The sequence below is a fragment of the Pinus tabuliformis genome, chromosome Q (genome assembly GCF_031772625.1).
Source record: "Pinus tabuliformis cultivar Carrire ecotype Pingquan chromosome Q, CPIR1, whole genome shotgun sequence".
NCBI classification, from domain to species: Eukaryota; Viridiplantae; Streptophyta; class Pinopsida; order Pinales; family Pinaceae; genus Pinus; species Pinus tabuliformis.
This window is the reverse complement of record NC_142296.1, coordinates 468,010,303-468,082,391: the sequence shown is the minus strand read 5'-3', so window position 1 is coordinate 468,082,391 and position 72,089 is coordinate 468,010,303. Positions and strand designations below refer to the sequence as shown.

At 37.1% G+C, this 72,089-nt stretch overlaps 1 pseudogene; it reads right to left on the bottom strand.

Annotated features, from left to right (window-relative positions):
* Positions 1-53,323: 53,323 nt before the first annotated feature.
* Positions 53,324-55,690, bottom strand: LOC149220218 (plasma membrane ATPase 1-like; annotated as a pseudogene).
* Positions 55,691-72,089: the final 16,399 nt, after the last annotated feature.

Genomic DNA, 72,089 nt, shown 5'->3' with positions numbered 1-72,089 from the left:
CAACCGTTTTCTTTTCACCAATACTTATGATTGTAGACTACGCCTATCGTTCCATACTTAGTTTATTTTTCATTACCAAGTATTATCTTTGTCCTTTATATAGTGAAAGCCCATAACATTCACATAAACATTGTTATACAAGAGAAATGCACAACAATATAAAGGGAGGGGCAACTCCCTGCAATATGATTATGCCCGAATCAATATATATAATCTTCTTTTATAAGTACAAATTAAATGGTGGGAAACCCCAAATTTACACTTAGCCAGATTTCCAACTTCAGCAAACTCAGTTGCCTAGCTCGTCAGTGCCTCTGCACGGTCACTGCATGACTAACCAACCCTTCGTTCACCTCGTCGCACGTCTTCACCCGACTCACTCTTCGTTTGGTCAGCAAACGTCCAAATCATGCTATCCTACCCGACCTCTGTTCAATGGACCACACGCAGCCCTGCCTGCGCGACTCTTCGTTCATGACCTCTGGGTCCAACCTTCGTTTCGGCGTGCACGGCGCACCCTCACCTGGCCACTCGTCCACATGTTCACCCACGCCTTCGTACGACTCACCCGAGTCGCCTTTGCACGACTCACCTGAATCTGCCCGAATTCCTTCACCCGAACTCATTCACCCAAGTCGCCAGATGACTCCACCTGGGTCACCACACGACTTCACCCGATTCACGCAAATGACTTCACCCACGTCGCCCGACGACCTCACCCGGCTCGCCCGAACGACTTCACTTGGGTCGCCCGACAACCTCACCCTGCTCTACTTGATGACCTCACCCGAGTTTCCTGCCCAATGACCTCGCCCGAGTTTTTCCTGAACGACCTCGCCCGAGTTCTGCCTGAATGACCTAGACCGAGTTCTGCCTAAACGGCCTCGCCCAAGTTCTGCCTAAACGACCTCGCCCGAGTTTTCCTGCACGAGTTTTTTGCCCGAGTTTCTCACCAAACTTTCCTGCACGAGTTTTTCACCCGAGTTTTACCTATCATGCGAACTCATCCATACACCACAGAACTCCTCAATTGAATTCGTGTTGGCCGAATGATGATGGCTCGTATCCTCAAACGCTCCACCAATATATATGGGTGGGTGGCGAGTTATATCACCCGGCCGACCCACGCCCAACACCCAAGCCGCCTCGTTCAACATGTTGCCTTCGCCCGAGTGGAGGGTCGGCCCACCTAACTCGTGGGACAACCCTCTCAACTCGCCCAACATCGTATAAACTCACTTTTGGCTTGCTCACTTCACATTTCACACGAGCTCCTTGCCCGCCCTTCACACAGTGAAGGTGACTTAGACTGCAGGTCCTTACACCATGAGCCAATATGAAGTCAATGAGAACTGAAATTACTTGTTTTTTTTCTTAACGTAGCAGTGACAAGAAAATTGAAGCTGCAATAGGTGGATATGACAGACGCAACCCAAAGAGTTCCACACAAACCCTAATTAGAACACCGAAACATATAATGGGCTCACTTGAGAAAATTTCTACATTGTGAATTGCACAAAGAATGACACTTTCTCTTTTATTCAAAAACTTGGAACAAGAATGACATAAATCAGCCATTTGACTACACACTTAAATAAATGGCCATCTAATGACTACCATTACAGATTCGATATGAAAGCTTTATTATATCTTATGATTCACCTGCAACCCGCTGAATTGCAGAGCCCAGAGAATAGTTTTGATGTTGCATAATGATCACACAGTCTTTCATTTCATCAATCCTTTGCATGCAATGCAAAAAATATTAGGATGCATGTCAAATACAAGCTCTCATATAAACAAGAATTGCAGCAATGTAAATAAATGCACGAAAGGAGTCGTTACCAAGAATTGATGATCATGATAATTTTAACGGTGGTGAAGTGTAGTTCTAACGGTAGGGAGGAGGTGGCGGGGACTTGGGAGGAGGAGAGTGGGATGGGGGTGGTGGCGATTTGTAATTGTACGGTGGAGGAGGAGATGGGTATGGTGGTGGGGGAGGACTTGTAGTGATAGGGAGGAGGAAGTGAGGGAGATGGTGGCGGGGGAGACTTGTAGTGATACGACGGAGGTGGCGAGGGGGGTGGTGACGGGGGAGACTTGTAGTGATAGGGAGAAGGAGGTGATGGGGATGTTGGCGGTGGGGACATGTAGCAATAGGGAGGAGGAGGTGATTGGGATGGCGGCGGAGGAGACTTATAGCGGTAGGGAGGAGGATATGGGGAAAGTTGTAGTGGTGACTTGTAGTAATACAGGGGAGGAGGCGAAGGGGTTGGAGGTGGTGGGAATTTATAGTAAAATGGAGGAGGAGGAGATGGGGATGGTGGTGGTGGAGACTTGTAATGATATGGAGGAGGTGGAGATGGGGATGGTGGTGGCGGAGAGCTATAATGATAGGGCAGAGGAGGGGATGAAGATGGAGGTGGTGGGGACTTGTAGTGATACGGGGGAGGAGGAGATGGGGATGGTGGTGGTGGAGAGTCGTAATGGTAGGGAGGAGAAGGGGATGGAGATGGAGGTGGTGGGGAGCTGTAGTGATAAGGAGGAGGAGGGGATGGGGATTGTAAGGACCTACAGTCCTTAGCACGCCCACCGGATGAAGTGCGACGGTTGTTGGTGAGAAAACAGCTTGAAACAAAGGAAGTGCGAGCTCAAGCCTAGCGTGGGAAGGAGTTATGTAAAAATGCGAGTGCGTAGAAGGTTGAGCAAAATATTTATATAGGCGTGGGAGTGTGGATGATTGCCCACGGGCCGACCTACGAATTGGAAGCAAGCCTACATGTATTTGATGGTGTTTGCGATGAGTAGGGGTGTGCGGTTACATGGTGGACGAGTTGGCTTGGGCAAGCCAACTCGCCCAACCATCCTTATATATGCGACGATTTGTTGGAGCGAAGTTCAACCATTCGACAAGTGAGTCTTCAAGGAAGAGGTGCGTGGATAAGGCCACAGCAAGGAGGAAGGCGCAGATTGTTATGTTCCCAAGTCTTGGGCAGTTCGTTTGAAGGCATGGTCTAAATGAAGGCATAGGGCATGGAGCGCTCGCCGGTCAAAGTAAGGCGTGCAAGGGCAGGGCGTGGGTGCTCGGTTGTGCAAGGCATGCACGGGTGAAGGCGAGGGTGCTCGGTTGTGTGAAGGCACACACGTGAAGGCGTGAACGCCTGGTTGTGTGCGGTTGTGCAGTTGGGTGGTTGTGCATGGGCTCTTGGGCAGTTCGGGTGAGCGCCTGCCCATCGTGCAGAGGCAAATGCGGAAGTTGTGTACGGTGGAAACAATGAAGTGTTGAGATTGTGAACGAAGGTCTGACTCGTGCAGAGGCACCCGTGTGTGGTGACTTGGTTACGACGAGGCGCGCCCAAGTTGGACAGACAACACGATCGTGCGACGAGGTGAACAAAGGGTTGGTGAGTCGTGCAACGACCATGCGGAGGCACCGACGAGCTGGACAACTCAGTTTGCCGAAGTTGAAAATTGGCAAGTGTAAATTTGGGGTTTCCCAAGATTTAACTTGTACTTGTAAAAGAAGATTATATATAATTATTCGGACAGATTCATATTGCAAGGAGTTGCCCCTCCCTTTATACTGTTGTGCATTTCTCTTGTATAATGTTGTTTATGTGAATGTTATGGGCTTTCACTTGTATAAAGGAAACATAATAATACTTGGTAATGAAAATAAAACTAAGTATGGAATGTTAGGCATAGCCTACAATCATAAGTATTGATGAAAAGAAAACGATTGGTAGTGCCGCACCTCGCTATAAGCAGTTGAAAGACTACCGCAGGTGTAGGGGCGTGACAGTTGGTATCGGAGCTACTCTGAAGACTTGGAGAAGTCTCACAGGAAGCTGGGCGAAGCAAGTGTGTAAGCACTTGACAGTTGATGACAGTGGAAGCAAGTACTTGCAGGTGAAGGAAGCTAGTTTCACATACAAGTGGAACAAGGGCTGGTTCATGGTTGCAGGCAACTTGGTGAAAAATCAAGAAGGATGCCTATCTTGCAAGAAATGGGTTTTGCAACCTTCAAGAAATTTGAAGGGAGTCTACTTGAACAATCAAGTAAGGTTGAACAAAGATTTGCAGAATGGGGCAAAGGCTTGTTCAAAGCAAAGGATGCTCTTCATGCTTTGGTCAAGGAAGGGATTTCTGATGAGAATAGGGACAAAGCCTTACGACTTTCAAAGGAAGTGGACTGGTTTGAGGTAAAACTCAAGGAATTGAAGATAAGGCAGGACTTGATTTGAGAGAAGTGGAAATGGCTAACTCCTGAGAAGAAGCATTTCATAGCTTTGACTCATAAGGAGGAAGCTGCAGAATGCGATGATAAGGAAGAGGAAGCCGTGAAGATTGAAGATGTTGCAGATGTGACAACGATGGAGGATGAACTTGAGATTGATCAAGTCGGACCAAGATCGTGCAGTTTGCAGACATGGATGGATAAGGATACTCACATGGAGGAGCCTCATGATGATGATGTAAGTACTATTGATTCTTGTGTTTCACTTGAGCATTTGGTAGATGAACCATATGCAGGGAAGGGCAAAGCCAGTTTGCCGATGCAAGGGTGGATCTTACCATGGATGTCTATGATGAGACCTTGTATGGAGAGGCAAGGATTGTTGATTGTTGCAGGACTTGTTGGGGTTGTTTGTGACCTTATGATAGAAGGTACAAAGGCCCGTGACAAGGGAGGAACATGATGATCATTGCGAAGGATTGGGTCATGCTTTAGCCACATGGAAAATTGGCTAAGTGCCCGGCATGACTCATGAACAGATTGGAGGAGGGCACACACTTGAGGTATGATGATACTTGGGTGGACTTCTCATGGCCGAGACCAAGAGAAAGTCTTGGTGGAACATTTAGTGGGGGGGCTATGATGGAGAGACTCATGTGATGATGATATGGTTGGGTGACCGAGTTCATTAGACCAAAGATTGCAGACTTGGATGAGGATGACCGATTGTTATGATGGGTCTACTTGGTTGGACTACATGGGCAACTTAGTCATGGACATCAGGTTGGAGACATGGAGCATGGAAATCTTGTGCAAGGACATGATGTAGGAGCACTTGTAGAGGTGTCACTTATGGGCATCCAATGAGAAGTTCCAACGCAGGGCTGTTGTGCAGATGGATTTGCTGGTGTGACATGGATATGACTTATTTATGAGCCGATCGAGAGGTTGTGCACTCTTGTACAACAAGGCCATGGACTTGGATGGAGTTGTGAGTAGACTATGGAGCATTCCTACTACATGGAGAGCTGAGGAATCTTGCAGAGACCTTTGGGCCGAGACTTGTATGCTTGCCGAGATGTTGGTTGGAGATGACTCATGAAGCTCATGATGACATGAGGTTGTGACTATTGAGGATTTCATATATAGTGGACTTGGAGGATCTAATGCATTGAGGAGCTGAGGTCAGGGACTTTGATGCAGAATGGGATGCATACTTTCAAGTACATGTATGGGAATGGCTTGAAAGAGTGACTTGATGTGGAGGATCGATATGAGACACTTTGGAGTGATGGAGTTAGGACAATGATGATGCCTTGGTGGGAACACTTGGGCATGGGTTGAGCTGAGACTTGACCACTTTGACACATGGGAGCTGATTGATCTATGATCATGGGCAGCACATGGATATATGAGACAAGTGTATACTTGTTTCTATGGCAGACTTGGGGAATGGCACATTGCAGATATGATGGAGGTTGCTTCATGGACCTGGATGTGGCACATCGAGAGTCGAAGTTTGATGAGATGGTCTCTTCATATTGAGGAGGCACACATATGGATGATGATGTTGGGGTAGATGTGGCTGATTTCATGCAGCACATTAGTACCAGACATCATGGACAACATGTTGCAGATGAGATGAGGACTACTTCATGGACCTGAGCATGGCTTACACTGTATGGAGATGGATTCTTGATCGAGTTGTGGATGTGATGGGATGTTCTAAGAAAAGTTGATGATGGCATGAAGATGTTCACTCTCATGGTTTGAGCGTGACAGTTGGACTGATCACCCGACTAGTTCAAGCATGGGGACGCATAGTGTACAGAGATGTGTTAGCATTGTGTTGGAGTATCATGTTAGCAGTTCACATGAGGATGACACATGATGAGGTCGACACGATATGTTGCAGGAAGCATGTAGCTTGAGATGGAGGGACCAGCCTTCCACGATGGGGAGCAGCATGTGGAGATTGTGACAGGGTGATCGATGATCGTGGATTGAGATGATTTCCAATGTATAACATACCGATGGGGTGTATACCTTGGTATGGTGATCTTGGTGACAGATGGTTGCCAGGATGATACATGATGGAAATAGTGGTTCTACATATGTTGTAAAGATGGTTGCAATATGTGGAGGAGTAGACATCATGGGTAAGATAGTTGTTCATGATCTTGGTGGATGGCTACTAGGATGGTATGTTGTTGTTCATGATCTTGGTGGATGGCTACTAGGATGGTATGTTGTCGAGGACGACAATGACTTCAGGTGGAGGAGGATGTAAGGACCTGCGGTCCTTAGCACGCCCACCGGATGAAGTGCGATGATTGTTGGTGAGCGAATAGCTTGAAACAAAGGAAGTGTGAGCTCAAGCCTAGTGTGCGAAGGAGTCATGTAAAAATGTGAATGCGTAGAAGGTTGAGTGAAGTATTTATATAGGCGTGGGAGTGTGGATGATTGCCCACGGGTCGACCTACAAATTGGAAGCAAGCCGACATGTGTTTGATGGTGTTTGCAATGAGTAGGGGTGTGCGGTTACATGGTGGACAAGTCAGCTTGGGCAAGCCAACTCGCCCAACCATCCTTATATATGCGACGAGTTGTTGGAGCAAAGTTCAACCATTCGACAAGTGAGCCTTTAAGGAAGAGATGCATGGATAAGGCCGCAACAAGGAGGAAGGCGCAGATTGTTATGCGCCCAAGTCTTGGGCGGGTCATTTTAAGGCGTGGTCTAAATGAAGGCATAGAGCAAGGAGCGCCCACCGGTCGAAGTAAGGCGTGCACGGGCAAGGCATGGGCGCCGGGTTGTGCAAGGCATGCACGGGTGAAGGCGAGGGCGCCTGGTTGTGCGAAGGTGCATGGGTGAAGGCATGAATGCCCAGTTGTGTGCGGTTGTGCGGTTGTGCACGGGCTCTTGGGCAGTTCGGATGAGCGCCCGCCCGTTGTGCAAAGGCAAACGCAGAAGTTGTGTATGGTGGAAACGATGAAGTGTTGAGATTGTGAACATAGGTGTGACTCATGCGGAGGCGCCCATGTGTGGCGACTTGATTACAATGAGGCATGCCCAAGTTGGGAAAACAACATGATTGTGCGACGAGATGAACAAAGGGTTGGTGAGTCATGCGACAACCGTGCGGAGGCGCCGACGAGCTGGGCAACTAAGTTTGCCGAAGTTGAAAATTGGCTAAGTGTAAATTTGGGGTTTCCCAAGATTTAACTTGTACTTGTAAAAAAAGATTATATATATTTATTCGGGCAGACTCATATTGTAGGGAGTTGCCGCTCCCTTTATACTATTGTGCATTTCTCTTGTATAATGCTATTTATGTGAATGTTATGGGCTTTCACTTCTATAAAGGAAACATAATAATACTTAGTAACGAAAATAAAACTAAGTATGAAATGTTAGGCGTAGTCTACAATCGTAAGTATTGGTGAAAAGAAAACAATTGGTAGTGCTGCTATAAGCGATTCAAAGACTACTGCAGGTGTAGGTGCATGACAGGGATGGAGGTGGTGACAAACTATAGTGATAGGGAGGAGGAGGAGGGGATGGGGTTGGAAGTGGTGGGGACTTGTAGTGATAGGGAGGAGGAGGTGAAGGGATTGGTGGTGGGGGTGAATTGTAGTTATAAGACTAGTGTGGAGGAGGTGGAGACTGGTAGGAGTAGACGTCTACCTGAACAGAGTGAGGCAGTGCTGAGGCTAGCAACCAAGCAATGCCATAATGAAGAGTACCATTGGAGTATTCTTTTCCATTGTTGCCTTGCGGGTTACTTGAAACCACGCCTCCTCTCTCTCTATATATATAGAGAGCGAGCAAGGCGAGCATCGTCAAATCGGTTTATCCTGAGACGAGTAAAAAAGTCAGTATTCTATGTTGTTACATGTTTTGTAATAAATTTCGAGAATCCATATTTTCTCTGAATATTTTTGGAGCCGCCTCATGATTTGAATGGAAGTATATTCCACGTTCTTCTTTGTGAGGTGGATTATGATAATCAAATTAGTAGTTTCCTGGTTACTCATATACTCGATGCAAAATCTTTACTACCTCTGCTGTAATGTACCAACTTCCGACTACTGGGGAAGATTCTAACTGGGTAGAGCAGGTCAGGTCAACGTGATGTATTCATTAGAGAAAAGCAATATCGTTAACGTGAGATTATGTTTTTGGGAGTCGGTAAGAATCAATTGTTTGTCACTGTCGATCCGATGTTCAAATGGCGAGGACGAGAGACCTAGTCCACGCGTAATTGCAGAGACTTGGTGAACAAAGTGATAGCTGGACGACATTTTATGAAGCAAACAACAATCATTTTCATAGATGACGTGAATTTAGTAAGATAGAATTATCTATCATTGGAGATACACGACGAAAAAAGTGATAGCTGGATGCCATTTTAACAGGGCCACCGCATGATGATAATATTCAACATCAAATAATAAAAATCTTCTTTTCGTCCCAGTGTAGCTGAGTCTGAAACATCAAATAATATGTATAATATTAATATTAAGGTTACTTCAAAGTATATGAATTTATTGATGGTAGTTTTGATAACTTTCACAAGTGATATTGGATTTTTTTTCTTGCATATCAAAGTGTTTTTATGTGACAATTTATAATTAATTAAAAGTGTGTTTTTTTTGGATTTTAAGGGATGAGCTATATAATAGGATATTTTTCTTCAGTAAAGGTGAGGAGTTAGTTATCTAATTATGAATGGTTATCATGATTATTAATTAATAGCTCGATTACATTATGTGTTGTTATTTTTGAAAATAAATAAATTATATTTTTATTAATAAAGATTGTTTTGAAATTGCCTTAAAAACCATATGAACCACAAGTCACACTTGAATACCAATTAATATTTTCCCCGCTAACTTGATGGTGTTTCCCTTCAAATTCTCCAAAGTTTGAATGTATAGCAATTTCACCACTCAATTGTATCTAAAAAGACCATACAAATATCATAAACAATGTTTATCCTCAAATATTCATTTCTCATAAATACATGAGAAATCATATAACCAATGATTTTATGAACACTTCAATAGAAGTTAAAAAACTAGAGGTCATTCATAACCTTGATGTTATAAACACTTCTTTAAAAATAAAGTAACTAGGGGTCATTCTTAATCTCAAAATTAAAAAAAAATCAAAATAATAAATATTATCAATTTAAAGAATTGAATAAAGAATAAATGAAAGATATATGTATTTTTATAGATTTTTTTTTATTTCTACATGTATTACTTGAATGCATTTTTTTCACAATGCATAGTTAAATAGAAAGAACATAAGAAAATTAGAATCACAACAAAATAAATTTGATAGATTGTGGAGAACTTACTTTGTGTTAAAGAATGACAACAATTAATGTTAACAATGTAATTATCTCAGTAAATTTAGTTTTACCATTGAGGCAGTTGTGTAACTATAGGGAGTTATGCAACGAAGTCTTTGTATTAAAATGATGATTGCCCTAGAGGCTTCTTGTAACTTTGAGAGTCATGCTTTAACCTAGAGCAATAAGAATTCCAATCCCTTGCCCCGTGGAGGTTTCCTTGACACACTGTCAGGGTTTTACTACATAAAGTCCTTGTATTTTTTATTGTGTGATTCAGTTTATATTCTTTATGCATTTCTTCAATTGAGTGTAAATGGGTTGTGCGATTCAATTTTTATTCTTTATGCATTTCTTATTCAATTAAGTGTAAATGGGTTCAACATACCAACTCATTTTTCTTAAACTGTGTGCCCCCGTGTAGAGTCGAGTTTAAAGCTGCTAAGGAGTGACCTACATGGTGTTTTTTGTTGAACTTCCCAAGAAATTTGACCACTGATCTGAATATTACACTCGAGAGATCAGAGAGTCTGAGCCCAGAGCAAGCTAGAGGAGTCGTGAATCGATTTCTTACTGACTGGGAGAAATTTTTCGGCCTGCTCATGACAGTCGAGACCGTTGAGTCAGGAAAGTCTAGCCCACTAAGAAGCGAGTCGTCGAAGGAACGTGCATTCCTAGAGGTCATGCTATCACCTGTCTAAAACCTTGAGACGAGTAAGCTGAGCCACAAAGAAGAGCCTCGGGCCCATGAAACCATCATTTTTTGAACGACCGCCTGTTTGCCATTGTGCGAGCCACCACTGTTAATTTTTTTTAAGCACGTCTGAGCCATGCATCACACATAAGGTGACTAGGTGCTACTAGATATTAAAGGAGGACGAAGCTACCATCAGTAGAGAAGCCTGGAGAAGTTGCTATCATGAGTAGAGTCGTCAGTCCAGCCAAGAGATAGAGCCGTCAGGGTTTTACCACGTAAATTCCTTGTATTTCTTATTGTGTGAATCAGTTTCTATTCTTTATGCATTTCTTATTCAATTAAGTGTAAATGGGTTGTGTGATTCAATTTTTATTCTTTATGCATTTCTTATTTAATTAAGTGTAAATGGGTTCAACATATCAACTCATTTTTCTTAAAATGTATGCCCCCGCGCAGAGTTGAGTTTAAAGCTGCTAAGGAGTGACCTACATGGTGTTTTTTGTTAATCTTGCCAAGAAATTTGAGTTCTAATCTAAAGATTACACTCGAGGGATCAGAGAGTCCGAGCCCAAAGCAGGCTAGAGGAGTCGTGAATCAATTTCTTGCTGACTGGGAGAAATTTTTCAGCCTGCTCATGACAGTCGAGATCGTTGAGTCAGGCAAGTCTATCCCACTAAGAAGAGAGTCGTCGAAGGAACGTGCATTCCTAGAGGTCGTGCCATCGCCTATCTAAAACCTTGAGATGAGTAAGCTGAGCCACAAAGAAGAGCCTGGGGCCCTTGAAACCATCATTTTTTCAGCGGCCGTCTGTCTGCCATCGCGCGAGCCGCCACTGTTAATTTTTTTTTGAAGCACGTCTAAGCCACGCATCACACATAACGTGACTAGGTGCTGCTAGATATTACAGGAGGATGAAGCTACCATGAGTAGGGCAGCTTGGAGAAGTCGCTATCACGAGTAGATTCATGAATCTAGCCAAGAGATAGAGCTGTCAGGGTTTTATTCTTTATGCATTTCTTATTCGATGAAGTGTAAATGGGTTCAACATACCAACTCATTTTTCTTAAACTGTGTACCCTCGTGCAGAGTTGAGTTTAACGCTGCTAAGGAGTGACCTACATGGTGTTTTTTTTTGAACTTGCCAAGAAATTTGAGTTTTGATCTGAAGATTACACTCGAGGGATCAGAGAGTCTGAGCCGAGAGGAGTCGTGAATCGATTTCTTGCTGACTGGGAGAAATTTTTTGGCTTGCTCATGATAGTGGATACCTTTGAGTTAGGCAAGTCTAGCCCACTAAGAAGAGAGTCGTCGAAGGAACTTGCATTCTTGGAGGTCATGCCAATGCCTATCTAAAACCTTGAGACGAGTAAGATGAGCCACAAAGAAGAGCCTGGGGCCCATGAAGCCATCGTTTTTTGAACGACCGCCTGCCTGGCATCGCATGAACCACCACTGTTAATTATATTGAAGCACTTTTGAGCCATGCATCACACATAAGGTGACCAGGTGCTGCTAGATATTCAAGGAGGATGAAGCTAGCACGAGTAGTGTAGCCTGGAGAAGCTACCAGCTAAGAGCGGAGTCATCAGTCCAGCCAAGAGATAGAGCCACCAACCAAGAGCGAATTCACTAGTCCAGCTAAGAGACAGAGCCCCTACCAAGAGCAGAGCAGCCAGTCCCACTAAGAGATAGAGTCACAAGTCAAGAAGGACAACCAAGGAAAGTTGTGTATTTGTAACAAACTTCTAGAAACCAAAATCTTGATTTTTTTTTTTTTGCAGGAGAAACAAAAAAATATTTTCTGAAATTCTAAACTGTTAAACTTTGTTGTTGGGTTTTCAAAAAATGAAAAGTAGGGTTTTGAGCCGCAAAAAATTATTGAATTGGAGTAGGGATTTTTAAATTTTTTTTTGAAATCTGAAATTAAAAAAAAAAAAAAAAAACCCTAGAAACGAGAAGATTTTTTTTTTTTAAATCATTGATCAAAGAGAAATTTGGAAAACCCGAGGTGAAAGTAGAAAGGGTAGCAAAATATTTTGAAGGAATATAGACATTAATAAAGAAATTTTAAAGATCATGTGTAGGAATAAATGGATGAAATGACTAATGCTAAGTTTGAGGTGGAGAAGTTCAATGGTATGAACAATTTTGCATTGTGGAAACTGAAAGTAAGGGATTTGTTGGTGCAACAAGGGTTGCACAAAGCATTAGATGGGGTTAAAAAGAGACCTACTGACATGACAAATTTGGATTGGGAGGACTTGGATGCCCGAGCTCTCAGTACCATCAGGGTGTGCCTCGTAGATGAAGTTCTATTCAACATTGTTGTAGAAATCTCAGCAACAGGTTTGTAGGTAAAATTGGAAACTCTGTATATGACTGAATCCTTAACCAACATAATCTATTTCAAGAGGCAATTTTATAGCCTTTGGATGAAGGAGGGTACTGAAATTGAAAAACATTTAAATGTATTTAATACACTTATTTGCTAGTTGTCATATATGAATGTTGGATTTGAAGAAGAAGATAAATCTATTACCTTCTTATGTTCCTTTCCCAAGTCTTGGGATCATTTTTTGACTTCTATTAGTTTGAGAGCAACCGAATCTTTGGAATTTGATTATGTTGTGGGAGCTATTTTATCTGAAGAAGTACAGAGGAAAGAGGGGAGAAAGAAAGAATGTCTTCCAGGTCAAAATCAAAAGGCAAGAAGTGTAAATCCAAATGCTAGTACTACAACAAAATAGGGAATCTCAAGAAAGATTGTTGGAAAAGCTAGGAATCCTTTGAAAACCCAAAGAAGGAAGAAGACCAAGTTGATTTAGGTATGATTGATGAATTTTTATTTGCTAAATTAGGTATGGTAGATGCAACTTTACCAGTTTTCAATGTCTCTCAAAATTATGAAAAATGGTTGTTAGATTCTGGTTCGTCTTAGCACATGAGTGTGCACAAAAATTGGTTCACTTAATATCAAGATGTGAATGGTAGTTCTATGTTTATGGGTAATAATGTGTCTTGGCAAACTATTGGGATGGGAAATGTCATAATTAAAATGTATGATAATATAGTTATAACATTGGTTGATCTTAGACATGTACTTGAGTTAAGAAAGAACTTGATTTCTTTGGGAGTAATTTACTCAGAAGGTTACAAGTTTACACGTCAAAAAGGAGTGTTAAAAGTTTCAAAGGGCACTCTGGTTGTTATGAAGGCAAAGAAGATCAAAAATATTTACAGACTGAAAGGAAGTACTCAAGTCAGTGAGGCAATGATTGTATCTGATAAGGCAGAAGAATATACTCTCCTATGGCATCAATCGCTAAGTCGCATGAGAGAGAAGGACCTTGAGGTACTAACTAATCACAAATCTCTTCCTAATTTGAAGTCTTTGGGTTTGTTTTTGGCAAACATTGTGTATATGGAAAAGAATGTAAACATAAATTTAAAACTAGAAGTCATAATAGTAAAGGAATTTTGGACTATATTCATTTTTATCTTTGGGACCATCTCCTACTATATCTTATGGAGGTGCACTATACCTATTAACATTTATTAATGATTAATCTAGGAAGGTTTGGGTCTATATGTTGAAAAGAAAAGCTGATGTATCTAATGTTTTTAAACAATTTAAAGATATGGTGGAAAAGCACAGGAAAATCAATTAAATGTTTAAGAACTGACAATGGCGGTGACTTTAATTCCTTAGAATTTTAACAATATTATAAGAATGAAGGGATTGTTAGACATAAAAATGTTATGTATACTCCTAAAAAAATGGTGTTTTTCAACGTATGAATCAGAATCTTATGGAGAGAGCCAGAAACATGATCAACAATGCTAACCTGCAGAAGGAGTTGTGGGCAGAAGCAATATGTATTGCTTGTTATTTGGTAAACAGATCACCTTCAATTGCCATTAATTGTAAAATTCCTAAAGAAGTTTGGTCGGGCCAGTCTTGTGATTATTCACATCTAAGAATTTTGTGTTGTGATGTGTATGCTCTTATTCCTAAGAATAAACATTCTAAGCGAGACCCAAAAGAAAAATGTTATGTCTTTGTTGGGTATGACTATGTGGTGAAAGGATACAGGTTGTGGGATCCTTCCTCACCTAAGATAGTCATTAGTAGAGATGTAACATTTGATGAATCTTCTCTTATAAAATCAGATGTTGTAAAAGTTGAACAAGAATAGGTATCACCGAATCAACAAATTTAGTTGGAGGCTAAACCTTTTTCGGAAAGTCAAAAGGAAGGAGATACTTTTGAAGGAAAAGGTAAAGAAGATTTAAAGGAAACTGTAGAGGTTCAGAAACTAGTCCAACAACCATCATTCTGAGGAGATCTACAACAAAAAGAAGAACACACAAAAGCAAGGAAAATTTTAGGGGCAAATATTTGTAGGCGGGCTAATTTTCCATGACTTTTCAAAAGGAAAGATTCACCAATTTCCAATATTTTATAGATACATTTATAATTTGAATGTTATAGAGACAAAAATATCACTAGACATTTTAAACCTTAAGATAGAATTACATCCTTAAAATTTTCCCTGTACAAAAGATATGAAGGTTCTACTTCATCTATTGCATTGATTATTGAAGATGGAGAATGTAACATGCTCCTCCCATATCTACCCAAACAACTAGACAACCGAGGTAAACATGCGACGAGAGGATACTATGATAAGACTCAACCTCCTAGGTGACATTCAGGAAATGGAGTCAACAAAACAAGACCTTGCAGACCTCCCTTAGGCGCTTCAGGACCCCTAGGAGCTAATCCACCAATCCAGGTTCCCAATCCCTGAGTTAACCTAGCATTTCAATCAATTAAACCCACAGTCGCTCCCATGACAAGGCATGCATGTGAATGGAACCCTAAATTTTCTCCCACAATGCCTACAAGGGAGAGAATACAGTCTTTTTCAGCTAATTATCTGTTAGAGACTGCGAGATTTAAGCCACTTTTTCAGGGCTAGTCTTCAAACCAATGCCTGGAACTTGATGAGAACTTCCAGGACAATATATCAATCCTAAAACAAAACTTGATCAAGGGATTAACCTAACCAATCCTAACCATGACAAAAATTTTGTCGAACACTTAGTAAATATGCAACCTACAGGTGTAAATAAAATATCTGAGCATAGGGGTCTAATACTTATTTGAGGTTCACCATGAAGCATTGTTTCATTATCACCTTTACGACCATTCCATCCATTAGGTCATATATACCTTGTTCATTCATTTACGAGGAAAACATGATGAGAGCCATACATAGTTGTTGTCATAAAACATATACATAACCAACATAATATGGACATAAATATCAATGAAATCACAACCATATACATGACATATAATCCATCATAATACTCATAGAAATACAAGGAGAAATAAACTTTCATTAACGATGTAAAATCCAAACCGGGGGTGGGAATTCCATGTTCCACCCGGCTGTAGAATGGCTGAGTGAAATATGTCTTCATCCATTCACCCCTGTGCCATATTCCAAGCATGAATGTGGGACTAAAATCAAAAGAATAAACCATGGAATACCGAGGCAAAACCAGCTCACCCTCATCATTAGAAACTAGGCCTTACCATAATCGATCCCGGATCACTAGGCCACCACAATAAACATATCATAATAGACTTACAGTGATCTCCACTCGATCATTAATCCAAACAAACATGGGTGCCATCAAATTTCTCCACCTACACCATAAGGAGTTTTCCTGTCTCCTAGTCTATCTGGCTTTACCACAATCCAAAATCAGATCACTAGGCTCTAAACCAAGACCCCAATCTCTCAGGCTTTACCGCAATCCACACTAGATCCCTAGGCCCTAAACTGAGACCCACTCTCCAGGCTTTACCGTATATCCCAACCCGTGATTAATAGGCCCAACGAAGAGCAAACCACCTCTTGTCTTTATCGTATATCCTACCATTCACCAGCAAGGATTCCTAGGCCATCTAAGGCAACATAAAATCTCGCTTTACTGCCACCCATAGTCTCATTAAGGGATTACTAAGCCATGTGTTCTATCATTTCAGAGATCCACCTCACTCAGATTCGAATCCATCTGACAATAAACTTAGCCAAAACATGAGAACCCCATCATGCCATGACCATCCAAAAATGGAAAGGCTAGGCTGAAAACATTGTTACACCTAGAAAACCCATGCGATAACAGAAAAATAACCACATGCAATACCATGCATGCCAAATCTAGCAAGGAAATCGCACATGAAAAGCGATACTTGCAGAGTACCATGTTGTAGCTACTTTACCCTACTCTTCCTTGCTTGCTACTTCCTTCTTCTTTCATTATTTTCCTTTCTTGATCCCATGAATAACCATAGAAAAAGCTTTAGCTCAACTCCACTTGTACAATCATACACAAGACACCACATGTACAAGAAGCATGTAACACCACTTGTACATAACACTGCATATCCAACATGTACATAGCATCATATGTACACAGCACTGCATATGCAATATCCGCACAACACTACATGCACATAGCATCACATATGCAACATGTGCACAACAATAGTACCACACATCCAAAACCACATTATCGTTTCCAAGAAACCTTGCTTCCAGCGTCTTATCCATGCTTGTCCCAACATGGCGCGGACCACACTGCTTTCATTTCATTGTTGTATCCCTCAATATAACATATCCATAATACATACACAATATAATCACATAATATCAACTCAGAACCATATGATAATGACCTTGTATATTTTTCATGACTAGTCTTCTCAATTGATTCCTCGTAAGACCAAGAACCTCTTCATGCCATTCGCCTGCATAAGAAATTATTCCTCCACAAGAATGATCCCTGAAAACCCTGTCAGAAAATGACATAGATACATATATAATCATTAGCATAATACAATCATCATTCTTTCAGACAACAACATACATATATACATGTATACATATATAAACATAAGCATAATCATGATCATAACATAATTACCAAATAACATAAGGTCTAGGTTAAGAGAGCTTCCTTTATCCATGTACAACATGGACAACATTGAGAATGATCATTCCCAACATAGGCAAGGAATCTAACACCTCAGATTCATTTACTTTACCTTTCTAGTTACCTTTCACATGTCTGTACTGCCACGGTCCATTTACCACTATGGACCAATAAGTCCAACCGATTGGCATAGTCTTACCTTCTGTTGCGCTTACTCGTGCATAAAGGTTCATTCGAGTCTTACATTACATGTTGGGTACCACACATCTCTTCCTGAGTTCCATTAACTTTCCCCTTTCCCAACCAATTCCCAAGACTCAAAACATAAAAGGAAAGACAAGAAACAAACAAGAAGAAAACCATGAAAACCCGTAGAAATACAACACCACAAACAAAGTGGCATGTTCATGCACTAGACATAAAAAAATTGCAAATAAAGGGCAAGAAAATATCAAAAGACTAAAAGAACAAGACTCATGACAGGCACTATGACTCAATCCCCATGGTTCCTAGTGCTTCCAAAGGAAATATCAACCCGAGCCTTCTTCAATATCTCATGGCAGTATCTTTTCCATGCAATTCCCTGCACCATATTTGCGTGAACACATAACTATTAGTGCATAATTAAACATAAAAACATACTAGTTACCTTACCTTGTTGTGCCAAACATGTTGCTTGTAGCTAAACGCATCCATGCCATCTCTCAAAGGACTCCAATCCCGTTGAAAAATCCACCCGTAACTAGAGACTAGCTAATATACCTGTCAAATACATGTCCATGAATATAGCACATGTCCACATAATTTCAGAAAAATCAAGGTTAAGAATATTTCCTATGTGCAAAGCACTCATTCGTTTGGAATTAGGGTTTCCAAACATAGCCGAAGGAATTATTTCCCAAATCCTTTCTTTTACCTTTTTACCTTGTTGCAATCGAGGCTTAGTTATATAAACACATCAACCATTACCTTGTGATGCTAATACCAAGTATTTGCCCTACAACTGCTGACACATGTCAACCACATGTTCTAAATATAGAGACAATAATATTATCAATTTGAAATAAACCTTTACCAAGACTAACAATCATGTCATAATCCATAGTCAACTCATAGTCATTAGACATAATGCTACAATTGTCACCTACTACACTCAAGTACATATCAATTGCCTCCAGACATATGTATAAGTGAAACCATCTTAAAATAGGATCATTTGAATCCGTACTCATATTATGAAATTCAACAAACATTCAACGAACTTTCAACCATACCATGTTAAATAAATCAACTAGACAACATAATCAAACAGTCAAGTACCAAATATATGACATAAGAAAACTCATACCTTAATGTATCTAAGGGGAGGCGATGTTTTTTGCACAATCAATCCATGTTAGCACAATACAAATTCACACCATATCAACTCAAACATAAATAATGATGTCCATAACATTAACTAACTAACATGTTCACATCACAAGGTCATAAGCATTTGTTGTTCATGCATAACAATCACATATCTACGATCAGTCTAGATTAGTACAATACCATATCACAAATATGTCAACTCATACTTGAATATCACAACCATAACCATTTGCATAGTTCAAACCAGGTTAACACAATACATATAACATCAAGATCTTCAATGCAATGAACATAACCATCACACATATGACCAATCTAAATTACAACATCAAGATCTTAATGAAATAACCCTAATCATCAAGTTAATAGCATATAAAAAAAATAAGCTATATATCATTCTCATCAACAACATATAACCTAATCATCAAGTTATCTAAGATAAAACAACAATATAAATGCATACAACCACAGGTTACCATCATTCTTGATTATTCGACTCATTTGCATATGACTATGCTAATAAACTATCATCTATCATGTACATAACCATAACATCAAAATACATGTACTAATACCTAATGTATATAACCCCAATGCATATAATAATCCTTAACCTAGATACCTTCATGCCCAACATACAAACCTGTATGACGACATGCTCTTGCATCGAGGTCCAACATTGCAACTTCACTTTGATGATCTGCATCTCCTGCTTTACCTCCTTCAACACATTAGCATAATAACATACCAATAGCACCATGATGACCTAAATTGCACACCATGACTTCACAAGACATGTTTGACTTACTATTCATGCATAACTATAACCAAGACCATACATGCATAACGACTAAATATAGACATATAACACATGAGTACAAAACCATATACACATCCTTCTAGCTAGAGTCTAGTCATCAATGCATGACCATTTCAGCTTCACAAGCCATGACGTCATGCATGACAACAACCATTACTCCACTATACGAATTTCCACATGCAACCATCAAGATGCATAAGAAATGCATAATCAACTACATATACGCATGAACACATGTAGTCAAGCATAAGCGATCAATACTTGTAACCAAGATACAAGACTGATACATGTAATCAAACATACAAGAATGCAACCTAACATACAAGGTTGTAATTAAGCGACATAAAATAACACGTAAGTGACATATAACAATATATAACCAATCATATACTCATGACGATGCATTCCACAAAATCAACATCATGTTCCTCAAGACAACCTTACTACAACCATGATTAAAATTATGTAATGCAACAAGCACATGGAATGCAAGTGTAAGAGACACACATGCAACTGACATCCATGCATGACTAGCACACACCGCCAATCTAGTCCGAGGGGTGAACCATGCTCTGATACCACTCTGTAACACTCTCCTCCCACATCTACCCAAGAAACTGGCCAGTCCGGGTAAACATGCGATGTGAGGCTACTATGATAAGACTCAACCTCCTAGTTAACCTTAAGGAAATGGAGTTGACAAAACAAGACCCTACAGACCTCCCTCAGGTGCTTCAGGACCCCTAGGAGCTAATCCACCACTCCAGGTGCCCAACCCCTGAGTTAACTTAGAATTTCAATAAATTAAACTCATAGTTTCTCCCATGACAAGGAATTCATGCGACTGGAACCCTATAGTCGCTCCCACAATGCCTACAAGGGAGAGACTGCAGCCTTTTTTAGCCAGTTCTGTGCAAGAGACTGCGATATTTAAGCACTTTTTCAAGGCTAGTCTCTAAATCAATGCCTAGAACTTGATGAGACTTTCCAAGACGATGAATGACACCAAGGCAAATCCTGTAACATAAAGCTTGATCAAGGGCTTGACCTAACCAAGCCTAACCATGACAGACATTTTTTCGAACACTTAGTAAATATGCAACCTACAGGTGTAAATAACAAATCTGAGCATAGGGGTCTCATACTTATCTGTGGTTCACCATGAAGCATTGTTTCCTTATCACTTTAATTGTCATTCCATCCATTAGGTCATAGATAAATTGTTCATTCATTTACAAGTAAAAACATGATGAGAGCCATACATAGCTATTGTCATAAAACATATACATAACCCACATAATAGGGACAAAAATATCAATGAAATCAAAACCATATACACCACATATAATCCATCATAATACTCATAGAAATATAAGGAGAAATAACCTTTCATTAATGATCCAAAATCCAAACCCAAGATGGGACTTCCACGTTCCACCCGACTGTAGAATGGCTGAGCAAAATCTATCTTCATCCATTCACCCCCGTGCCATATTCCAAGCATGAATGTGGGAATCAAACCAAAAGAACCAACCAGGGCATACCGAGGCTAAACCACCTCACCATCATTAATAGAAGCCAGGCTTTATCATAATCTATCTCGAAACACTAGGCCAACATAATAAACATATCATAACAGGCTTTACGTGATCTCCACCCAATCACTAGGCCAAACAACCATGGATGCCACTAGATTTCTCCATGTACACCATGAGGAATTTTCCTTTCTCTTAGTCTCTAAGGCTTTACTGCAATCCAAACCTAGATCACTAGGCCCTAAATTGAGACCCCAACCTCTTAGGTTTTACCGATTTCCACATCGAATCGCTAGGCCCTAAACTAAGACCCACTCTCTAGGCTTTACGGCATGTCCTAACCCATGATTACTAGGCCCAACGGAGAGAAAACCACCTATAGGATCTACCATATATCCTACCATTCATCGACAAGGATTCCTAGGCAATCTGAGGCAACACGAAATCTATCTTTACCACAACCCACAGTCTGGTTAAGGGGTTACTATGCCATGTGTTCTATCATTTTGGTGATCCACCTCACTCAACTTCGAATCAATCTCACAATCTAGCTCAACCAAAACATGAGAACCCCATCACACAATGGAAATCTGGAAATGGCAAGGCTAGACTAAAAACAATGTTACAACTAGTAAAACCCATGCCATAACAGTAAAAGAACCACATGAAATACCATGCATGCCAAATCTAGAAAGGAAATCACACATGCAAAGTGATACCTACAGAGAACCATTTGGTAGCTACTTGATTCTATTATTCCTTGCTTGTTCCTTCCTTATTCTTGCCTTCTTTTCCTTTCTTGATCCCATGCATAACCATATAAAAAGGTTGAGTCAAGAGCTTACACTAACTAAGAACTTGCCAACTGATCCTCATAACCCTTTTTATTAATGAGGCCTCTATTTTCTTCTTTTTTCCATTATTTTCCTTCATTTTCCTCCTCACATGAAACATGTGACCTTTCACCTTCCTTTTCTCCTAATTTCCATTATTTTCATAAATAAATGTGCCAAAAATTCCATCTTGTTGGAAATAATACTGAGGGGGGGGGTGAATCAGCATTATTAATTTCTTTTCAATAAATTATCTAGATTTATGCTTTAAATTATTCTTCTGAAATTGATAATTAACTTGTATGTCAGTACCATAAAATGATGAACAAGAACAGTTAAAAACAGATTGTCACACAACGGAACACCAGATATAAGGTGGAAACCCAATGTGGGTGAAAACCACCTGCTGCAATATGTCTCTATCTTCTTTCAAATAGAATTTCTTTTACAATGAATTTGTACTGGTGCAGACCTTTACCAGTACGCAGGCTGCAACCTGCAGAGGGCTACAACCCTCTCTCATTTTCCAGTCTCTCTTGGAAGGGAGCTACAACCCCCCTACTTCATTCAAGTACCACGTTTCATTAATTTTCAGACTGGATCCAAGAAGATCAAATGGTCATCAAGTATAAACAAATCTTTAGAATTACCCAGGCATCATATCAATATATATATTCTTTATACAACAGATCTTTCCAAATCACCCAAGCGCCAACCCAAGCACTAGATCAAAATATAAATAAATGCTCAATCTGGTCACCCATTAAAACAGAGGTTGTTTATGCCAAAATCAGAACACAATGCAGAAGATATACATATACCCAGAGGCTAGACACAAGACAAACCCAATATGCGCACCCAGAACCTGAACTGCAATACACCTGAAGCAATACGATTTCTCTCGAAGAAATGTCTGAACTTCAAGCCTGCGATCCTTTGCTCTGTTCTACGCGCATTCTCCTTGATCAGTAATTGCTCCTTAACTGATCACAAGAATGCCAATCAATTCTCCCTTAAGATCTTCAATTCATAATCGATCACTTGCCAAAGGATCTCTTTTCTTCTTATATAGTCATGCTTTTGACAAAACCATGAGTCAAAACCAAAGTATCTGAAATCCTGAGGCTCGCTTGCTTTGACCGATGATAGCAGGAAAACAAGTCCAAACACCAAAAGGCGGACTTTAGACATTATGCACCCATAACAATAATATATCGGGTCCTCTCCTTATCGCTGTATAACATCGTCTATTTTCCGATGGCCGATCCGATGGATCGGATGTGATATGGCCATTAACCATGCTTTATAAATATATCAGGTCCGCTCCTTATCATTGTCTATTTGCCGATGGCCGATCCGATAGATCGGATGCAACATGCCCCATTAACCAGCCTATATATATATATATATATATATATATATATATGGGTCCGCTCCTCATCGCTAACAACGCATGCCCATGTCATGGCTTATTCCCGACTTCCGATCCGATGGATCGGATGCGACATGCCCATTAACCCTCTTTTTTATATATATCGGGTCCGCTGTTTTCATTGCTATCAATGATTTGAAGAGGGAGGATTTTATAAATTGTGCGATGGATGCGATATATTATAAAGTCCCTTTAAAGTTCCCATCGGGTCCGTCACTTCTTATCGCAATCGGAGGATTAGGTTGGGTGACCCTTTATGCATTGCGAATGCGATATTGTTATACACCAAGATTTAATTCCACCATCGGGTCCAATCGCAATTGGAGGTTTCAGCGGAGTCACATAGCCAAACCCCCGACACCCATATATGTCGAACTGTGGATGCGATATTATTATAAGCCAAATTTGATATGCCATCGGGTCCACTCGTAATCGGAGGTTTCAACGAAGTCACATAACCGAACCCTCGACACGCATATATGCCGAACTGTGGATGCAATATTATTACAAACCAAATTTGATATGCCATCGGGTCCGCTCACAATCGGAGGTTTCAATGGTGTTACATACCCGAACCCCCAATGCGCATATATGCCGATATATATGTATTAACACATATAACTATGTTTATCCGTCGAAAGGGGGAAATGCTATTGTTTATTATATAATACATATATATATATATATATATATATATATATATATATATATATATATATATATAGATATATATATATATATATATATATATATATATATATATATCTATATATATATATATATATCTATATATATATATATATATATATATATATATATGGGTTTTAATAAGCCCAATACCTCCCGATAAGCATATATATGAGAAAGAGCCTCTATTGCTCCGATAAGCTCCCAATGGCTCAATGGTTCCGATAAACATATGTAAATGGCCCCTCTTCTCTCCTCTTCGCTCTTCTTGTCCCCATCAAGATGTATATAAGAGAAATTTCCGTCTGTGAGAGGGTTGCCATCAAGTTCAACACATGTCCATAATTCCATAATGCCAACAATCTCCCCCTTTGGACTTGATGGCAACAACACCGACCAAAAAGCACAAAAAGCACTCTCCCCCTTTGACATCAAGGGCAAAGGGCGGATATCTGCTTCTCCTAACTATGTCTCCCCCTGAGAGCTTGATCCTCCTGATTTTTCCCCCTGAGGACCTGTTCTGCCTGATTATGAACCAGATTCTGAAAGTGACATCAACTTCAGGGTTTTCTGGCAACCATTTTATTCCACAACAGTTGGCGACACCATGTTCTTTATGACAGAAAGTCGAGTTATTCTGGCTATGAATAAAACAAAGACCGCCCTATTTTTCCCTTCAGCTGGTGCCGTTAATTGAACTTGGCACCTTTATTGCCATGGATATTGAGACAACGCCTTGTTCGCTCCTACTGAAATCAAATATGGTGCACGCCTTATTTACAGTTCATCTACCAACATATTACTCTTTCTGTAATACTATAATGCCAACAATGAATTATGCTCCTCCTGAACCTTGTACGCGTATACCCCATAAGGACCTCGCGTACAAGCACCAATCTGAGAATTAACAGCAGGATGATGCGTCGACAACCCCCAGCTTTTGCCTGAGGTATTCAAAAGTCTCCCTGGGCAATGGTTTGGTAAATATATCAGCCACTTGTTCCTTAGAAGAAACATATTCCAACTTGACCTTTTGTTCAAGCACTTGTTCCCTGAGAAAATGATACTGGATCGGTATGTGCTTGGTTTTTGAATGCATGACTGGGTTCTTTGAAATGGTGATTGCACTTATATTATCACATAAGATGGAGATAGGTGGAGTACAAGTGATTTGGAAATCCTGTAAGATCTGCATCATCCAAAGAAGTTGGGTGTAACAAGATGCAACAGCTATATATTCTGCTTCAGCTGTAGATAAGGCAATTGAACTCTGTTTCTTGCTGAACCATGATACTAATCTGGAACCCATAAAGAAAGCACCACCACTTGTGCTTTTCTTGTCATCTACACTTCCAGCCCAATCTGCATCTGTGTAAGCATGAAGTGTGAGATCTGTGTCTCTAGGATACCATAAGCCATAGTTTTGAGTTCCTTGAAGATATTTGAAGATTCTCTTTGCTGCCTGAAGATGAGTTTCCTTTGGATTTGCCTGAAATCTTCCAACTATTCCAACTGCATGCATGATGTCTGGTCGGGTACCTGTCAAATAAACTAGACTTCCAATCATAGATCTGTAGGTTGGTTGATGAATTGCTGCTGATTCATCATTCGCACTAAGACTGCATCCTGTAACCATGGGGGTACATACTAGTTTTGAATCTTCCATGCCATACTTCTTCAAAATCTGCTTGGGGTACTTTGTTTGAGACAAGAAGATACCGTCTTCATTTTGTTGGATTTGCAATCCAAGGAAGTATGTCAATTCTCCTAGCAGGGACATTTCGAATTCTTTCTGCATTACCAAGGCAAAGCTTTGACTCATAGCTTCTTCATTGCTGCCAAAGATAATATCATCTACATACACAACAAGTATTAGCAACTTGTCATTTTCAATTTTTATATAAAGATTGTTATCTGTTGATCCTTTTGAAAAACCTTGTTGATGAAAATATTTGTCCAAACGGTAGTACCAATCCCTTGGAGCCTGTTTAGGACCATAGAGAGCCTTTTTCAATCTGCATACAAGATTTGGATCATTCCCAAGAATGAAACCATCTAGCTGCTCAATGTATACTTCTTCTTCTAAGTCTCCATTTAGAAAAGCTGATTTCACATCCATTTGAAATACTTTGAACTTTTGAAAGCTTGAGAGAGAAAGGAACATTTGGATGGCCTCAAGTCTTGCAACAGGAGCAAAAGTTTCTTCAAAATCTATTCCTTCTTGTTGGGCATACCCTTTACACACCAGTCTTGCCTTGTTTCTAATTACCTCCCCATTTTCGTTCAACTTATTTTTGAAAATCCATTTTGTTCCTATGAAATTCTTATCCTTTGGTCTAGGAACCAATTCCCAAGTGTTGTTCCTTTCGATTTGTTCAAGTTCTTCATCCATTGCCTTGACCCACATTCATCCTTGCATGCCTCTCTTACATTTTGTGGTTCAGTGGAGGAGATTAATGCCAAATAGCTTGAAGCTTCTACAGCTGATCTTCTTGTTTGTATGCCTGCCTCTTTTTGTCCAAAAATTTGAGATTCTAGATGATTCTTCAGTACATACCTGGATGGAGTCTTCTCTTATATCATTATCTGTTCTTCGGGTGCCTCTTGAGGTTCTTTTTCTTCATCATTGGTCTGATTTGGAGGGTAGTCTTCATCTTATTCAATATTTTCATACCTTACTTGCCTAGGAATGTATCCCTTTTCATCAACCACTGCATCAATGCGGTCAACAATTCTTCCAAGTCTTTTATTGTAACACTTATATGCTTCGCTGTGAGGAGAATAACCAAGGAGAATGCCTTCGTCTGCTCTAGGCTCAAGTTTTCCAAGTTGTTCATCAGTATTCTTAATATAGCATTTGCTCCCAAAAATTTTGAAGTGCTTTACTGAAGGAGTTTCACCATACCAAAGCTCATGCGGAGTTTGAGTGTTGTTCACTCGGACATTTGTTTTGTTAAGAATAAAAACTGCAGCAAATGCAGCTTCACCCCAGAAGGTTGCAGGAGTTCCAGACTCATCAAGCATAGCTCAAGCCATTTGTTGGATTGTTCTGTTCATCCTTTCCACAACTCCATTCTTTTGAGGAGTCCTAGCTGTAGAGAATTCCCTTCTTATTCCATGTTCTTCACAAAAATCGAAAAACTCATTTGAGGTAAATTCCCCTCCTCTGTCAAACCTGAGGCACTTAATTTTGTAATCTAATTCATTTTCAACCAAGGCTTTGAAAGACTTGAACTTTTCGAATGCTTCGTCTTTGTGCTTCATAAGTCCTAACCAAACCATCCTAGAGAAGTCATCAATGAATAATATAAAATATTCTTCTCCTCAAGGTGACCTTGTCCTAAATGGACCACATACATCTGTATGTACTAGCTCAAGAGGCCTGCTAGCTGATCCTTCCTTTTCAGGAAAGTTAGTTCTGGTTTGCTTACCAAACTGACATGATTTGCATATTGTGTTGTCTGGAATTTTGATGTCTGGAGGACCACGGACTGCCTGGTATTTGCATGCTTTCCTTATTTGTGAAAAGCTTAGGTGCCCCAACCTCTGGTGCCATAACCAATGTTCATCGTCCTTTCTCAAATAGCATTGTTGTTGTCCTTCTTCAAATATGTATAAATTATTTGGAGTTCTTCTGCCTTTGATCACTGTTTTTCCTGTATCGAGATCACGAACACTACATCCATTTGATCGAAATATTACCTCTGTTCTTTGATCGCACATCTGACTGACACTTAGTAGATTATGCTTCAAGCCATCAACATACAAAACATTTCCAGCCTTGACCTTTTCTTTCAACTGAGCAATGCCTTTTCCTTTTATGGTCGTAGGAGTATCATTTCCAAAAGAAACCTTCTTTCCCTTTTCTAGAGTAGTATATGATTCAAGTTTTTCTTTATCACCTGTCATGTGCTTCGAACATCTGTTGTCGATAAAGCATAAATTTTCCTGTCCTTCTGCATAAAAATATATTCCACATCTTTCTGGTTGTGATTCCTTCATTCTCCAAGGCCTGGCATTCAGGCTTTGTTCCTTCTGAGTTGTCTTCCGAAACCTGCTCCTGCATTCAGATTCTTCATGACCGAAGTTATTACAAATAGAACATTCAATTTCACTTTCAAGGGCGGAAAAATTGTTATAGGTCCTTTTCTTGATTCCAGACATACTTCTTTGTTTATGAGCTTCTCTAGTCATGATTGTCTTATAGGCAACACATTGAGCTGCTTTGTGACCAAATTTATGGCAAGAGAAACATTGCCCATTGAAGAAACTTTTGCGATTATCAAATCTGTCATCCAACCGATTGTAGTTTCTACCAACATCCATTCTTGAGGCAAATTGGGAAGATTTTACCTGTGGCTGGTTGTAGCTTCTTTTTGTAGCTTGCCTCTGATCTTCTTGATAGTTTTTGTTCGTTCTTGAGATAAATTGTCCCTGATTTACTTGATGATTTCTATTAGGCCTTTGCTCGCTCCTTCTCGCTGCATCAAGATAACTTTTGGAGGTGGATGCTTGAGATGCTTCTCCATTATATCCCAGACCTGTCTTGATTAATGGAGAACGCTGCACATTGATGATCTCATCCAGAGTTTCAGATCCTTTAAAAAATTTAAGATTAAGAGCTTTTGTCTTTTCAATCTCTTTTCTAAGGCCAACAATTTCACATTCCAATTTTTCAAGATGTTTTTCTCTTTCAGCTAGTTGACATTGCAGAGATTCAATAATCACATTTTTCTCTTCTAAGAAAATTTTGAGATTAGACATTTCTTCATAAAAACCCTCTTCATCTATAGCATCCATGTAGTCATCATCATCAAAAGCCATTAGGAGTTTATAGTCATTACCTCATTCATCTTCATCACTATTTGAGAGTCCATCACTATCTTCATGAGTGTAATAGCTTTTCCTGTTAGCATTCAGTTTCTTGTCCCATCTAATAGGTTCCTTTCCCTTGTCATTCTTTTCTTTATGAGGACATTTGGTAGCATAGTGACCCACTCTTCCACATGCAAAGCATTTGAAAGGTAACTTACCTTGGAATCGTCCAGCGCCTCGTTGGAGATTTTTGACAAAATTTGATTCTTCTTCTTCTTCTGACACGTGTCCTGATTCATAGTATTCTCCTTTGCTTGAAGCCTTGAAGGCGGCTTCTCTCCTGTCTGATGGACCTCCTTTCCTCATTTCATAAGCAGTAAGAATTCCGTGCAGCTGTGACATTTTAAGACTTTGTAGATTCTCCTTTTCTTCTATTGCAGAAACTTTAGATTCAAACCTAGGTGACAAAGATCTTTGAACTTTTTAAACCACAACAGCCTCTTTGATTTCTTCTCCCAAGTTTTTCATACAATTAACAATCTCATCTACACGAAGAAAATAGTTAGCCACACTTTCATCATTATACATCTTGAGATTTTCATACTGAATCCTGAGGGTTTGAAGTTTTGCTCATTTTACCTTATCATCTCCTTCATAGCTTAGGACAATCTTGTCCCATATTTCTTTTTCTGATTTTAATTGCCTAACTTTCACGAATTCTTATTGAGATAGACATCCTAGAAGAGTATTGACTGCCTTTGCATTTGTTTCATATTTCTTCTTCTCAGCTGGATCTGTAGGAGTAGCTGATGGAAAAGTATACCCTGTTTCTATGATGTCCCAGACTTCTGTACCCAGAGATTGAAGATAGGCTGTAACTCTTACCTTCCAATATACGAAGTTTGTCCCAACAAAAATAGGTGGTCTGATTGATGCTTCCCTCTCGTAGTTTCTCATGATGAATGATGTCCTTCAAGCGATCAAGCTTCTTCAGAAGGACCTACTCTGATACCAATTGTTGGAAATAATACTGAGGGGGGGGGGGGGGGGGGTGAATCAGTATTATTAATTTCTTTTCAATAAATTATCCAGATTTATGCTTTAAATTATTCTTCCAAAATTGATAATTAACTTGTATGTCAGTACCATAAAATGATGAACAAGAACAGTTAAAAACATATTTTCACACAACGGAACACCAGATATAAGGTGGAAACCCAATGTGGGTGAAAACCACCTGCTGCAATATGTCTCTATCTTCTTTCAAATAGAATTTCTTTTACAATGAATTTGTACTGGTGCATACCTTTACCAGTACGCAGGCTGCAACCTGCAGAGGGCTACAACCCTCTCTCATTTTGCAGTCTCTCCTGGAAGGGAGCTACAACCCCCCTACTTCTTTCAAGGACCACGTTTCATTAATTTTTAGACTGGATCCAAGAAGATCAAATGGTCATCAAGTATAAACAAATCTTTAGAATTACCCAGGCATCAGATCAATATATATTTTCTTTATACAACAAATCTTTCAAAATCACCCTAGCGCCAACCCAAGCACTAGATCAAAATATAAATAAATGCTCAATCTAGTCACCCATTAAAACAAAGGTTGTTTATGCCAAAATCAGAACACAATGCAGAAGATATACATATAACAATGCACCCAGAGGCTAGACACAAGACAAACCCAATATGGGCACCCAGAACCTGAACTGCAATACACCTGAAGCAATGTGATTTCTCTCGAAGAAATGTCTGAACTTCAAGCCTGCGATCCTTTGCTCTGTTCTACACGCATTCTCCTTGATCAGTAATTGCTCCTTAACCGATCACAAGAATGCCAATCAATTCTCCCTTAAGATCTTCAATTCATAATCGATCACTTGCCAAAGGATCTCTTTTCTTCTTATATAGTCATGCTTTTGACAAAACCATGAGTCAAAACCAAAGGATCCGAAATCCTGAGGCTCGCTTGCTTTGACCGATGATAGCAGGAAAAGAAGTCCAAACACCAAAAGGCGGACTTTAAACATTATGCACCAATAACAATAATATATCGGATCCGCTCCTTATCATTGTATAACATCGTTTATTTGTCGATGGCCGATCCGATGGATTGGATGCGATATGGCCATTAACCATGCTTTATAAATATATCGGGTCCACTCCTTATCATTTTCTATTTGCCGATGGCCGATCCAATAGATCAGATAGGACATGCCCCATTAACCAACCTATATATATATATATATATATATATATATATATATATATATATATATATATATATATATATATATAGATATATATATATATATATATATATATATATATATATAGATATATATATATATATCGGGTCCGCTCCTCATCGCTAACAATGCATGCCCGTGTCATGGCTTATTCCCGACTTCCGATCCGATGGATCGGATGCGACATGCCCATTAACCCTCTTTTTTATATATATCGGGTCCACTCTTTTCATTGCTATCAGCGATTTGAAGAGGGAGGCTTTTATAAACTGTGCGATGGATGCGATATATTATAAAGTCCCTTTAAAGTTCCCATCTGGTCCGCCACTTCTTATCGCAATCGTAGGATTGGGGTGGGCGACCCTTTATGCATTGCGGATGCAATATTGTTATACACCAAGATTTAATGCCACCATCGGGTCCGATCGCAATCGGAGGTTTCAGCGGAGTCACATAGCCAAACCCTCGACACGCATATATGACGAACTGCGGTTGCGATATTATTATAAGCCAAATTTGATATGCCATCGGGTTCACTCACAATCGGAGGTTTCAACGAAGTCACATAGCCGAACCCCCGACGCGCATATATGCCGAACTGCGGATGCAATATTATTATAAACCAAATTTGATATGCCATCGGGTCCGCTCGCAATCAGAGGTTTCAATGGTGTTACATACCCGAACCCCCGATGCGCATATATGCCGATATATATGTATTAACACATATAACTATGTTTATCCACCGAAAGGGGGAAATGCTATTGTTTATTATATAATACATATATATATATATATATATATATATATATATATGGGTTTTAAGCACCCAAACACCTCCCGATAATATTAATGCATGCATATATGGGTTTTAATAAGCCCGATACCTCCCGATAAGCATATATATGAGAATGCATGCATATATGGGTTTTAATAAGCCCGATACCTCCCGATAAGCATATATATGAGAAAGAGCCTCTATTGCTCTGATAAGATCCCAGTGGCTCAATGGTTCCGATAAACATATGTAAATGGCCCCTCTTCTCTCCTCTTGGCTCTTCTTGTCCCCATCAAGATGTATATAAGAGAAATGTCCGTCTGTGAGAGGGTTGCCATCAAGTTCAACACATGTCCATAATGCCATAATGCCAACACATCTTTCCTTTACAAAGCCTTAACCATTGCCATTTCTAATTTCCTTAGCCATAAACAACCAAATGAACTCCCCCTAGGATGTTTTTCCCAACATTCATCTTGGAATACGTGTCCTATCAACCGTGCTTATTATTTTTCCTTTATTAACTTTTATTAGATGAAATTTTCACCAAGGCTTTTACACGGAATGTTCTTGTTATAAGGAAGCAGTGGATGATGCGGATAGCTAAAAGTGGAAAAAGGCTATGGAATAAGAAATGTAATCCTTAGCCAAGAAAAAACTTGGGATCTTGTAGAACTTCCTAAAGGGAGAAGTGTTGTTGGATGCAAACAAGTCTTCAGATTGAAGTGAAATGTTGATGGAAGGATCGAAAGGTATAACGCAAGATTGGTAGCAAAAGGGTAGTCTCAGGTTGAAGGTATTGGATTTTATGAAGAAATTTCACTAGTCATAAAACTTGTTTCTATTTGAACTGTGTTGGCACTAATTGCATTACGTGATCTTGAGTTAGAACAGTTATATGTTAAAACAACTTTTCTTCATGGATATTTGGATGAATAAATTTATAGGGAACAACTAGAAGGTTTTGTACAAGGTTGCAACAAAAGATTACTTTGCAAGCTCATGAAATCATTGTATGGCTTGAGGCAGTCTCCGAGGCAGTGGTACAAGAAGTTTGACTCCTTCATGGTGAGCCAAAATTTTACTAGAAGTGAGTATGATCATTGGGTGTACTTTAAGAGTTTCAATGTCATATTCATTATCTTCGTCTTGTATGTTGATTATATCCTTATTGCAAGAAAAAGAATGGAAGAGATCAATAGGTTAAAGTCTTATCTTTTTAGGATGTTTGATATGAAGGATCTTGGAGCAGAAAAACATATCTTGGGCATGGAGATACACAGAGACAGGAAAAATGGAGAACTCTGGTTATCACAACAAAAGCATGTGGAGAAAGTACTTGAAAATTTCGGTATGAATAATGAAACATGTTAACGTTCCATTAACTTCCAATTTTCATATTTCTTTGGGTTTGAGTTCTAAAACCGATGAAGAAAAGAAGTATATGTCTTGTGTACCATATGCAAATGTGGTAGGAAACTTAATGTATGAAATGGTCTCTACAAGACCTGACATTTCACATGCAGTTGGAGTTGTCAGCAGGTTCATGGAAAATCCATGAGAAGAACAATGGCAAGTAGTGAAATGGGTGCTTTGGTATTTCAGAGGCACAAGTGACCATTGTATCATCTTCAATGGTAGTGAAGGTTTAGTCTGCAGATATGTGGATGTTGATTATGCAAGTGAATTGGACCAGAGGAGATCTACTATAGGATATGTCTTTACTCTTGTAGGTGGAGCAATTAGCTAGATGTCAAAGCCTCAAGAAATAATTTCTTTGTACACTACTGAAGCTGAGTATATAGTGGCTTCAGATGCCTGTTAAGAGGTAATCTAGTTGAAAGGTATGCTTGATAAGAATGGAAGGACACAGGAGAAAGTGAATGTATTTTGTGATAGTCATAGTCTTATTCATTTGACTACAAATCAAACTTATCACAACAAGACTAATCATATTGATGTAAGGTACCATTTTGTAATACATGTGATCGATGGTAGAAAAGTAGCTCTCAAGAAGGTTCATACACAAGAGAATCGTGAAAACATGTTCACAAAGCCAATTTTAGTAAAGAAGTTGTGATGGAGTTTGGCTTCTCTTGGCTTGTAGAGGAGATGATGAATGGGCATGGGCAAGGGTTTAGGAAAATTATTGTCAAGGTGGAGATTGTTAAAGAATGACAACAATTAATGTTGACAATGTAATTATCTGAGTAAATTTAGTTTTATTGTTCAGGCAGTTGTGTAACTATAGGGAGTTACATTAGGGGATTTTTGAGGTCTAAAATGGGCCTTCTAAGAAAAATGTACAACCAAAATAAACTTTATAAGAACCAATAGGATTCAAGATGATGATGTCAACCATGGGGGATGATTCACCAGTTTTGGAGTAAAAAAGTAAAAATATAAAAAAATAAAATAAAATAATAAAACTAATTTTTAAACTCGTATTTTAAACTTATATCCCCAAGGTTTTACTCAAATTTTGAGTGGGAGTACATGTTGGATGAAAAATTTAATTCTTCATCCAAGGAGTACCCATGTTGCATACTTCTGATGGACCCTACTACACGAAAAATGAGAAATACATGAAAAACCGTGATTACAATCACAATTTTCATGTATTTCCAATTTTTCTTGTAGCAAGGTCTATCGAAAGTGTGCAACAGGGGTACTCCTTGGATGAGGAATCAAATTATGCATCCAATGAGCATTTCCGCTTGAAATTTGAGTAAACCAATAGGAAGATAAGTTGAAAAAATGGTTTTTTTCTTTTTTCCCTCTAAAATTTGATGATGTAATCAAATCTTATTTTATTATTTCCACTATTATTTTATAATTTCCTTAGGGGGGCCATTTTAGACCTGAAAACTCTCGTAATGTGTAAGAAAGCCTTTGTATTAAAATGGTGATTTCCCGCGAGACTTGATGTAACTTGGAGAGTCATATTTTGACCCGGAGAAATAAGAATTCTAATCCCTTGCCCCGTGGAGGTTTCCTTGACACACTCTTAGGGTTCTACCATGTAAATTTCTTTTATTTCTTGTTGTGTGATTCAGTTTCTATTCTTTATGCATTTATTTTTCAATTAAGGGTAAATGGGTTCAAAATATGAACAATTTCTTGTATACAAGTATGATCTGCTAATTTTTTAGGACCTATAATGATAATGTATGGGTTAAATTGGAAATAAAATATTGTATTAGTGAATAGAAATTCATTTAATAACTGATGTGGACCAAATTAATATCATTTTTATTATTCTATATAATTGCAAGTAATTAGATATGATGGTGGAAAAAACACGGAAAAGATATATTAAAAGAGTTTGTGATATAAAAAAGGGGGGTTGTATCTCTTGATGTTACCATCTTCTTCACACATAGTAGTTACATTATTATTATCAGAGATTAGTTACAAGTCTTGATAGTTGATTTTCATCTTGCAAACTACTTACAAACTATAATTACAATTGATTGTCATTTTGTAAACTATAATTCAAATCTAGCCACATATGTAATAAGGTAGCTTAAAGATTTACCTTCAACCATATTATAAAGGATTAGGGGATAATGTCTCCCATAACATATCACCAGTATAAATGCCATGGTGGCTGTGTGCAAAGTAGATTACAAGAAATTTGTTGAAATGTGCAAAAAGAAATGCTAAAAATAGAAGATGATAAAAATAGCACTGTTATAAATAGCCAGGCTATAAATAGCAATTCAGCCATTGGAGATCTTAGCTACAATGGGTGAAAAGTGAAAGTGCTAAAAATAGCTTTTCTAAAAATAACATTTCAGGATCCCTTCTTATTTTAGTCAGTCCGTGGACTAAACATAGGAAGTAAAATTCAAATTGATATTAACAACAGTTTGTAAATTGATTAATTAATTCATCTTGAGTTAATTAGTTAAGGAATTATGAACTTGAAGTCTATGTGAGGACTTGCAACAGTTTCTCTTTTGATTGAGGGATTTACCCATCAGTTAAATAGATAAGAGTGATTTGTAATATTGAGTTGTAATTAGTTAGCTTAGTTAACTAAGTCAATTCCAGTTAGATTAATTTAACAGTTTGTTAAATTAATGAGAGTTCAGTTAGTTAATACTTGCATGCATGTAACTACTGTAATTTAGATAACTGAAGATTCACTCATGGATAACTCATGCATGTCAGTTCAGTCAGAGACCCAGTTGAGATCAGATGGAGGGACAGTGTACTATCAGTTGCTAGGATATTCCTTGGTTAATACTCCTTGCATGCAGAAGGAATATTATTCATTAAGGATTGCGTAGTTGGAACTGAGGTTATAGTGAGTGTGATGAGGCCAATTCACACATGCGATATCATTGGACCCCAATCAAAACTGCGCAAGGAAACAGGAGGCTTGGAGGGCTTGAGGAATACATATACTATGTCTATTGAGTCTGTGAGTTGTATTGTTTGATTATAGAGAGAACATGATAGCTTGAGAGCTGATTCTTTTTGTAACTTGAACAAGATTTACACTTGTATGATAATACAGAGTTGGGATTTTAGGTTGGTGCTTTCCCCAGTGATATATCTTCTGTGTTATGGTTGATTACTTCTCATTCTTAGTTATATCTTTTCATTCTTGATGTTGCTCATGTTCGATTAAGCTTTCGCTAAATTGTTTGTAGAAGTAGATCAAGTGTTTTGCTTTAGTACATTGCATTACCAGGTGATATATAGTGGGAAAATCTACATGGTATCAGAGCAAAGGTGATTAGGGAAGAACAGTTTACAAGTAGTAGAAGTTCAAAGTTTGGTTTCTAAATATTGAATTGAGTTCTTATCACATCTATTTCACTGATGGTGTTTAGTGGTTTGAGTCTCGAATATGCCCTTGATGGTAGTTAGAATTATATAGCCTGGAAGGATCGCATGGAGGCAGTGTTAGAAGATAATGGTCTAAAGGACTTCATTGATAAAGAAGTCCAGAAGCCAACTGATGCTACTCAACTGGTGGAATGGAAAAAATGTGTGGCTAGAGAAAGGAGAATCATCCTAGAGGGAGTTCGAGATCACATTGTCTCAAGCCTCCATGGGAAGGAGATTTTGTTTTCAATGTGGAAAACATTGAAAGATCTTTATCAAAATAGCATCGATCAGAGGAAGTTGTCGCTGAAAGATAAACTTTGAAAGATCAAGTGCGAAAAGGGTGACACAATCTCTATGTTCCTGAACAATCTAACCACCTGCAGGGATGAGCTTGGAAGCGTAGGGATCTTGACAACTAATGATGACATGGTGAGTCTTTCACTCCTCGGTCTTCCTAAGAGCTTGCATAGCTACTAGGACTTGGTTAATGGAAGAGAGAAACTGCCAGATTGGGAACGACTTTGGTTGGATCTGATGCAGGAGGAGATAAGGCGAAGCACCAGGGATGGATCTTCATAAAAACAAGATGATGAAGAAAATCTAGCTTTAGTGAGTAAAGCTAAGAAAGGGAAAGGGAAGGTGCCCCAATCCAAATCTTCTCATGGTGGGAAGAAGGTTGACAAGTCAAAGGTGTGATGTTTTCACTGTCATGAAGTGGGCCATTATGATATGAATTGTCCATAGAAGAAATCCAAGAATGGTTCCTCAAAGGGATATGATGGCGATGCACTAGCTTCACAATTTGAGCTGGATTTCTCGCTTATCGCATGCATGGTTTCATCCATGGTGGGATGTGTTTGGTACCTAGACAGTGGAGCTTCTTTCCACATGTCAGGTGACAAGAATCTTTTCAGTACATTGGAGGAGAAGGATCTCCAGATGCGGATCAAGATGGGCGATGATGGAAAGTACCGTGTCTTAGGTGAAGGTACAGTTGTGTTTCAGAGGGAGCATGGTGCTCCTCTCACCCTATCTGCTATTAAGTATGTACCAGGTTTGAAAAATAATCTTGTGTCTATTGCTATGCTAGAAGATAAAGGCTATGATGTAGTCTTTAGTAAAGGAAAAGTTTTCCTGAGGCATATCGGCACTGGATAGACCAAGAAAATTGGAATTCGAGTAAAGAATCTCTACATGCTGGAGGTAGATGATTGTGCTGCACTAAGTTCCAAAGCAGAGGTGGTGCAAAGTGAAGATGTTGGCGAGTTTTGGCATAGAAGATTGGGCCACTTGCATCATGGGGCCTTGAAGATCATGCAAAAAATTTCTACCGGCTTACCCAAGGGAAAACTAGAGCAAATAGACACATGCAAAGGATGCACCTAGGGTAAGTATGCAAAAGATTCCTTTCAAGATCGAGATAGTAGAGCTGGAGAAATCTTGGAGTAAGTTCGCTTAGATGTATGTGGACCATTCTCTACAGCCTCCACCGCTAAGAAAAGGTACTATATTATTTTTATTGATGATTTTTCTCGTAGATGTTGGATCTACTTTATGCAAAATAAGGATTAGACCTTCTTGAGGTTTTGTGAGTTTAAAGCCTTGGCAGAGAAAGAATCTGGAAAGAAATTAAAAGCCTTGTGTAGCGATAATGGTGGAGAGTATGTTTCCCAATAGTTTAAAGACTTCTGTGTTGTAGAAGGAATTAAACGAGAACTGACGACACCTCATAACCCACAACAGAATGGGGTGGCTGAAAGGAAGAAAAGATCTATTATGGGAGAAACTCAAGCAATGTTGCATGACCAAAGCCTACCACTTCATCTGTGGGATGAGGCATGCAATACAACAGTGTACTTTCAGAACAGAATTCCTCATCGTATTTTGGGGATGAAGACACCTATGGTGGATTTTTCAGGGAAGCGACCAGATGTGAGTCACTTCTGCATCTTTGGATCACCAGTTTTCTGTCATGTGACCAAAGATGCTCGAAAGAAGCTAGACCCAACAACTGATTTGGGGAAGACATATACTGTGTCTAATGAGTCTGTGAGTTCTATTGTTCGATTACAGAGAGAGTGGGATAGCTTGGGAGCTGATTCTTTTTGTAACTTGAACAAGATTCCCACTTGTATGATAATATAGAGTTGGGGTTTTAGGTTGGTGCTTTCCCCAGTGATATATCTTCTGTGTTATGGTTGATTACTTCTCATTCTCAGTTATATTTGTTCATGCTTGATGTTGCTCATGTTCGATTAAGCTTCTGCTAAATTGTTTGTAGAAGTAGATCAAGTGTTTTACTTTAGTACATTGCATTACCAGGTGATCTATACTGGGGAAATTTACAAAATTATGATATGATATGATATAAATGACATATATACTTAAGATTCACTACTATTATAGCTACTACAAAAATTTTTTAGAATCTCATAGACAGCTCTCATTTTCTACAATAATCTTACGAGGAAACCTTACCCATTCATTACCTCGTCAATGCATTCTTTCTAGAGTCATATTGTTAAGAGTATTCATCCAAACCATATGAATTAAAGAGGTCCCTCAATTTCAAAAACATGTCTTAAAGAAACTTCTTGAAATCAATACATTGGTAGAAGAAAATGCAACATTAAATAGTTAAAAGTGGAAGTTGGTTTGCTTCTTGTGCTAATAATGGATACTAGTCCTAAAGACATGTTAAACATCAACTTAAATATTCTTATCAACTAAAGAAAACTAAAAGAATTAGGCATATTATTTACATGTCATTAGGTGACATGCCTTTGCTTATATTATATTGATAATAAAGTCTATGACAATGCAATTCCTCACACAACAAAAATCTCAACCAAAGTCAATAATGTTGGGAGAAACCATGCCTCATTTCTATTCTTCCTTTCTAGCCTTGTTTATTAAAACAATAATCCAACATTCCTAACTCTATAGTAAAAGGACATGAAAATTTAATATTCAATAGATTGAGATCAATGAGTTGATTCTATGACAAAATGGAAGTTACTAGGGCATGAAAGAACTTATTATTTGAAAAATTCAAACTTTCCAATTCGTTTAATGGAATTTGACTTATAAATAGTTGTAAAAGAGGAATGATTATGCTGGATGCCTGATCCATTAGTGGTATGGTGTGGAATGTGGACAATTACTGAAAGTCCAAGAGATCTTGGAAGTCAAATCCAACAATAAAAATATTGTATTCATATTTGTATCATCTATAATGAAATGTGATTCTCATTTATTCTTTCTTTCTATTTGCACATTCCAATAATGGTATTAGAGTACACTTGGCCAAGCCTGGGCCTTTTTCAGAACTTGTCAACTCTAGTGTCTAAGTAGGCTAGGCCTAGTTCTTTTTAGAGTTGTTCAACTCTATACCTGGGCACTCTTCCATCTTTTCCTTCCATAACAGCTACTAGGTTAAAATATTTATCAAGCAAACCTGAGCCACAACCTAAACCAAAACCAACATCCATAGCCTAGAGCTAGAGTTAGCCATAGTCATATTTAGAGTTGTAGTAGAGACAAATTTATGCTCCATGAGCATGTTTTTGGTGGTAGAAGGATTCAATTTCTACTACATCATTTTAGTCGACATTAAACCAGAGAGCACTTTCACCAATAAAAGACTTTACTTTAGCCAAATTTGTAACTATTCTAGGATTTGCTTCAAGATTTAATTATATAGTTGGTGGTCAACCTTAAACCACCACCAGTACAGACCTCATGTTCATCTACCTCATTTGGTTTGTGGTCTTCCTTAGATCACCATTTCAGAGAACACATATAGCCATTCATTTCTATGCATTTTTGTACTTTAACTCTCTTCTCGGAATCATATACACCCCTTTGGATTAAGGGGGGAATATTAGACACCTAACATATTAAGATTATGTTGTGGAATGTGAACAATTACTGAAATTCCAAAGAACCTTAGCAGTTTAATATAATGGTAAAAAATATTATATTTATATGTGTATCATCTTTAATAAAACACAATTGACACTTATATTCTTTCATTTTGGTTGCACATTTCAACAAATTATTTGCTAACCTATCATATGAAATATTAAGGAATAAAGTTTCCTATGATAAAGTTAAACATGTTTACTTATTATTTTTCTTGGAATTCAAAAAACTTTATATGTTTCGATAAGGAATAATATGTGCAATATACATCTATTTATGCACCTAAAGCTATATAACCAAGATCCAACTCTTGTCTCAATTTCCTGACAATGTTCAAAACTATCAAAGACTAAACTACATTAAAAAGATAATACAAATTCAGATACAAGAGGAGCGGGAAAAACCTTAAAAATCCAGAAAAAGTAAATTCAAAATTACATAAATAAATTAATAAAAGGATACTTTTATAAATTGTTGACACATAAATGAAACTCTTTAGTGCGACTTTTTGGAGATTCTGGTGACGGAATCTGGCGGAAAAAATTGAGGTTAAATCTTGATTTGTATTATTTAAAATGGTTTTTTAACTGCATATTTGGATTCAGCACCCTGAAAAACCCCTGGGACGCTTTGATTGTGCAGAAATTAGATATCAAACTTGTGATTTCAATAAATTGCTGCAGGATTTTAGAGAAATTTGACTAGAAAAAACCACTGGAAAAGCTTCCAAAAAGTCTCTTTAAAGACAACTCCTAAATGAAACTTAATATTTTTAAACTTCAAAAAAATTTAATAGAATATATTTTTTAAAATAATACACCATAACAAAGAATAAAAAGCATAGCTCTTAATTTCTAAGGGTCCCGAGGGTTCCAGCCTTGAGAAAATGTTTGTTTCGATTGACTACGAGAAATTGATGAAATGCATAGCCTTTCTTTGAGATCGATATATATAAACATATAGTATTTTTCCGAAGATTTTGAATTTTTTTACCTTTTTACACTATTTTATAATGGTTAGTGTAAAATTTTTGCCACGAGTGTTGCATAACTTCTATCCAAGTAAAAACTTCATCCATGATACTTACAAAACCAAACAACAAAATAAAAGAACCACTTTTAAACATGGTTTCATTTAGGTAAGACAAACATTTTCCAAACCAAAATAATTGGAAAAACTAAGGAGAGTTGTGGAACTAAGTAAGCCACTATATATGTTTTTTCTTTCAAAACCCCTTAAAGAATTAGTTACCACGGGTTAGGAGAACCTCTATTAGGAGGAGTAAAGGTGGTATCTTCAAGGGTTTTAGGTCTAATAAAGTACGTAGAGATAAAGTAAGTAGAGATCAATATCGGCTGATTATGGTATTGTGTCTTTTTCATTTTGTGCATTTATTACTCATGACATTTTAATCCAAGGGTTTAATGACATCTAAACAATGTTTAATACTTTTTTATATCCCATGTTAATAACAAATGTAAAGGCAAGGGCTAGAGTAGAGACCGATGAAGTTGATGCTTCCTGTCTCTTTATTTTTGAATTGTTTAAAAATAAATGAAACCTTATCTTCTCAACACTATTAACTCAAATTTTGCCTATATTTTTATTTGTAGTTATTATAATACTTATAAAGAATCTCAGGTCCTTATCTCTAAATTTATGTTATCTCTATAATTAGTAACTATGGATCTAACTAATTGTAGATCTTGATTAGGCATCAGAATTGGACTTATAGAATTTAGGTTAGATAAGACTTAATGCATTCATTATCTATATTAATTCTGTTGATATTTATATAGTTAATATCATTAACTATATGGTTGATCATATTAACTTTATAATGGATTAAATTGATCACGTGGTTAATAATAACCATAATAAGACTCAAAGATTAGCTCAATTGGTTGGTGTAACTATCATAGAACATTGTTGGTAATTCAATACTTTGTGAAAGTCCCAAATTAGATTCTCATGGACTAAAAAAAATCAGCTCACACTACTCAGTTTACATTAAATATCATCATTAAAATTAGGTTTGAAAGTGATTTAAGTTTCTCAAAACAATATTTCCAAAAAAATAAATATCATGAGTATAAATAACCATACTAGTCACTTAAGTAACAATACAATTAACTTTTATTACCTATGTAATTAATATAATAATATATATAAACTAAGTATATCATTAATTATGAAAGAATTCTAATATAACATCAATTTTATGAACACTTTTTATAGAATCCTTTTATGTTCTTCTTTAGCTATACACCACTTCATTGCAATAAAAAATAAATTATGCATGATTTATTGTTGTTGGTTTAGCACCAGGGAAATCAAAATAGTAGTAAAATAATAAAGATTTAGTCCATCATGTTTAAGCCATATTATTCGATATAAGATTATACAAATAACCATACTAGGCAAATGAAAGTCATTGTTCAAAGACTAATCATTATACCGAGAGACATAAATTATACTTCTTCTATCAAAAACCAAAATAGAGGATGCCACAAGTTTTTCCATAGAGATAATCATGTGGAAGGTGAGGTATTGACCTTCATGGGTAGCTAGCTTGAGTGATCTTTAGGTGTTGGAAACTCCAAATTTTCTAGTTTCTTTGGAAGAAAAGAAACCTCATGGTTAATCTCTTCTAACTAGAAAATTTTACTTCATCTAGTTAGAGTAAATTTTTTTGGTTTGCATCATGCCTTTACATCAAGGCCTTGTTGATTAAAGTCTTAATTTTCCAGTACAAGTGCATAGTTTAATGGTACTAAGTAATGCAAATTCTTGTATTTCCAGTGTCTTCTATTCAATCTTCAAGATCTGCATTATCCCCCTCATTTTGTATCGAGTTCTATTCCAAATATGCCTCCTCCTTTGTATAGGCTACCTCCTATTACACAATAGCTGAAATTTTCTAACAAGAGGCCCATGCCAAAGATTCAACAATCATTCTTGTTTGGCAGGTCGATGGTTTCTTGCAAGCTATGTCCTCTGTGGAAAGAGTCGTTGTTGGCCATTTCACTATGCAAATGAGAAACAATGTAGAGAAAGAGAAGATGGGGAAAGAATTTAGGATTTAAAAGACCAAGCATGACTACCTCATGAAGTAGAGAAGTAGTTGTGATAATGGCAAGGTGCTAAAGACAAGGAATGTGTAGGAGAAGAGTCTAAAACCTGGGAGTAGGAAAGGCTCATTGGCTCACATACAAGCTAGCAAAGAATAGACGAAACATAGGAGCACAAGAGAGACTTCACTTTGAAAACACATCTGAAGAAGGTGAAGGGCAAGTGTGGCTAGAGAGGCTAAAAATAAAATTGTATCTTCTCATGATAACCATTACCAACACAATTACAACTTGGGTTAGGTTGAGAACCATTTAGAAACAATAAAGTATAAGTAAGCTTCACAAAATAAATCCAGAACTGAATTAAAGGTCCAAAAATCATCATTTCTCATAGGCATGATAAATTACATGCTAAGAAATGAAGGGTATACTACCACCTATCACTGCTCATTGCAAGGAAGTGCAATATGGTGGTGGGTTACCATGGGACACACATCCCATCCAATGTAAGGACTTTTATAAGAAGGACATGCAGATGGGCTTTGATCAATTTTTATAAACTCTTAGAACATACTAAATATTTAAACTTAACTAATATTAGTATATAACAATATTTTAATAATTTTAAGTTAACCTATTACAAATTAATAATTTTAGTGTTGTATTAAAAATTATTTTATGTTTTAGATGCCATGAATTGTATGTCATTTAATGTATTATAACGATATTTTCCATTGATTGTATCTCGTGTTTACTTTTGTCTTGCTTATTGGGTTACCATTCCTTTCTTATGAGTATTGGTTTCTTCATTTAGACTTTTCTTCACATCTTGCACAATTTTAGTACATGCTACCACTCCTTCACAAATTCCACTTAGACAATACTACAAAAACAATATCTTGCCTCGGTCACTGATTTCCCACAACTATTATTGCATAACTTGCAATATATTTTTCTTTTAGCTTTTCTTTTAATGTATTTCCATTCAAGAAATTTGAATTTAGATACCATTGTCTATATAAAGTAATAAAACCTTTTGTTGGCACGAAAAAAAAAAAGCATTTAGATTCAATAAACTATATTTTGACATATTTTCAAAAACAAAATATTTCAAATTATAAAGAATTCAAAGAAGACAATACAAAGAAAGCTAGTTGAGATGTTATCTATAATTAGACTAAAAACTAGGCATTCTATGTGAAGCTAAAAAACACTCCTTAGGAATCTCATAAACAATTTAAAAACTATTACGATAATGATAATCAGATAGATACAAGAAAATTATTATTATATGTAAATGAACCCAAAAAAAAAAAAAGTTGAAGATATATCTCTAATTTAATTTCAATATGGTACATGTGAATTTCAAAGTATATACTCTTAATGTATTCTATATGTAAATTTATTTATTCACCCATCGTCCCAACGTAATCTTCAATGGAATTAAGAAAAACATTTTCCCTCATAATCCTCAATGGTATTAAGAAAAATATTTTCCCCTTTATTAGTCCCTGCCTCCGGCATAGCAGGGACTATAGCGATCGATCGATCGTTTGACCGCCTATTAGTTGATCAGTTGACCCGTTTGTTTTTGGTTTTCTTGTATTTTAACCAAAGTTTGATCATAACAATTTTATTCACGTAAATTTTATCCAAAGTTTTAAGACTGAAAGCATTCTACCTCTTATTAGAGGCTTCACGTGGCCCGATGCAAGAAAATTGCAGCAATACAATTTTATCCAAAGTTCAGACAACCAATATACTTCGAAGCCCTTTCGAGGTCCTTTCCACATGTATATCAAGGCTCCTTCCACATGGCTATTAGCATGCAAGGCCCCTTCCATATGGCTATTAGCATGCAACTCTGGTATGGTAAAAGATAGTCGTCGCCTGCCCAGAAGAGTCTGCAAGATTTCAATTGCAGTCTTTGGACGTGCTCTGTTATCTACACGCTTGAGTCGCTTGAGTCTGCAAGATGGCATTGTAGAAGGCAGTGGCATTGTACTTTGCGACCTGACAGATTTGGTATGTATCATAGCATCTTTATGTATATGGGCAAACTTCAGATGCAGCTAACTCCAGAGAAATACCTTACTTGTTATTTTATGTTATTCCGCTCGGTGCAAGGGATCTACCTGTAGAGGATCATGGAGAACCTGTTAATTTAAAGCATAAATTTAGCACCGTGGCTTCAAGGTGAACTTACCAAAACCTTAATCAAAAACTCAACGAGAAATGCAACCATTTTGTTCTTTAATTTCCTGTGCTTTAAATGCATCATTTTTTTTATTTAACTGTTTCTATTTACTGCAGGCAATATTAATGATATTGAACATGAAAACCTTACTCAAAAACTCAACAGTAAATGCCTAATTTAGTATTCTCATTTAGTATTCTCAAGATCTTTAAGGTGTTCTGGTGCACTCGAGAGAATGAGCCGAAATATTCTGCAACACTAGGAAAGTAGAGTTTTTATTGAATTACAATTCTGTTCATATTTTATTATAATTTAAGTTTATTTAAATTGAACAAAACTGTTGGGTGCTCAAAAAATTGATTATATTTCGACCATAGTTGGGATTCTACCCAATTCTTATCAAATTTGTAACTGACAAGAAAATATATACCGTAGAAAAGTTTGTTTTCTACATCTGTGTATAGTAAACTGTAACAAAGAAAACATCTTTCAAATCATTAATTAAATGCAGATTGTAATTAGGAGGTTTTTCAATCACATACCTGAACTGCAAGCAAAGGAAGAGACTGGCCGTCTGCACAAATAGAATGGTTCAGAGGAAACAGCGGTTCCTGAATATAGCGAGGACTTTTGTGAAGGAGAATCTGGTCAAGAGTGGCATCTGCAACGACCTCTGTAAATTTGGCACCCTCGTCATTGCATTCCATATTTAGAAAACCATCGAGAGAGTTGACCAATCTGCCAGTGAAAGGGTAGAAATGAAGGAGCACCTTTTCCGGGCTCCATTTCAACTGCTCAATTGTTACTTCATGCGAATTATTAACAAATCCCTGTTGGAAGAAGAGTACATACTGAATGTAGTTGGCCTCACAATCCTAAGCAGTTTTGAGTAAGAGATTCATGGAAGTTTTCAGCTTAATTGAAATCAGGGCCGGAACTGTTCATTCCAGCCTCCTGGTCTTCCATTTCATACCCAGAAAAGTAAATTATCTGACTTGAATTGTTCCCAGCATCCATTTCTCTGAGATTATGAAAGGATGTACAAGTGAAAAACAAATTATATCATATTAGAGGAGCTACACCCCCGATGGGGAATGAACCACTATCGAAAGGAAGGTAGAAAACAGAGGAGGTAGTCGTCTAATCCTCTAGTTGGACCAGTTTCAATTACTAAACTGTAGGAGAGACCGTCAGAGAACTCGATGCCCCACTCCTAATCGATGCCCCGAGAACAAAAAGGTAGGACAGCCGGCCATGAGAAACATATCAGACTCAGGAAAGTCCCCGAACATAAAACTCAGGAATCATGGGGAGAATTTACGATCAGAGAAGTTGTGGGATCAACACAGCAGTTGTTGTATTGAAAAATGCCAGGTAGAGGATCAGAGAAGCTGTGGGATCAACACAGCAGTTGTTGTATTGAGAAAACGCCAGGTGGAGTGCACACGTGGTGCATGCATGCCAGGCATGCTACCCAAAAGTTTTTTACTCTTTTACCTTTTTAATATTTTATTTCAATTATTAACATTTAATATTTTATTTTATTTCAATTATTAAGATTTAATATTTTATTTAAATAAATAAGTAAATATATTAAAGCTTTTCGCAACAACTTGAATTTGGATTTTCTTGAATTGAATCTTTGGATTGACTGGAATATAGTGCTCCTAAAGAAGCAGTGATGCCTTTAATTTCTTCCCTGTGAGGTATCATGGTAACATGCATACATATTCTCTTTTACAATCGTCAACAACAAGAAGAAATGATGGGATCAGGAAGACAATGATAAAATTGATGACAAGCAGGCCAGTTGCAATTTGAAAGGCCTCATGATGCCAAGATTCCAAATTGAGAAGATCCATTTTAAGACTCTTCAAAAAATCAGTACAGGTTCCTTACTCTTCACAACGAAAAGGGTTTAAGCTCGAACTCCATTTTCATGGTTTCAACAACAAATGATCATGTCTGCTCATGAGACTTGACTTTATGAACCATGATTACGAGAAATTCAGGGAAGGAGAGCTGAATCGGGTTCGTTACAGCGCTGCAGCATAGATATGATTATGGAATTGGGTTCGTTACAGCGCTGCATCATAGATATGATTAATAATTGGGTTAGTTACAACGCTGCATCATTGTTATCATCCTTCATTGACCAAAACATAAAAATATTTAATTATCCAAACCATTTTTAAATTTATTTAAAAACATAACTTTATCAATAAATATAAACTATTAATATTGGCCATTTCGCCATACTTCAGTGAATCTTAAAAACTACCAGTCATGAACAAACTAAACATAAGGTCTAACGAATCCGAATAAGTTTGAAGTATCATTAAATCATCAACATAAGCTCGAACAAACTTACTTCTATGAGGAGGAGGTTGTATTTGTCACTTTGGAGGGGGCTCCGTGCATCAATAGTCATCAAAGTTGAGAATAATAACAGTGTGGGATAAACAATGTCCAGTGTTAATCCTGCTCTGTATGGTCTTAAATTTAGTTATTTAAAATTACTTTGGAAGTCAATCTTTCACCTACGTAATAAGAAGACTGCTTTTGAGTTTGTTTTTAAAATTTTTGGTTAAGTATTAGATTTAAAAAGAGAAAGGTGTGAACACATGGAATTATAGCTTAGTAGAAAAATGAACTGTACACAAAAAGTGAATTTTTAAAATCATTTAAATATTTTCCGATGGTTTTCATTGGCTATTTAGCTTTGGGGTCTTATTGCAAAAGTTGAGCTTGCTTTTAAGCAAAGTTGACATATTAACGCGATAGCATTTTTGTTTGAGTGATTACAGTATAATCTACAGTTAGTGTCTATCAAATGTGTTATAGAAGAGGCCATTTATAATATCAATCTTGGAGGTTTATTGCTTATCGACGCAAACCAAGTGCTGCACTGCGACAAACAGGTATTATCATAGTTTCTAATTGTTTCCCATCTATCCAGGTATTATCATAGTTTCTAATTATTTCCCATCTATCCAGCTATTGTTATGTTTCGTTTTCTTCTTATAGGGTCATCGATATTGCCCTTGCAAAAATTGCAGGTTAATCCAAACTCTTTTCTCCCTGTTGTTTTTTAACTAACTTGGGTATTGGCCCAGATTATATAATTGCCTGAATCTCAAATTTGCGCAAGTGGGTCTTTTAGTGATGTCGTTAGGGTTCGACCCTTCAAAGGGTTTCCCAAATTCAGGGTGCTGAGTAATACATGAAACCAATGATTTAAGAATGGGAAGGTTTCCAAGGAAGAAGAGTCCTTGGAATCCAGCCATCGTTACCTTAGGTATTTTGTATTAATATTGGACAAAGATAAACAATGACTATACATAACGAAATGCACCATCTCTTGTGGTGCATGAATGGAGGTTTCTTGCATTTGAGCACATCAATATTGTTGTTCATATTTCTGGCCCCGACAGGGACTACCGCCACGGCAGTGGCTCCCTTGTTAAGAAAAGGATTTTTCCCTTTTATTAAGAAAATCATTTTATCTGTGTATATTCAATGGAAAGAATGGTGGCATTCATTTAATCCATGGGAAGGTGCTCAAAATTCTGAAAAAGGGAGATGTGCATTAGCCTAGGATTTCAAGTGGTCCTCGATTTTATAGGTGAAGGATGAATTACGAACTAATGGATCGAGATTCGAATTCACTAAAGCATAGGATTATTATTATTAATTTCAAATAATTGTAAAAAGAGTTAATATAGAAAAATAAAACTTCTCTCAACTTATCCTATTAAATCTTAATATTTTCAACTAATAATTTTATCTGCAGAATCTCTAACGAAATTTGTTCGTTGGTATGCTAATCTTATTTGGTGAAGCCTTCATATTTATTTTTTTAAACTAAAATTCAAAATAAATCAATGAATACATTTAGTTTGTTTTTTATTTCTCTTAAAGATTATTTTTTTAATATTTCAATTTAAATGATTATATTAAATGACGTAGCGTTCTAAATGTCTACGGAAATATTTTTTTAGACTTATATTTCAAATAAATGGTTTTTCTTTCTAAAATTTTAAAATATCATTTTATTAACAAGGAGCCACTGCCGTGGGAAGGATGGAGAACCCTAGCTCTGCTGCCGCCGCTGCCTTGCCCTCGGCCGCCATCAGCACTCGGATCACCCCGGCTGCGGATGGATTCGAGACTCGCAGGCTCAGATCAAGGGATTTTGCCCTCAATGCAGAAGATCAGGAGGCTCATTTCAGGATTGATGCTACCGCAAACAAGGAATATCGCGCGGTTAACTTTCCTGGAGAACATAGGATAGCTGCGAAGAGAGTTCGAAGAGCGAGAGGAGGGTTTGGTGGTCTCGTGCTCGACACCCGGGCCCTCAAAGAAACTCGTCCCAGCAGCAAAAGAAAACGGCACAGGAGGAGCTGCGTAAGGGAGATCAGAGCGCCTTGGAGAACATTAAGAGTGAGGTCTAGCACATTCGCTGCAGCCATGGAGGCACCCCAGGCATACTCTGAGACCGACTGGAGCTTGCGAGGAGTCAAAGGGAAGACATTCCTCGCCCCCGCCATCGATGATTGGATTCGATCGCTGCACCCACAGCAGCTGAAGCATAAAGAACCAGAGGCCAAGGCTCTGGCTTTGCTACCCTCCGTGCAGTCCTTGGAATGGGGAAAAAGTAAGCCGAAAAATGATTCATTCGCAGGGTTTCTGCATGGATCTGAGGCAATCGCCGGCCATACATATCGCAGTCCCAGATTTAGATCGGACAAAGATCTGCCAAATCTGATCATCCAGAAGGCAGAAAAACCCATGTACTGGCCAGATACAGAGACCTGCACAGGGTCAAAACTTTCATCTGACTCATTTCAGGTCCAGATTGCTCAACCAGCAGGCAGAACCATCATGCAGTGGGTTCGCCCTTCAGACTCGGTACAGGACCTCACTCTGAAGCTAGAGCGCAGAATGGGGATCCCATCCAGCCTGCTGCGACTTCTCTTTCAAGGTAAACAACTTGAAAACCCTCAACCCCTCTCTTCTTACAGCATTTCCAGAAATAGCTCGGTGGTGGCGACATTCCGTTTGAGAGGTGGTGCAGCAGGGCAAGCGTCCTCAACCCGGCCTTTCTCATACAAGGACGCTGTTCACTCGGAGAACCCCAAACCCCCGGAAGCCTTTAAATCCAAGGCCTTCTTGGTTGAAAAAATTGATGAAGTCCCTTCGGTTGAACTCATGCATGAAGAACTGGCTTCCCAGCATCAAGTATTTGCAGAAAAAGCCATCATTTGCAGATTTAATGGACTGTGGCCTCGATCTCAGGATCTCTATGCATGGATCCATGCAAACTGGACACATCACTGTAAGATCTTCTTTTGCTCGAAAGGTTATTTCATTGTTCTCTTTGATAACATTGAGCACTATGAAAAGGCCTTCGCAGAAGGACCTTGGTTCATGGGTACGGCAGGGCTTTTTTTGACCCCTTGGTTTCTAGATTTTGATCCAGCCTCTGCAGTCATTACCAAGACACCGGTATGGATTCGACTTGCAAACTTCCCTGCCCATCTATGGAATACTCGTGTCTTCAGAGCTATAGGAGACACACTGGGCAGCTTCATCCATGGAGATTTCTGGAGGACATCCAAAGGCCTCTACTCATATGCTAGAGTGTGTGTGGAGTTAGATCTGAGCAAGGGCCTTCCAGAGCAAATCAATCTCAAGATAAATGACTTCGTCTGGACCCAGACGCTGGATTACGAGAACACTGCTTTTCGATGCCGTCATTGCCAACAACCTGGGCATCTGTAGAACACTTGTCCTTCTTGCCCGGTAAAAAAGAACAAGGCTAGAGACTCCAAACCCAAGTCCAAACGATGGGCTCCATGCTCTCCTCCTCCAGTCAAGGATTCAGATTCCTCCAGTACTGAAGATGAAGATAGCGATGAAGAATTGAAACAGGCCCCTCATTCTGTGGCCCCCTCCACCGAGGTCCTGGCGCCTTCCTCTGATTCAGCCATTGCCCAGAAACGTGTCCATTTGTCCTCTTCCTCGGACTCAGAAAAGGAGGGCTCCCCGAGGGAGGACCCCAATCTGCAAGTTGTAATTGCCCATCCACCCCAAAGTGGCTGGGTTGAAGTTAAAAAAAGGAAAGGGAAAAAGCATCGTGTTGAGACCCCTACTCTTTTAGGGTAGCCCATTTTGCTGCTAAAGCTTTAGTGTCCAGTTGTAGCTCCCTGCTTGCTTCTCTCTTTTCCCGGAACCGAGGTTGATAGTCCTATCATTTCCGGTTGCCGGCTCGCTTCTGCCACTCTGTTCTCCAGTTTCCTCTTGCTCTGCTCATCACTCTTCTCTCTTCCTCTAGGAGCCGAAGTGGATAGCACATCCTTTCCGGCTGCCTAAGCTCTTGCTTCTCTTGGATGTAAGTTCTGGTTGTACTATATTTTCTCTTAATAGATTTAGTTATTTACCGATAAAAAAAAAACAAGGAGCCACTGCCGTGGTGGTAGTCCCTGCCGGGGTCTGCAGGCAGATTGCAAGTTAGCTAACAGCAAATGGATTGCATCAAGCAGGAGCTGGACTGAATTGCAGAACTTGGAAAAATTGGCCTGGCGGAAATTGTCCCAAGTCTGGAGAGGATGGGAGGCAGAGGTCAAGGAATAAATGGACTGTCATTCAATCCTTTTATTACTTCACTTTGCTTCCTAACGCTTGGGCATTCAATGCCCGTGATACCAAGCAAGATTGAAAGGGCTATATGTATGCTTTTTTCGCCTATGTTGGAGGTGGGGGGGCTCCTGCCATTTTCAAACAACATAAACGAAACCATTATGAACTTAAAGAAGCTTTATTTGAATGAAGATGCTAAACAGAAATGCACAGAATCATTTAGGAATAGGGTTTGGAGATACAAAGTGATCGAATTCAACCCTTTCAATAATGCTCAACCACAAATAAACATTCTGTTGAATCTTGACTAAAAAATTAATTGCCTAGACTGAAAAATATCTTTAAATCTTAAAACCAATAATTCATATAAATCGATAAATTGATCTTTAAATCATTTCACAGTGGATGCAAATATTACATACTAACAAAATAGCTATGGGGCTAGTTTCTTGACTGGCCTACATGTTGCAGAGCAGCGACCATTTGCATCCATCTGTCCAGGTATGACAAGAACCATTATGAACTTAAAGAAGCTTTATTTGAATGAAGATGCTAAATAGAAATGCACAAAATCATTTAGGAACAGGGTTTGGAGATACAAAGTGATTGAATTCAGCCCTTTCAATAATGCTCAACCACAAATAAACATTCTGTTGAATCTTGACTGAAAAATTAATTGCCTAGAATGAAAAATATCTTTAAATATTTAAACCAATAATTCATATAAATCGATCTTTAAACCTTAAAACCAGTAATTCATATAAGTCGCTCAAGGCAGGCAGGTACTCTCAGCCGTAAATCATTTCACAGTGGATGCAAATATTACATAGTAACAAAATAGCTATGGGGCCAGTTTCTTGACTGGACTATGTCAGAAGCACTTCTTGCTGCATCAGTTGCATCAGCAAGAGCAATTCCTATGTCTGCCTTCTTTAGCCTGCAATCGTTTAACAATCTCGTACTTATGCTCTGCAATGACCAGTTAAAATCGGGAAGGATATGGAATCAAACACTAATTAAGGAAATGAAAAAATAAAGGTATCTGAAAAAACACAGAAGTAAAAGATAATTGTTGCTCACCAGGGAAAACATCAGCAAAACCATCAGCCTTCTCTATCAGTGCATCAACTGGCGAAGCTGCAATTGATTCATCTTTGTCCTGACCTAGTAAAGAGGATGATGGATACATGTTTGTACCCATGCCCAGTCGGCGACCTGTCTCCTTGGCAATAGCTAATTGATCTCCTGATGAACATTTACAAGTAAATAGTTAAATGTTGACTCGCTGCATTACAAAAATAGTAGTGAAACTGATGACACCATAACCTCTCGATACCTGTGATCATTTTGACATTTACACCAAGATTAAGAGCCCTTGTGATTGTTTCAGCACTGTCATGGCGTGGGGGATCAAAAATAGGCATCAATCCTGCAAACATTTTGAGATAGCTATAATGATATACATAATCAACAAGAAGAACTTACTGGGAAGATTTAACGCACGGATAAAGCAAAAGAAGCCATATTATTAACCTGATATGCAACTGCAAGATAGCGAAGTCCTCGTTTAGCAAACTTGTCAATCACTGTATGAACTCGCCGGTCAATTTCTGGCTTATTATGTGCGAGGTTGAGAATCTAGCAGAAAGTATTTGGCCATTTCAGTTTTAATAGAATGTGTACAAATAAGTTTTGAAGCAGTTTCTAAACAATACTGCCCATTACCAAGCCTAATGAAGAAGGTAAAACATCCAAAGAACAATACGTGCTCTGGAGCACCTTTACTAACTCGATGCATTTTCCCTTCATTGTCAATATAAGTGAGAGTTGTCCTCTTGTAAGTTGGATTAAAAGGAAGAAAATGGACCTCTTGAATTCCTGCCCATGCCTTTTACATCCATGGATATTAAAACCCACAAAAAAAGATACAAATCAGTAAAATAAGCATAGGCCTGCTTATCAACTAAAATTTAATATGATGACATAAAAAAAATACTTGCCTCCTTAGGATCCGCAAGCATCCCAACAATTGTCGTGTCAATGGCATCTTGATTCTCTGTTCTGGATGTTCTTGCAGCTATCAGGAAAACAACATCCTTGTCATATCCTTTCGTGAAAACCTATTCATGACAACAATTAGTAATTGATACTTTTTTGAAGGAAACTAACAGTACTGGATCATCCAATATTACCACGGACCCTAACTAGCCAATTTGGTACAACTACAGTATCACCAAAAATTATGTATTTATGAAATAAGAGAAAGGACAAAAAAAGAATCAGAAGCCCAGAATAAATAGCAACCTTTTAGAAGTGGCCAACTTGGTTTGTACTGTCCACAATATGTGTTGCTTTACCAAAAAAGGTATGGACCCCAGTAGCAATGACAACACATTCAAGGTCACCCTGTTTGCAAGTAGAGCCAGAATAAACCCCATCGTCAGGACCCTTTGTTACTGGTAATGACTCACTAGTGAGGGCAGACTACACACATTCAAAAATATTGTCATAAAACGTGGCTCAGGAAAAGTACCAAAATAGTCGAAGTTAATCCCAGAAACCATATAAAAGCATACCGAAAATGCCAGCACTTGTAATCAGAAATAAGAAGTAAAGAAAAGGATTGGGTTAAGACCTGATCAATCTTTACAGGATCTGCTTGAAGAAGACGCTCATCTGCAGGAACAATATCTCCAAGTTTGATGTTGATTATGTCACCAGGAACAAGCATTGCTGCATCTTCTCCACTCCATTGTCCATCTCTGAGAACCTGTTAAGTTCAAAGTCTTAAGTCATTGACTAAGGAATTTAAAACTGCAGCACCCATGATCTTAAGAGGATTCTGAACATCCAATTGCATGCTTCCCCGCAAAACCAAGGATAGAAAAATGAAAATATCGGGGCTGCCACTCATACAAAAGATAGTGAATAGACCTTGTTCTTTGGAGCCAGCCGAGTCATCAGTGGCGCAGGAGCATTACCAGCATTGTTTTCCTCTATGAAACTTATGGTAGAGTTTATAACAAGGAATGTTAGAATACCAACAAAATCTTGCCAGTCAGGAGGTTTTCCGTGCAAAGATACAATTTACATGATTAAAGCCTCAATTAAAAAGAGCGGATAGGGTATGCCGTGACTGATACTGGCTACAAGAGAGAAATATTGTGACACGGTAGAACAAGAAGCCATCTTCTTTTCCGATAATATGCACAGGAACCATAAGGATGAAGTAATACTGTAACTGGCTATGGGGCCAGTTTCTTGACTGACCTACATGCTGCAGAGCAGTGACCATTTGCATTCATCTATCTTATGTTGTCTAGGATGATAAAGAAGACAAGAGTCGTTGGAAGGTGATATTCCGAGTTATATTCAATGGCTTAGTTTTCTCTTTCACTGGCGGCTTTCTCAGAACCTGTAAATTTGACAAAATTCACTTTATAATATAATTCAAATAAGAGACTTTGGATGGCATATTGAACTTTTGAAATAGGAATTCAATCATAAAAAACTATCATCAACAAGATACTTACAAGTAGTAAAGTTGAACTCTGAACTATGTGTTCAACATTCAGGGCATATTTCCAAATTATTGTCCGGAAATAACTTACTGTCAACAATAATATTTATCAGAAATAGGTCTGATATTCAGAAGTTTGACAATGTGTCCACAAAAATGTGACTTGTTATAGATTGCCGTAGATTCCTATACTCCTGGTTGGAGATGTTATTGTTAGTGGCTATTTCTTGGTTTCTTTTTTCTTTGTGCTTCTACTTTTAGGATGTCCATAATCAGAAGAGTCATGAGAAGAAGTGCTAAGAGAAATGATGCTGCCAGTTGAGTAAGTTGGTTGATGCTAATGGATTCCATGTTATGTGAAGCAGAGAAATGTATGTCAATATGTAGGTGGAGAAGGAAGTTATGTTTTGTAGGCGAGAAATTAGACATTGCTTTTGCCAATTTATAAAAGAGTTCAACGTGTTTGCAAGCTAGTTTTAAATGTGAATGGAACTGAGTTTTTGGGAATATTTTACTGTAGGCAAGAGGTAATCATTTGAAAATATTGAAAGATAGTGGGTAATGGATGTTTGTATAGGCTTCTTCATCCTCATGGAACGAGCGTTTTTGGAACCTATGCACTAAAAGAGATGTAACCGAGAAGTCCTATAGAACCAAATAGGGAAACACGTGCAAGATTGCAACACTTGAATCCGGGATAAATTTCTGATAGGTGCAGTAATAAATACATATACGGAATGATTTTAAATGGAGCTGAAATACTTCAAGATCAGATGGGAGAGGATATAATCCAATATGAAGAGCATTTATTGGAGCAAACCGGTGTTAAAATGTTTTAAATGCTTATTACCTAACGTTGTTATGGTATTTTTGCATCTAGTCTTTTCAATCTTGATTTCTGTTATGGCATGCAACTCATAAATAGATATACTGTCCGATTTGAAATGGAACTGAAATAGTTCACCTAGAGCTGTTATGGCATGCAACTCATAAATACATATACTTTCTGATTTGAAATGGAACTGAAATAGTTCACCTAGAGCTGTCAAATCGACGGTGATGTGCAAAATTTGATATGCAATTGGTGCAGTTAAGTGAGTACTGCAATATAAGCGTAGGGTTGCTTATTGAAAAGAAGTGGTCACCATTTTTGGAAATCATGCACGAAAGGATATAGTACCCTTTTTTTGAAAATTGAAAATTGTACTATTCGTTTCTGAGAGGGCGAAGATTAAGGTATGGTTACGAATTTGTTGACCATGGTGACGCAGCGTAGGCGCACTTGAGAAATGCACCAATAAGTGATAAGATGCCTTAAGAGCATTTAACAAGAAACTGGGGCATAAACAACCACAATATAGTGAGGGTTAGGAGCTAATTAGTCGGTGCTAGGTTTGAAATAAAGTTAATTTACATCAGGATATGCCAAGCAACAGTTAGATATCACCCAATTGATGAAAAAACGAGTTACCTTTTGATGCATAGGAATGAATCTGATAATTGATTGTTTAAACCAAGAGAAAGAGATATTATTGAGTTACCATTTGAGAATATGTTGAAATAAGGACAACCTTGCTGCTGTCCACATATACCAGATCTAATTTATGATAAAAATATGCATAAAGTGCAGGTTTGGAGAAAGGAAAAGCAACTGACCTTTGACGAAGACCCATTCTGTTTCGCTAAACTGAACCGAACAACAAAGCTTCAATCTGCCTTCGCCGAACAAACTTGCTACCTTCCCTGAAAGATCTTGCTGCTTGGATGGCGTTGCAAATTCAATGTGTGATTCGTTACAAAAATTTCAGTTCGAAGTAAAACATATATTTCAAGATTGTTAAAATATTTTAAATGGTTATTACCTCATGTTGCTCTGGCTCATGCCCATTTCAAGAGACATATGTCTGAATAACATCTATCAGCCCATCTTTAGACCTGGTAATAAGATTGGATCACATCTGTTTAATAACATGCAAAAAATTTAAGCAAATTGTACAGTTAACAATAAACAGAAACATAGGTAAAACAAAATAATACCAAATGCAATACAAACCTCTGCGGTGCCTCGAGGGCAATGTACGGAGCTGTATGTTGATTAGTAAAGCTCTCTCATCATAGCTAGTTATCAGTAGATTTTGTATAGCACTATGCCATAATTCCATCTTCAAACAACATAAATTCATTTTAAAGTCCATATAGTTTGGTGCTATTTATAAAGTTTACCTGGTATGGTAACATATTGCTTCTAAGTAGTTTGCAATACTTAATTTAATAGAGGAAAGTGCCATAGTACAACAAATTAAATAAATTATTAATACTTAATAGACCTATCCTAGGTATGGATTATTTAGGTTTAGCTATTAAAGCAGATATTAAGCTATTAATACTTTGATATATTTAGCTACTAAATCAGCTATTGATACTTGGGACATCTATGCATTTTGATTTTGTAGTGAGATGAACGTACCATTACAACTGTTCACCAGGGTTCTAATTCCCTATAATCCAACCCAACATGTATAGCAGAGTAGCAAAGAGAGAGGAGGCTAGGTTGAAAGTGCTAAATAGTTTGGTGGAATCTGGCAGTTAAGCCCATGGAAGTTCATTTTTGCAATGTAGCATTTCAGTGTATGTATCTGAAACTAGGGAAAATTGGGAAAAAAAACAAATAAGAGATACCACCTCCAGAACTTCATAGCTTTCAGGCATAACATAGGAAGAAACAAAAATGAGTAACCAATTCAATATACAATTTGTCATCTAACTTCACTGGATAATAAGCACCATGTTTAATCAATCTATGGAACCTTTGGTGTTCGCATTCAGCAGCCGTAGATACAAAATGATTGCTCATCTGAGGTTGCATTTGTTGTATTCAACGATATAATTTAAACCAAACACGGTACTTTTTAATATGTAGCAAAAATATAAATACAAAAGGCGGCAAGAGAATTTCTGATTGTCAAGCTTCAACCATGTTGCAGGATGCGTTCCATTTGAAATACAAGACAGAAACAAAAACAGTACAAACACACATGCATAAAGACTTTCCAGCTTCTTTCCTGAACCGTTATCTACATTACCCAAGAAACAAAAACTAACAAAACAATATGGCTTACAACAAGCTCATTATGACTAAAATTTGAAGCGACAACAGAAATTTAAAATCTTCTCTTCTCGGTTTGAAGTAGCAATGGAAAAGTTGGCCTGGCGGAAATTGTCCCATGTCTGGAGAGGATGGGAGGCAGAGGTCAAGGAATAAATGGACTAAACCAGAAATAAGTAATTCATATAAGTCGCTCAAGGCAGGCAGGTACTCTCAGCCGTAAATCATTTCACAGTGGATGCAAATATTACATAGTAACAAAATAGCTATGGGGCCAATTTCTTGACTGGACTATGTCAGAAGCACTTCTTGCTGCATCAGTTGCATGAGCAACAACAATTCCTATGTCTGCCTTCTTTAACCTGAAATCGTTTAACAATCTCGTACTTATGCTCTGCAATGACCAGTCAAAATCAAGAAGGATATGGAATCAAACACTAATTAAGGAAATGGAAAAATAAAAGTATCTGAAAAAACACAGAAGTAAAAGATAATTGTTGCTCACCAGGGAAAACACCAGCAAAACAATCAGCCTTCTCATCTGTATAACAAATAGTTAGTTATAATAAAATGATAACATTGTGAATTGAAGAGAGGACATATTTGAGACAAAATATGTTAAGGCATATGTTCATGTACCTTCCATTTGTTAGCCGACATGTAATAGCTCGCTATCTTCATTGAGTGTGAACTTGGTGTGAATTTTGAAGTCACGTAACATGTAAACAGTGGTAGCTTTCTGTTGCAAATATGCCTCATATGACATTGCTTTTAAATCAGGAAGTAAGTCATGTAATAAGGGCTACCTGATAATGCACTGAACAAAGTTATTTGTAATGGATTCTATTACAGCATTTATAAAATGCGTGTAGATGAAAGGGAAATTATCATTGCATTGTGAACAGAAAATTGTCCCATTGGTTATCACTATGGATGAATTGACTGGAGAGTTACAAATTGCACAAACAGGTTCGAAAGGAGTTGAATATGGATTTGTTGCCATCAGAATACCTTCGACATGTTTATAAAATATTCAAACGTTAATTTAGATTATTACATGACAAATGCAAAGCTAGTAAAAACATCATTATTGTTATACTTACAGCATAGGTAGATGTAGTTAGTTTTCTAAGATTGTTCACTGCATCTGTGTTAAGTTGAGTCATGAACGTTGACTTTGATGCCCTGAATATTGTTTCTTTTGTGTTTACCTTTTTTTTTTTAATTTTTGAAAAGGATGAGGGGGAAGTCTTCTTTCTGCAGTTGTTTTTCCATTGAAAGGAAAAATTGTTCATACGTGTCAAACAGTTGCAACTGCAAGAGAGAAATTGTTATCTATTGAAAAATACGAAAAGTAATATGCAAGTACATTGTTCGTATGTGTTGAAAAATTGCAAGTGCAAGAGACAAATTACAATAACTATATATTGAAGTGATGCATGTTATCTACTGAAAATTAGGAATAAGTAACATGCAAATACATATAGTTGCATTGTCATTTTCAGAATCTCCATCTTTGATATGGAGTATGTAATGCAATCCAACCCGTTTGGCAAGTGTAACGGCTGCAGCGATTGTGCCAATTGGGTACATTTCTTTTTTGTTTGCAAATTGCCTAATGGTTGTATTGGGAATGAAGCAATATTCTTTGCAAACTTCATGTTTAGTTTCTATTATACTTGATTCATTAAGCAAAATTATTTTGTCACAGTCACCACGATCATAAACAGTTTTAGGCAATATCCTGAAATTTGTAATTGAGATGTTGTTGCCTTGCAAAATTTTCTGTTCATGTTGCTCCACTAAATGTGCAGGTACAGTTAACGTTATAGTCATCATTCCTTGAGCATCTGTCAAATCAGCTCGTAATATTTGACGTGATTTGTTTGCTTTATCAAGGAATGCAGTATAGACAACCATTATGTCTCCAACAAATAGCTGCCCAATTCTACGACTATTGAGATCTTCAATTGATACTTTAATTGGCAGTATTTGTTTTTGCCTATTAAAATTGCTTATTTAGAAATTGCTATAAACATTTCTACAATGCTATGTTTCTCCTCAAAACTGAATAAGTATAAATAGATTAGAATGTTGTGTTTCATATGCATACCTTTCTGATGTATCATTTTGTACATTTGTTGAATCAAGTTTTGTTGTGATTGTTTCAGTTGGACTAACACAAGTAAATGCACATTTCAATATGATGTGGATATTATCACAGTTATTTTGTGATAAGCAATCAATAAAGAAATTATGATATCTAACCTGTACATGTCTTCTTGTTGCATTGTCTGGGGGGACTTACTACTAGTGATTTCTCCACTCGTCCAACATTTTATAATTTATATACATTTAAATATACATATGTAAAAAGAGAATGCATATATAATAAACATTAATATTTTAAGTAGAAAATAGCATACTTGTATAGCTGTCATACACATACCTTTTCAAAACAAGTGGTTGGTTTGCCTTTTCTATTTGAGTTATGCCCTCTATTTCTTCAATTGTTTCTTTTCCTTTTTCAGGATTTATGCTATGTTATAGAATAGCAACATATATTTAGTTCAATTTGAAAGAGCATATAGAAGTAAAAAGTGAACAAGAACATTAAAACCATAGAACCATACATATGTAAAAATAGAATGCATATATAGTAAACATTAATATTTTAAATACAAATTAGCATATTTGTATAGTTGTCATAGACATACCTTAGTAAACATTAATATTCTAAATACAAATTAGCATATTTGTATAGTTGTCATAGACATACCTTTGCAAAACAAGCGGTTGGCTTGCCCTTTCTAATTGGGTTATGCATTCTATTTCTTCAATTGTTTCTTTTCCTCTTTGAAGATTTATGCTATGTTATAGAATAGTAAGATATATTTAGTGCAAATTAGAAGTAAAAAGTGAACAAGAACATTAAAACCATAGAATCATACATATGTAAAAATAGAATGCATATATAGTAAACATTAATATTCTAAATACAAATTAACATATTTGTATAGTTCTCATAGACATACCTTTGCAAAACAAGCGGTTGGCTTGCCCTTTCTAATTGGGTTATGCATTCTATTTCTTCAATTGTTTCTTTTCCTCTTTCAAGATTTATGCTATGTTATAGAATAGTAAGACATATTTAGTGCAAATTAAAAGAACATATAAAAGCAAAAGTTGAACAAGAACAGAAGATCCATAGGAAAGGAAAGGCGAGAAGAATATACTCTGTTTTTTTATGTTCCATGTTGTTGTTCTTTTTTCTTGGTCGTTTTGTTCAATTGAAAAAGGTTTTACTGGTACAATCTGCATTCATAAATAGATGAGGTCATATCTGGAAATTTATGATAGGATGCTGGTGTTGCTTAATTGAAAAGGGTTTCTTTGGCATAATTTGCATTGATGAATATATGAGGTCACATATGTAAATGTACGATAGAATGCATAGTATGTATGGTTTTGTTATTTGGTTTAGTACAAAAAGAATATTTTAATATGCTTTAGTAAAATAGAAATGGTAAAAACAATGAGGTATTGCAAAAATGTCAAAATTTGCAATTTTGTAAACTATTTCATGTGTATATCATAGCTGAAGGACAAGAGATATTGTATCATGGTCAGACCAATATGTATCCAATATCAAAATTCTATATTTTATATTAGCTAGATTTGCCCAAACATGGTCAATGAATGATTTATGCATGGTATTAGTTTTGTCAATAAGGAAATGAAGATTGTAGTTTTCCATGTAGGTTTCTAGCTGCTTTGTTTTTTTATTGCAATGTACCATATCAATATTGAAGTCCCCTAATATAACTATGATATTGTTTAGATCTAACTGGCATAAAGATTTTGCAATGACATTCAAAATATTGTTTACATTTGCATGTGGCAATGCATATATATTGAGCATTGCAATTTGTAATCCGTGAACTTTTATTTTTGCGAGCAATGCTTCTACAAATTGCTCTTCAAAATGGGTATGTTCAAGGATAATGATATTTTTCTTTTTCAATATCATTACTCCATGCTTAATGCAACTTGAGATGCAATTGAAATTTTTGAAATATTCATTTTTGATACACAATGACATATGTGTTTCTTGTAAGCATAAGATATTAGATTGCATTGTGTCATAATCATTGCATACATCAGTAAGATGTGCATGAAGATTACGAGTGTTCAATGAAAGAATAAAGATGGATCGCAATGATTGTATTGATGAAGAGTCATATTCTAATTGCCATTTTGGAGTGGTTTACAAACATTGCATTTCACAATTTACTTTTTGCTTAACCTTAAAATTATTGTCTTTAAGAGGATTAAGCAAATACAATGATTCTATGTTTCTGACACGTGATAGTGTTGTGTATACTAGGCCATGCACTTGTACTCCAGTAGGGTCGAATGCAAGCCTATCCAAGGTTAAGCCTTGTGATCTATGTATTGTGTGTGCACATGCAAGTTGAATTGGAAATTGTTTCCGTATTTTCAACTGGGCCATCTTTGATGTGATAGGCATTGCTTTTGATATTCGCAGTATTGGTGTCCAATTATGTGTTATGTCTAAAGTATACAAATGAGCCAGTTTTCTAGATTGTCAATGACCAATATTAGGGTCGTGGAACTTAATCCATAGAACATAAACCTTATCTGTATGGGTATATGATTTAACTATTCCATCTGCACCATTTACTAGCCCATCTGGTGCATCATAATTGCAAGCATACATTTCAACTAACATGTTCAACTTTATCAGAAGTTGCGAAGGCAAAATAGATGTATGTTGATGGGTTGGGAAATTGCCGTTATTCTCCTCATTTTCATCAATTGCATTAATTAAAATTTCTTTGCCAGGCATCAACATTAACATTTTCTTGTTATGCATTGCAACATCTTTGTTTTTGTAAAATAAATAGGGAAATGTCGGATCATTTGGTACAGGGCGCATGCAACTTGTATTCATATATGTTATATCATTAGATGTTTGACAATTTGTTCGCATTCTATTTAACACTGATATGAATCTCTCATTTGTTTGTCGCATAGTCGTATGCAATTGGAAGCACTTGACATTATCCTTCCAGAAATCATGTGTTATTGTTTGATTGTTGATTCTTGGTTGTTCAAAAATAAGAGAGTCTTGAATAGGTTGTGCTTGATAGAAATCACCACAAAATATGATGTCAATGTTGCCAAATTATTTGGTTTGGACATGTTTTATGTTTCTGAATCTACTGTCAATAGAATATAAGAACCGACTACCAAACATCGAGACGTCATCTATGAAAGCTAGCTGCAATTCTTGATATAGCTTTGATAAGTTGTCCAATACTTTGCTGAGTGGGAACAATTGAGACTTGTTAAAAGGCATTAGAAATGTAGAATGGATTGTTGTTCCACCTGCATTATATGCAGCTTTTCCTGTGTATGCTAATATTAAAGCTTTTGGTTTCATAGGATCAGTTGTGTTTTGTGAATCATAAATTCGTATAAGCATTTGGAAAATTGCTTTTGCTGTGAGTGTTTTACCTACGCCTGCTCCACCTGTAATAAAAAGGTAAATTGGTTCCTTGGGGTTTTTTTTTTTTAATTGCAATGTCTTTTACAATTGCTTGTTGCTCTTTGTTCAACATTCTTCTAAGTTTGTAATACTCATTGTTCTCCATTAAAAATGGATGGGCAGTAATTTGAAATCCAAGATTGATTTTTTTCTTCATTTCAAACTGTTTTGGAAATTGCAAGTCCGATTGCAAATCATATTCCTCATAATGGGAACTGTTCTCTTGGTTTCGCATATTCATTTGGTTAGTATTCAAAGAACTAATTTGCTCATTTGTTGCAGTCTCTAAATCACCCCATGTTGGATTGATGTTAGATGTAAATTTGGCTTCATTGGCTTGAATTGTTTTTCATGTAATGTATATGCAAAGAGCCATGTAGACAATTCTTGTTTCAATGTATTTTCACAATTTTCAAATGGCATATATAATAATAATTTCTCTCGGCAAAAGTTTTCAATATCATTGTGTTTGTTATATTTGACAAATCGTACAACATTTGGTTTTTTCCTTTTAGATATGGGTGTGCCATCTTTCCTGTGATTTGATACAAATTCTGCAAGGCAGATTTTTCTAATGGAACTTGGGCGTCCAATGTAGTAGTCAATAATGGAATGGCACATAACATCTTCTGAATCATCAGGTTCTTGTTTTAAAAGAATAGGCGGTTTAAGCATAAATGTGCGTTCATCAACTGGATATGTGTTTACGAATATACATTCCCTTGAACTACAACTCAATGGCAATGAAAGTGCTATATGCACTGCTTGTTGAGCTGACATTTGCTGCAGATAGAGTAATGTATTTCCAAGTTTACGAATCATTTACATAGCATCAATTTCATTTTTCTGATGCTCTTTGCGTATTCTTCTAAATGCATTTGTCATAGACTTGTCAATTTTGGTCATATATGAACTACAATATGATGCTGCGGCATATGCATTTAGCACAAATTGTGCATCTATATTTGCTTTCCATAAAGTAGGCATAGCCTTCGCAAAACTGTTATTCCAAATGTGAGAAGGTTTTCGTTTCAGGAAAATCATTGGTTGCTTTATTGTATGTTGTAATAGTTCTATGTACTCACTTTCTAGTAGTCCTATTTCCAGGAGGAAATTGTCATGGGTTATTGAATCATTGTAGTTTGTTTGCTCCAAGAATGCGAAAAGTGATATTGATTTCTCTACGATTTTTTTATTTTGTGCATTGGTTGGCTCGATGATCATTTTTTATTTCATTGGTGGCATGGGGAACTTGTATCTGCAGTTTGAATTTTTTCGCTTCTTACAACTTCTTGTGTGGTGATGTTTATGCAATTTAGCAACATCTGGGTCCAAATGATCTGTATTACAAGTTATGTAATTGTCAAGAAACTTCTCAATTTCTTAATTGCTTTTTTTTCCATATATTGGAGCATTCTCTATCCATAACAGTCCATGTTCATGTTCAGTTCCTCTATTTTTAAATTCTGTTATGAAATAGTAATCAGATATTTTTCCAAAGAATGTAGTATCTTGACATATCAATCACTTTACAGCATTAATTATATGTCTATAGTACTAGCTACATGTGACTGGATATTTTCTTATAAGGTAGTCAACGTCCTCATCTTCCAATATATCAATAGCATTTTTATTTGCTTTATTTCTAAACAATGTGACGAGTGTATCTACCAATGGTTTCCATCGATGTTCTGCACTTGTAAATGTCACAAAGAAAGTTGGAGGTCCCAATTGTCGTATCATTGCAAATATGTTTTTCTTAATTTGTTCCAAATGATCAGAAGATATGCGAATGTTTTTGAAATCTATGTATCCAATATCAGATTTCAATAACTTTTCCAAATTTGCTCGATACTTGACATCTTTTGCTAATATTTTTCTGTCTTTTAGTTGTCCTTTTCTTATTTGTACCCATATGCAAGAAAGCACTTTATCAATTATTATTCGCATTGTCTTGAAAAACAAATTTGTTGTATGATATGAGAAGTCACCAATTGCTTGTAACAATTCCCATTGTACAATTTTTTGGTAACTAAACCTATTTGTGATGTCATGATCACGTGCATTGCCATAAAATAATGTTGGAAAGTTCATTTCTTCTGCATATTTGTCCTTGAAAATCCCCAGTGGTCGTTGTCCTTCAGCAGGTGCTAGTTCAATAATCTTGTCTTGCAAATCATAGATGCGTTGTGACTCTATTAATCCATGCACCAATGTTTCAGTAGGTGCTTCATTATTTTCATCACTGTCTGTATCACTTTCATTGTCGCTGTTTGAATTTTGTACAATGTATTCATTATTCTCTTGTAAAACATGGGCCCAATTCTCATTTATACAAATGTTCTCAGCTTTATAAAGACTTCTAGAACATAGTTCGTTCAATGCTTTCATGACAATAATTGGACGTACTTTACCTGTTTGGTATGCATTTTTGTATTGCAGTCGTCTTTTTAATGCAACTGCAATTGTCATTGTATCACTTAGATATTGTGGCAATGCTTTTTGCACAACGTCCATATGAAATGGTACATTGATAATTGATCCTGTTAAGCCAATTTGTGATCGCCTATATCCCCATTGTCTGATTTGTGCAAATGCAATTCTCAATGACACAAGTCTTTCTTCTAGATCTGAAAGTGTATTTACAATTGGAAATGGAATGTTACGTCTTATTTGTTCAGGTGTTGCAAATTGTGGAAGCTTTCCATTCTTGAGTGCTTTTTTGCAAGCAACACATATGTTTTCATTGCTGAAGGTCCTATTGTTCAATGTCAAATTCATATGCTTTTCTTGCAACTCTATAGTGAAGAATCTGATATTTTTGGCAAAATGCAATCTGGTACAAACTGCACATGTATTCCTAGGCGTGTCCTCAACTTGTTCCATATAAATCTGTACTGCATCTTTCTTGCTTGTCATTCTTGACTTCTTATTAGAAGATGCTTTTTTGCATATGTCATTGCATTTGCTTATTGTACGTATGAATTGCTTCAGTTTATGATAATTGAGCCTACGACGCTTAGTTGGTTGCATTTGTTTTAAATGAGATGCTAGCCCAGATTGAATATTATTGTTAAAATGTACTTGAGATATACATTGTTGTTTTTCTAGTAAAAAACAATCAATGTTCTCAGGCACAATGCATTGTAATTTGAATTTGTCATTGTCAACATGTATTATTTCTTCCATCATTTCCAATTGCTTACCAAAGTTGCTAATGCAAGAACTAGGTTTTTGATTTTCTAGTACATGATTATCACAAAAGATGTTATCATTGTTATGTACATTGCTGCATTTGTGTTTTGTACATATGAATTGCTTTAGTTTGTGATAATTGAGCCTACGATGCTTAGTTGGCTGCATTTGTTCTAAATGAGATGCTATCTCAAATGCAATATTATTGTTAAAATGTACTTGAGATATACATTGTTCTTTTTCTAGTATATGCTTATGATGCAATTGATTACAATCCTCTTTTGCTTCCATGTACACTTGTTGAGAATTGTGAACATATTTTTGTATCATTGCGTGGTAGTGAATATGTGATGTATCTGTCCTGAATGACATGATGTTAATAATATGATTGCATGTCGAATAAGCAGAACTGTAATTGACAAATTTATTAGCAACAGAGGACCATACCTGGATATTGACTTTGAATATCACAAATATCCATTGCAAACAGAATGGTCCGCCTTCTACCTGTCCTTTCTCATATGGCATTGCCATATTTATGAGATATTGTTGCCAGTTGTTATTCATTGCATAGTGTATCACATCAACTACTAGGTATTGTTCTAAACAATGTAATGCATCTCGATTCTTATGCATAAGTGCATTGCAAAAAAATTGGACAATGTAAAGTCGCAAACACTGTGCATTGAATTCTGTTGCCACTAAATAGCAAATTGCATTAAAGAGACTGTCACCACAATTAGATGTCATTTGCTTTGCAATTGTTAATTCATTTAAAAGTATATTATCTGCAATATGCATCCAGTGGCTTTCAATATCTTTGCAAATAGATGACATGTAGATATTAGACTGGCTGCAAATGCATATTGGAAACTTTTGGTAAAGCAATGGTTCATAATGACCACTAACAGGATTTGCATCATGAAAGAGAATGCAATATGGAATTGTGTTTTCATGTTGATTAAAAAGCAAATATCTTGTTTTTCTTGTCAATGACCAAACTGCAATTGATATATCTAGCCATTTAGCTAACCAACGTATGCAAAAGGTATCACCCCATAAACCTCTGTCAGACTCCTTTATATTTGTAGATGCAGAACAATGCATTTTATGAAGATATGTACCAATATCATTAATTCCATGTAACTCGTATAGGAAGTCAGGTGCTAGTTCATACTCATATGACTCTATTGCTTCAACATCATTATTGTTTAAGCAAAAAAGAAAATGTTCTATTAACCCATTTCGTAGTTCATTTGAAGTATAACGAAAATATAGAAGCATTTCGAATGAGTCAAATAGAAAATCTCCTACAGTATATGAAAATGCATTTAGTCTAAAAATACCATTTCTTTTTAATACAGTATCAATGTTGTCAGGCAAAATGCATTGTAATCTAAATTTGTAACTGTCAACATCTATTATTTCTTCCATCATTTGAAATTGCTTACCAGACTTGCCTTCTGCAGTTGTCTTCTACAGCTTTGCAAAAAATATTGATCAAATTAGCAAAATGTGAAGATAATTGTTTCGAACAAAATATATATATTAGAAAAATAGGGTCTTGCATTATGTTGCCAAACAAATATAAAATTTCTAGCAACAAGTCATATTTATAAATAACAAAGGAATTGGAAATGGAAACAGTGGAAAGACATAATGAAAAAATGCAGCATAACTTTAAGAATATTTCTGCAAGTTAACAAAAGGAAGCAGTGGAAAGACAAAATGAAAAAATGCACCATAAATTTAAGAATATTTATGAAAGTTAACATTATTGTTGATTGCATTTGTGAAATAAAATAACAATAGATTGTCTATTGAAATCTATATTTTACTAGTTAAACATGTTGCCCAATGTTGTATATTGCCTTTATAACATCACTTGGATTGTCATGAGTTATGAGCACTGAAAAATAAGTGATAGAACAACAGGAATTTGAGAAGCTTCGAGAAAAGATGTGAGATGTGAGCTATCTAACATGCTTGCTTTTAATTTTTGACGATTGACCAAACAGAACAATATAGGAACTGTTCGTATGCTTTAATTTGCAAATTACAAAGGAAACAAAATAACAAAAACTTGATGAGCGCATACCTTAACATTAACAGAGAGTTAACCTGTTGTGTGAAATTAAGTAAAAACATACCACAAATTAACAGTATTAAGAATCATATATCCTGAAAACAAAAATCTTGAACCTAGAAAACGTCAGGTTCCTTTAGAGCTAGTGTAACCTCTCTCTTGAGAAAACCTCAGGTTCCTCTATGTATCAACGACAAGATGCAAGGATAATGTTTGAAATTTCAATCGATCACTAACTTTTTGGTTTGGTCCCTGACGCCACGGTGAAGAGCCAATTTACTTTAGAAAGCACTTGATTCTTGTTATTTTATAAATTGACTCTTCAGCATTAGTTTACTCACATTAACTTTTTGGTTTGGTTACAACATTCAACATAGTGAATTCTAAAGATGACAAAAAACTAATCTGAATGTTGTCAGAATCTTCATGGCAAAAACCTAATCTGAATGTTAACAGATTACTAATATTTATGGAAAAAAACTAACAACATTCAAGATAGTGAATTCTAAAGATGACAAAAAACTAATCTGAATGTTGTCAGAATCTTCATGGCAAAAACCTAATTTGAATGTTAACAGATCACTAATATTTATGGCAAAAAACTAATCCGAATGAAAAGGAGTTTTTGAAAATGAACATTTTCTCATGCTTGGCCTCAAACTCTTCATGGACTATGAAGCATGGAAAAAACCTAATCTGAATGTTGACAGATTACTAATATTCATGGCAAAAACCTAATCCGAATGAAAAGAAGTTTCTGAAAAATGATACTGTTTGTCATTGTGCAAACAATTTGAGGGAATAATTGGTACATGTACCAGACAATCACAACATGATCTCTAAAGATTTGGGAGCCTGGAATTTTTCCCAGCTATAATTCCCCTGTAATCGTGGCACACACCAAATCCCGTCCTTAACAACCACAGATCTGAACCAGAAACGACGGAGCCTAGGCACATAAAGAAAGTTTTGTTTACAGTGATGCATTATGTGATGCCAAAGAGAGAAATGTTGTCACTGGATTTATTTTTCAGCACGAAAAAAACTATATAATTGTAGTCATGGGAGGAAACAAAATACAACTGCATTATCTCAGATATATTGTCAGAGAAATATGACTGATGGGGATTTGGCACATTCTATTAAGATGACTAAAAATATGGACCATATGCAACCTATATTGCAATAGTTACATTGGGTATGGAATCAATAGGACTAGAAAAATAACAAAAACTTGATGAGCGCATACCTTAACATTAACAGAGAGTTAACCTGTTGTCTGAAATTAAGAAAAAACATACCACAAATTAACAGTATTGAGAATCATATATCCTGAAAACAAAAATCTTGAACCTAGAAAACCCCAGGTTCCTTTAGAGCTAGTGTAACCTCTCTCTTGAGAAAACCTCAGGTTCCTCTATGTATCAACGGCAAGATGCAAGGATAATGTTTGAAATTTCAATCGATCACTAACTTTTTGGTTTGGTCCCTGACGCCACGGTGAAGAGTCAATTTACTTTAGAAAACACTTGATTCTTGTTATTTTATAAATTGACTCTTCAGAATTAGTTTACTCGCATTAACTTTTTGGTTTGGTTACAACATTCAACATAGTGAATTCTAAAGATGACAAAAAACTAATCTGAATCTTGTCAGAATCTTCATGGCAAAAAACAGATTACTAATATTTATGGAAAAAAACTAATAACATTCAAGATAGTGAATTCTAAAGATGACAAAAAACTAATCTGAATGTTGTCAGAATCTTCATGGAAAAAACCTAATCTGAATGTTAACAAATTACTAATATTTATGGCAAAAAACTAATCCGAATGAAAAGGAGTTTCTGAAAATGAACATTTTCTCATGCTTGGCCTCAAACTCTTCATGGACTATGAAGCATGGCAAAAACCTAATCTGAATGTTGACAGATTACTAATATTCAAGGCAAAAACCTAATTCGAATGAAAAGGAGTTTCTGAAAAATAATATTGTTTGTCATTGTGCAAACAATTTGAGGGCATAATTGGTACAGGTATCAGACAATCACAGCATGATCTCTAAAGATTTGGGAGCCTGGAATTTTGCCCAGCTATAATTCCCTTGTAA